This window comes from Cajanus cajan, chromosome 1, assembly GCF_000230855.2.
Source record: "Cajanus cajan strain Asha chromosome 1, NIPB_CcT2T_4, whole genome shotgun sequence".
Lineage (NCBI taxonomy): Eukaryota > Viridiplantae > Streptophyta > Magnoliopsida > Fabales > Fabaceae > Cajanus > Cajanus cajan.
This window is the reverse complement of record NC_138517.1, coordinates 56,027,558-56,099,646: the sequence shown is the minus strand read 5'-3', so window position 1 is coordinate 56,099,646 and position 72,089 is coordinate 56,027,558. Positions and strand designations below refer to the sequence as shown.

The 72,089-nt window shown below is 40.6% G+C and overlaps 2 protein-coding genes across 2 annotated transcripts; one reads left to right on the top strand and one right to left on the bottom strand.

Annotated features, from left to right (window-relative positions):
* Positions 1 to 36,489: 36,489 nt before the first annotated feature.
* Positions 36,490 to 37,281, bottom strand: LOC145954983 (uncharacterized). Its single transcript, XM_083069681.1, has 2 exons — positions 36,994 to 37,281; positions 36,490 to 36,948 (listed from the first exon to the last, which is right to left on the bottom strand). Exons 1-2 carry the CDS (start codon positions 37,279 to 37,281, stop codon positions 36,490 to 36,492), a joined length of 747 nt encoding a protein of 248 aa, XP_082925807.1.
* Positions 37,282 to 54,360: 17,079 nt separating this feature from the next.
* Positions 54,361 to 66,104, top strand: LOC145953975 (F-actin-capping protein subunit alpha-like). Its single transcript, XM_083067706.1, has 3 exons — positions 54,361 to 54,591; positions 54,682 to 54,717; positions 65,430 to 66,104. Exons 1-3 carry the CDS (start codon positions 54,442 to 54,444, stop codon positions 65,535 to 65,537), a joined length of 294 nt encoding a protein of 97 aa, XP_082923832.1. The 5' UTR covers positions 54,361 to 54,441; the 3' UTR covers positions 65,538 to 66,104.
* The last annotated feature ends 5,985 nt before the right edge of the window (positions 66,105 to 72,089 follow it).

Below are 72,089 nucleotides of genomic sequence, written 5' to 3'. Positions count from 1 at the left end.
TGCCCCCGAATGGTATAGACATTTGTCTTGCGGTTTGTACCAATAGGGATGAGGTGGATCAACCTTCTTTAGTGGAACGTAAGCTAGAAGACGTGCTTCCACTAGCTTCGGCAGGAGGTCGCTATATGTGGTCGGAAGTTTATCAAACTTCTTCACAGGGTTGTATTGCGACTTTCCTGACTTCGAAGTGGAAGAAGATGAAGAAATATTTACGGCATTGACTCCTCCCTCCTTCTTCTTCCCGTAGGTCTTCTTGGCTTCAAATGATTGGGAAAACCCAGCTAGCTTCCCACTTCTCAGCCTTTGTTCCACTCTTTCGCCAATGGTGATGATGTCCGAGAAGAGTGTTGTCGTGTTCCCTATCATCTTGTCATAATAGGGACCGGTCAACGAGTTTATGAATAGGGACACCGTCTCCTTATCCGACAGCGGGGGCTCTATTTGTGCCGCCAACTCCCTCCATCGTTGGGCGTACGCCTTGAAGGATTCATCATTTGTCTTACTCAAGGCTTGAAGATCGGACCTATCGGGTGTTAGGTCGATGTTATATTTATAGCGCTTGAGAAAGGCGTCGGCCAACTGCCTCCATGTGCACACTTGACTTCCATCCAGCTGCATATACCAATTGAGTGCGGTGTCAGCCAAGCTCTCTTGGAAGCAATGGATCAAGAGCTTTTCATTGGTAGCATATGCAGCCATTTTTCGGCAATACATGGTGAGATGACTTTTGGGGCAAGTCGATCCCACATATTTTGGGAAATCGGGCACTTTGAATTTGGGAGGGAATTGGATGTCCCTCACCAAGCACATGTCGGCGGCATCTTTGATGTCAAAATCATGCCCCTCCATAGCCCTTAGCCGATCCTCAAGAGCATGGAATTGTTCCTTTGAAACCTCGGGCTCTTTAATCATGATCCCCGCCCCGAGGGGTACAGCTCGTGGAGGTTCTTCCTCATGTTCCTCCTCCTCATGATGATGGGACTCATGGTCACTGTGGTGAGACCCATGTGCATTATGGTGACGCATGAATTCCATCATTTGCGTCATTTGTTCTTTGAGCTGTGAGAGCTCGGCTGTAAGCTTCTTATTTTGGTCCTCCAGCGCTTCCATCTTCTTGATTTTCTGCGCGCGTGTGAGGACAGAGAGATGACCAGCCACTTTCTAAAAATGAATATTTAATCTAATTAATTTATGGAATGAATACGCTCTTGACATGAGCTTGATAACCCTCCATTTTTAAGGCGCTGCCTTTTTTAAAACAGAGTGTTACTACCCTCCTTGACTTATGATCTCTCCTCAACGGAGAATCTCGATAATTATGGGTCTCTTTTACTCATGTCAAGAGGTATTGGTGAACCTAGAATGCATGGTTTATGAGGATGCATGATATCTTATTGGTAATGATGCACATGCTCCTCACTTTTATTATATTTTCACACATGGTTTTTCCTCTCATGTCATGGTTTTTTCATGCATGGGGATTATTCTTTAGACCTTATCACGAGGTTATTTATTAATGCACAAACAATTGCACATAAGCATTTACACAAACAATTCACTCATCCACGAACAGTCACGAGCGAATCACGAGGTAGGGGTATCCTGCAGAAATGGTGCATATTCAAGGTGGTTCTAACTGTTCTCACCAGTCCAAGGCCCCCAAGGTGCCCCCATTATAGGGACCCAATTCCTCTCATCGTAGGTCGATGGAAAGCTCCAACGCACCGTCGGACTCAAGTTCATGGTTATCACCTTGAGTGATGTTTTCCGACAACGGTCTACGGGCACCTATAGACCCATTCGACAACCGGCCGTACTAACATCCACTCCCTATGGTTAATCACTCATGCCCCCGGGTATAGAGGGAACTGTTGTGTGCAAAGGTTTGTGTGCAGTTTTTATTTCAAACAATTGCGTAAATTTAAAAATACAACAGTTATTAAAGCCAAATAGATAAACATGTTATCATACAAGTGAGGGGTAATAAAGTAATTTTAACTATTATTTGTTAAAAATAATCTGTCACTAAATGGGACTGACTCTCGAGGCTTCCCCAGTGGAGTCGCCATCTGTCGCCACCGGCCCGAAACGGGCTTTCGGCATTCGCGAAGGATGGTTGGACTCTTTTATTGTTTTGAAAAGTATGGATTGCTAGAATGACTTATTTTCAAATTGAGACCTCGTCAAATGAGCAATTTTATTAAAAGGCTCACCAATCCATGTTAATCCCAAGCGGGACCCTCCATGGATTAGCGGTTTTCATAAAAAGGAAGGGTTCGTGGAGTCGCCACCAATGTTTTACTCAAAACATTGGAAAAAGGGATAAGGCAATTGATTTTATAAATCAACTTCGGCCATTACAACCAGAGTTGGGTAAGGGAGTCGGTTACGCGTGGGGAAGGTGTTAGCACCCCACAGCGCCCCTTTCGGGTTCCCTATGACAGATTATTTCTAAAAATAATAGTGCAAAATTACTAAATTACCCCTATTTATTCTAAGCAATTATAAATTAACTATCTACATGATGACAGTTTAATATGCACACAGAAAGCAGTAAAAGAAGGGATTTTTAGAAAAGAAACCTCTTGAAGCGTGCTTTTTATATATCAAGTAAAACTGGGAAGCTTTTTGGCGTTCCCTCGCTCTACAAGCCCGCTCACTCCTTCCTAAAAATAATTTTTGACTATGGAAATCCGGAGGATTTCCCTTCGACTAAGTTCGAATCTCCAAGCTAAATGCTCGGAATTCCAGAACTTCGTCGGATCGACTCCCAGAGAGATTTCTAGGGCAGAACACTGCTCAAAAACCCCAGAACACTCAAGGAGGGAGTCAAAACTCAGTCTAAAAAGTGTCAAATGACGTCAAATTGAAGTCATATTTATAGGAATGAGGCGCAGTACGCCCCCTGGGGTCAATACGGGCGTATTGAAGTTTTTGAACTTCAATACGGCCGTATTGAATTCAGTACGGCCGTATTGAATTCAGTACGGCCGTATTGAAGTTCAAAGACTTCAATACGGGCGTACTGAGTTCGCCGCGGCCGTATTGCAGTTCAAAATACTCAATACGCCCGTAGTGAACCTCTAGGAGGCCGTATTGAGCTTCATTCCTCCCACTTTTCTTATTTTTGCTATCCTAAGACCTCTAGACCTACAGAGAACCCTCCTAGGGCCTTCCAGGAGTCCTTCTGGCTGATCTTCCTTCAGTCTTTGAGAGTCTTCTAGCTTTATTTCCGACCCGGACAATTTTAGGGGTCTACAGCCACTTTCAAATATATTCTTCCACATATCTCTTACATTCATTCTCACAACATAATCAATTCAAACTTGATTCACTAATTATTCCCAACTCAATTCTCAATTGATTGAACCTTTCTCTCGGTAGAGGTTTAGTAAAAATATCAGCTAGTTGTTTACTTGTCTCTACAAACTCCACAACACAATCATTCCTTTGAACATGATCTCTCAAAAAGTGGTGTCTTATCTCAATATGCTTAGTCCTAGAGTGCAAAATTGGATTCTTGGTCAGATTTATTGCACTAGTGTTATCACACCTCAAGGGAATCTTGTTCAACTCAATTCCATAGTCTCTTAACTGTTGCTTCATCCAAAGAATTTGAGCACAACAACTTCCAGCTGCTATATACTCAGCCTCAGTTGTACTTAAGGCAACACAAGCTTGCTTTTTGCTATGCCATGAAACAAGTGCACTACCTAACAAGTGACAAGTTCCACTTGTGCTCTTTCTGTCTAGCCTACACCCAGCAAAATCTGAATCTGAGTAGCCAATTAGACTCAATGAGACTCCTTTTGGATACCACAAACCAACATTAGTTGTACCTTTCAAATACTTAAGGATTCTCTTTACACCTTTCATATGAGATTCTTTAGGATTTGCTTGAAATCTTGCACATAGGCACACAGCGAACATTATATCAGGCCTACTTGCTGTCAAGTATAAGAGTGATCCTATGATAGCTCTATATTTTGAGTTATCAACAGCAATTCCTTTCTCATCTAAATCAAGATTGCAATTGTTTGATATTTGTGTGGCAGCCTCCTTACACCCTTCCATACCAAACTTTTTCAAAAGTTCATTGCAATACTTGCTTTGACTTATGAAAGTTCCATCATGCAATTGTTTGATTTGTAATCCCAAAAAGAAGGTAAGTTCTCCCATCATTGACATCTCAAATTCTCCTTGCATTGTTTTAGCAAATTCTTTACAAAGAGAGGAATTTGTAGATCCAAACACAATATCATCCACATATATTTGCACATACATTGTATCATTTTTAAATCTCTTAACAAACAATGTATTGTCCACCTTTCCTCTTTCATAATCATTCTCAATTAGAAATTTGCTCAACCTATCATACCAAGATCTAGGAGCTTGCTTCAAGCCATAAAGTGCCTTTTTGAGCTTGTACACATGATTAGGATTTTTGAAATCCACAAATCCAGGTGGCTGTTCCACATACACTTCCTCTTGTATCAGCCCATTGAGGAAAGCACTTTTTACGTCCATTTGATAAAGCTTGAAATTCCTTATGGTAGAATAAGCAAGAAGTAGTCTAATTGCTTCAATCCTTGCTACAGGGGCAAAAGTCTCATCATAGTCAATTCCTTCTTCTTGATTATACCCCTTAGCCACTAGTCTTGCCTTATTTCTAAGAATTATTCCAGATTCATCATGCTTATTTCTGAAAACCCACTTGGTTCCAATTATTGGATAATCTTTTGGTAATGGCACTAAATCCCACACTTCATTTCTTTCAAACTGATATAGTTCCTCTTGCATAGCCATTAATCAATGTTCATCTTTAAGTGCTTCATCAATGTTATTAGGTTCAACTTGTGAAACAAATGCCATAGTGTTGCAAATATTTTTGATAGCACTCCTAGTAGTGATGGAAATGGTAAGGAGGAGTGATGAATGTTCTTCTCCTTAGCTCTCCTTATGCATGGATCTTCTTCAAGGAAATAGAAACCAACGTCATGAACACTAGATGGAGGAGATTCTCGGATAGGAAGAAGGCTTAAGCCTTGGATGGAAGCATCCAAGCTTAAGGTGCAAGGGAAAGCTCACTTCAAAGAGGAGGAAATACTAGAAGGGTTCCTAAGGTGAAGCTTTCTCTCATGGTGACTCTTGAACGAAATTTGGCTGAATAAGCTCTCAAATTTCATTATTCTCAAAAGTGAATACAAAGAGTGGAAGAATCACTTAAGTAGGGTTCCAAGTGTGCAACTTTGGGCGCCTAAATCCAAGGCTACATGTGGCGCCCAAAATTTGAATTCAAACTTGAAATTTGAATTCAAATTTTGGCTCCCATGTGCTAGTCCGAAAATTTAGGTGCCTAGATGCATTTAGGTTTGATTTGAGAGTTATTTAGGGTCAATTTGAGTGGCACATGTTCAGCCACCCATGGTGCTAAACATGTGACTCAAATGTAACTTAAATGACTTCCAAATTAAACCTAGTTTAACCTATTTTACCTATTTAAGTAATTCTTGTGTATTCCTAATCTAATGACCTAAATACATTGGTCAAACAAATACAATGGAAAGGAAAAATTACAAGAATGAAAATGAGCCCAATATTGGGTACCAAAAGCTCAAAGGCCCATGAAGCCCAAAACTAGGCCCAACAAGCCTAAAACCTAAAATGCTACTCTATGTGGTCCAAAATACAAGACCAAAATATATGATACCTATACTAACATGATGTATACAAAACATATGAAAATAGCTATAACAAAATATGGCCCATGAAAAGTTCAACTTGGGCCTTCCCAGGCCCATCAGGCCCATTGGGCCCTGACTGGCCCAAACCTTCATGTCTAGCCAACTCCTCTTGGCTCCTTCAATATGTCACCTCTTGCCTTCCTAGGCATGATTCCATCATCCCCTCCCTCTTGAAAAGGATTTGTCCTCAAATCACGAGGATGCATGGAATAAGAAACATCACCTACATACACAACAAACCATGTATAAGAGGTGACATGTTTATGATGAGAAAATGGATTATGGATCCTAAGAGGAGTCCTTATATCTAGCCTAAGAAAAAATAAACTATCAAAATTAGACTCCCTAAAAGTAGAAATAGGCTCCTCTCCTAAGCATAACCTAGAAGTAAAACCTAAGAATGTAATAACACTATGACTAAGACAATGAAAAGAATGATTTTTAAACACTACAATATCTTGCCTAAAATACCCTAAATGGTAGCCTAGGCTTTTCCTAAAATATAAAGAAAAGAATACTAGAAAACGTCCTAAACAATTTTGAATCATATTGTTTGGTAGATAAAATGTCTTGGAAAATCTTGAAAACTCATATAAACTATTTTTGTTTTGTAGGGAAGGGTGCAAATTAAGTTCAAATAAAGATGAACTTCCCATAAGATCAAAAATAGAATATGAAATATGACAAGATGTATCTATCAAACAATATATTCCAAAATTTGGGTGCTTTATTAGAAAAACTATGGTAGAAGGATTCCTAAAGAGAGGAAGGCTATCTTCCTTGGGCACCTCCAAGGAAGTAGCACAAGAAGTGGAACTAAATGTAGTCCACTCCTTCTTCACTACATCTTGAAGTTGAGATTCATTTTTCTTTAGAATGATTTGTTCTTGAATCTCTACTTCATGACTAGTGGTAAGATTAGGGTAAGAGTTAAGGTCTTTATTTATGAAGAGAGTATTTTGTAAATGATTTTTAGTGGTAGAACAACTCTCTTCACTCACAAGTCCTTTAGAGGAATTATTTTCCTCCTTACTCTTCCCTAAGAGCAATGCCTTTTTTCTTTCTTTTTCTCTTGTTTTTCTCAATTTTTCTTTTGCTAAAAGTTTTTCTCTCTTTTGTTTAATAATGTGAATTTCTTCCTCTAAAATTGCAATTTGTGCTTTTTTTTCAAGTTTTTCTTTTTCTTTTTTTAAAGCTTCTTGCTTTGTCCAAGGTGTTAGTGATTTAAGCCTTTGAGTAGAATGTGAAAAACCTTTTGGAGAGCTTAATTCACTACCACTTGAGAAATATTTTCTCATGATTAAACAAAAGAATTTTTTTTTTTTGTATATGCTATGCAAAGAGTTATAAAATGTTTTTGGTATTTTCTAGGAATGAAAATAGCACTTGGAAGTCTAAGTGTACAAGTTGCACTATCAAGGGAGGTGAGCTACAAAGAGCCACTTAATAACCAAGCCTTTTCAAGTGGAAATCACTAAACTCCTTTGTGATACTTCCAATTTCCCAAAGCTTTTCACAAAATTTTGAATGCTTTTTCACAATTTGTTTGTTTTTGAGACTAAACTAAACATGAGCAAGTAAATCTACACAAGTCTAGACGTTTCAAGGCAGCAAAATAAAGCAATTAAAAGACAAAGAACTTAAAGGAAACAATGTAAGCAACTAGTCGGATATCCTAAGTGGAAGCTTGAAACATATGAAATTTCCAAGCCACTTCCACTAGCACTACACGTGAGGATGCTAACAAGGAGTTAGATATACCTGACTAGCTTCTTAATACTCCCTCCAAGCTTTACAAATTGATTTTAAAATACAAGAGAGATTGCAAAATTTAAACTAGCCTAGAAAGCAATAAATGGCGGTTTTCGTGACCAATTTAGTGACGGATTGTTGTGCAAATTTTCCAACACTTAATCAAGTGTTTAATCCGCCACTAATCCTTCAATATGATGCTACTGGACCTGCAAAAGAAACACAACAAAGAGGTTAATGGTGGCTGCCTCACAAGGTGAAAGGAATGGTCACTCAAGTGAAGGAAGTTTAGGAGAAGTTTTGGTCACTAAATTAGGTCAAATTTTTAGGTCTTAGTGTCCAAACTTTTCCTACTCTTTGTTGAGCAATGCTTGATCCTTGAGCAAGGATTTGAGGCCACTTCCAGCACAGGGAAATTATTGAAAGAAAACTAGACAAGCAATAAAGCACAATTTGGAAAGCTTATACCAAAAGTTAAGAGTAATATGTATATATGACAAGACTCAAAGAGGTTCAACAAGTAAAACTGGAAAATAAGACTCCAAATAAAGCTAGCACTCAGTTAGGAATGTTCCTAGATAGGTACTAGAGTAGATGAACAAAACAAAAAAATTTTGAAAGCAATTGGATAAGTATAGCAAAAGTAATAGTCAAAACAATAACAAGGAATCAAGTGATTTTTTTCACCAATGTACACCTCACGGCTTTTTCAATTTAAAATGTCTTATATATTCTTTTTTTAATTCTTTCTTTTTCTAGTCTCAAATTAAGACTCCAGAGAAGGTGTTTGCCTTTTGTTTCAAATTTTTCTATGATTCCAAGCTATAGAAACCGAGACTACAAGTTAGCCAAAAATTAGATCAAAATTCAAGTAAATTTGAGAAACTAGTGCACTAGTCTTTAGGTTTTGGTTTGGATTTATTTTGAACTCTTTTTCTTTTGAACATTAGGTCTTTAGGCTCTGTTTTAAACTCTGTTTTCCAGCCTCTTAACTCACTTTTTTTTTTAAATTTGAATCCACAAAATTAGTGCACTAGAAGTAGGATTACACTTGAAATTTTGAGTCAAAATTTTTTTATAAGATTTTCAATGGAATGTGATTTGAAAACTTAAGAACACAAAGGAAACCTAACTCTAAGGAAACTTGCTAGGACTAATAGCAAATCATGAACACAATAAGGTAAAATAAAAAGCACATATAGGTAGGCACATTAGAAGTATGACCGAATCAAAAAATGATGAACAATGTACTAAAAAACAATTAGGTCAACATGCTATTCAAGGAGTTTTTGAACATATAAGAACTAAACACAAACTCTAAGACAAAACATGGATTAAAAACCAAAATCTAATGCAAATGCATGAAGTCCAATCACGGACACATACAAGAATGGAGAGACTCAAATTAAATCAAAACAAGCACAAGCTAATAGGTCCTAAACATGTTGATTGTGGAAGAAAATTCAAAAACAATCAACCAATGGATCTATGGAACAAAATGTGATATAAAGCATGTAGATCCGAAAAGAAACTCAAACAAGACACTTAGAACACAAAGAACACAAAAATAATCGGACCAAAAAACTCAAGAACTTATCTCCTTGAAGACCTTGCTCTTGATACCAAAAATGATGGAAATGGTAAGGAGGAGTGATGAATGTTCTTCTCCTTAGCTCTCCTTGTCGCCACCTGCCCGAAACGGGCTTTCGGCATTCGCGAAGGATGGTTGGACTCGTTTATTTGTTTGAAAATGTGGATTTCTAGAATGACTTATTCTCAAACTGAGACCTCGTCAAACGAGCAATTTTATTAAAAGGCTCACCAATCCATGTTAATCCCAAGCGGGACCCTCCATGGATTAGTGGTTTTCGCAAAAGGAGGGTTCATGGAGTCGCCACCAATGTTTTACTCAAAACATTGGAAAAAGGGATAAGGCAATCGATTCAAAAATCGACTTCGGCCATTACAACCAGAGTCGGGTAAGGGAGTCGGTTACGCGTGAGGAAGGTGTTAGCACCCCACAGCGCCCCTTTCGGGTTCCCTATGACAGATTATTTGTAAAATAACAATATAAAATTACTAAATTACCCCTATTTATTATAAGCGATTATACTTTAGATATCTACATGATGACAATTTTTAATATGCACACAGAAAGCAGTAAAAGGAAGGATTTAAGAAGAAACCTTTGAAGCGTGCTTTTATATATTTCGAGTAAAACTGGGAAGCTTTTTGGCGTTCCCTCGCTCTACAAGCCCGCTCGCTCCCTCCTATAAAATTTTAACTATGGAAATCCGGAGGATTTCCCTTCGACTAGGTTCGATCCTCAAGCAAAATGGCTCGGGGCTCAAGAACTTCGTCGGATCAACTCTCCGAGTGATTTCTAGGGCAGAACACTGCTCAAAAACCCCAGAATACTCAAGGAGAGGGTTAAAACTATCTTCCCCAGTGTCCTATGACGTCAAAATGACGCCATATTTATAGGGAACAGGCGCAATACGGGCTATGGAATCAATACGGCCGTATTGAAATTTTTGAACTTCAATACGGCCGTATTGAAATTCAGGAATTTCAATGCGCCCGTATTGAGTTCACTGCGGCTGTATTGAAGCTTCAATACGGCCGTATTGATTTCAGTACGGCCGTATTGAAGTTTCAGAAACTTCAATACGCCGTATTGAGTTCACTGCGGCCGTGTTGAAGCTTCAATACGGCCGTATTAAGTTTAGTACGGCCGTATTGGGCTTCATTCCCTCCACTTCCTTATTTTAAGCTATTCTAAGACCTCTAGACCTACAGAGAACCCTCCTAGGGTCTTCCAGGAGTCCTTCTGGCTGATCTTCCTTCAGTCTTCGAGAGTCTTCAAGCTTTATTTCCGACCCGGACAATTTTAGGGGTCTACAGCTGCCCCCCCTTTACTTAGTCAAACGGTCTTTTTAGTGTGTCGATTGACAAGTAAAGGAGTTGACCCAATTGTCCGGGTAATACGCCAACCTTCTGACTTGTAGTGTCTTCCGGTGGAAAATTGTTGAGTAGCCTCTCCAGGTTGAGTATTAGTCGTCGCCTCTCCAGGCTCATTGCATACCTCGGTGCTCTGGACATCTGGGTAGCTGAGTATTGCCTCTCCAGGCTTGTGCATACCTCGGTGCTCTGGACATCTGGGTAGCTGAGTATCGCCTCTCCAGGCTTGTGCATACCTCGGTGCTCTGGACATCTGGGTAGCTGAGTATCGCCTCTCCAGGCTTTGTGCATACCTCGGTGCTCTGGGCATCTGGGTAGCTGAGTACCGCCTCTCCAGGCTTTGTGCGTACCTCGGTGCTCTGGACATCTGGGTAGCTGAGTATTGCCTCTCCAGGCTTGTGCATACCTCGGTGCTCTTGACATCTGGGTAGCTAAGTATTGCCTTTTAGGCTTTGAGATGATTTTGTCTCCACAGTCCATGATGCTGCTTCGACAGTTTGATTTTGATTTTGTGCCACTGAGGGCTGGATAACGCAGGGATCCGTCTAGGGGATGTGCAGTCATTCATAGTTTCTTGTGCCCCAACTTGCATTTGCATAGTTGGTACCCATGGGGAATTTCTGACTCGCTGGGGTATAGACACAGATGCTCTTCTTGAATTGAGCGATGCCTTATGTTTGGCTGACGTCCTTTTGACGTAAGTGGAGTATCCCGGTTATCCTTATTCGGGTGTCTCTCTATGATTTTCTGATTTTGTAGCCTCTATGTAGGCTATTATCCACGGGGGATTCTGTCGTTTTGACTTCGATTTTGTCTCCACAGTCCACGATGCTGCTTTGACGATTGTTTTTGATTTTTGTGCCACTGAGGGCTGGATAACGCAGGGATCCGTCTAGGGGATGTGCAGTTACTCATAGGTTCTTGTGTCCCAACTTTCCTTTGCATAGTTGGTGCCCATTGAGGAATTTCTGTTTCCCTAGGGTGTAGACACGAAGATGCTTTTTCTGAGAAGAGCGGTGCCTTATGATTGGCTGACGTCCTTTCGACGATGGTGGAGTATCCCGATTATCCTTATTCGGGTGACTCTTTTTTTTCATTTTTGTAGCCTCTGTGTAGGCTGTTACCCGCTGGGGGATTTTGTCGTTCATTTCTTGACTGACCTCTTTTGTTAGGCAGATAGTCTTGAAGTTCGGTGCTCGGCTGGATGCCGCTTTCCACTTGGGGAATATTTTTTTGATATTTTTTTCTTTTCTTCTCCTTTTTGCAGGGATGCCTCTTGAGTAGGCGATTGGGGATTTGGGGATCTTATTGTATCCCAGAGTATTATTTAGGAAGCCTCTACAGGCTTAGCCTCGCTCAGCGCTTTGAGTCGGAGAGCTATCTTCCACTGAGGAAGTGTTAAGTCCTTTGACTTGTATATACTGTTTGGATGATCGCACTTCCATTGGGGATTGCGTCGATTTTGCTTTGATAGCTCTCGCTGGGGATTTTTCCGTGAGCTTGAGCTGAGGTTCCCTCTGGGGAGTATTATTTCTGCGAGCCTCTCCAGGCTCAGTTATTCTGCATACTGTGGAGGATGTGGAGTATTATTTTGGTAAGCCTCTCCAGGCTTAGTTATTCTGTACAAACTGTTTGTTGGATTTTCTATATCCTTGCCTTTTTTCATTTTCAGCTTTTTCTGTATTTTGCCTTTTCTTCTGATTTGGCTTTTTCTGTATTTTGCCTTTTTTATGTTTTTGGCTTTTGCTGTACAGAAATTAAAAGTGCTAAAGAAATTAAATTCAGTTATTATGAGAGAGTATTATTTCGGCAAGCCTCTCCAGGCTCAGTTATTTTGTAGGAGTATTATTTCGGCAAGCCTCTCCAGGCTCAATTATTTTGAAGGAGTATTATTTCGACAAGCCTCTCCAGGCTCAGTTATTCTGAAGGAGTATTATTTCGGCAAGCCTCTCCAGGCTCAATTATTCTGTACGAGTGTTATTTCGGCGAGCCTCTCCAGGCTCAGTTATTCTGAGAGAGTATTATTTCGGCAAGCCTCTCCAGGCTCAGTTATTTTGAGAGAGTATTCTTTCGGCAAGCCTCTCCAGGCTAAGTTATTCTGAGAGTATTCTTTCGGCAAGCCTCTCCAGGCTCAGTTATTCTGAGAGTATTCTTTCGGCAAGCCTCTCCAGGCTCAGTTATTCTGAGAGTATTCTTTCGGCAAGCCTCTCCAGGCTTAGTTATTCTGTATGACGCTGTTGATTTTCTGAATCTTTGCATTTTGTTTGCTGCTGTCATACACAAGCAATTTTTCCTATTTTTTCTAATTTATGTAGTTGCCTCATGACGAGGTCTTTGAAAATTTCTTTATGGCCAATACGGCCGCATCCATTTCAGTACGCCCGTATTGAGTTGAAATTTTGTTCATAACCCTGATTTTAGTACGGGTGTACTGAACATGGTACGGGCGCATTGTTTTTTCTGGAATTTATATTTTTTATTTTTTTTGTTTTTTCAATAAACAGAGAATAAGTGATCTTCCAGTACACCTATCATCTGTATGCATGTATGCAGTATGATGCACCTAATTCTATTTGATTCTTTTTTCAAAAGAATTAACCGATGCGTTTTTGTGTTTGGATTTTGCCATTCCTCCAGACGGACTGTGCTCTGCCGATTTCTGTTACCGAGGAATGATGCATATTTGATTTTGGTGTCATCAACCAAATGATTCTTCCCTTTCTTTAGAAGATGTGTCAACCCTCCTATTGACCACTATATCTCCATGTTTCCACAAGATTATTCAAAAACGTTTGGGACAAGAGAGAAAAGAAGGAAATGATATATTTTCAAAGGTTTGTGTTTTAGAGGGGATTATTTTATTTTTGAAAAATGGTTTTTGTAAGAATGGCTGGCCATGGTAGGCTTATGTGTTTAGGCTTGTTCGATTAAACACTTATGAGGTTAAGCACATCTTTGTTATTAATGATTGTGTTTTGACAACTTGGATAGCTTTTCTTGAGCCCCTTGTTGAATTCAATTGATGGTACCATCATGGATTTATTTTGTTTTTCTTTTTTTGACGGCCCTAACTTTTGCCTAAAACACCCATTTGTGATGTCTTAGCGGGCTTTTGTTTTTGTTCATTATTTTGTAACCCTAATTTTTGCCTAGGTCACCCTTTTGTGGGATTCCTAGCGGGTCTTTTGCTCTTATTTTTGTGCAGCCCCCTTTTTGGGTTTCCTGCCGAGCTTTTTGTTTTTTAGGATTTTTGTCCTGAATGGATTTCTTTTATCCATGACGGCACTTATTGAGGCCAAGAAAAGGTGCTCCAAGTCGTTATGTACATTTCCACATAAAAATGATGCGGGTTTATTATTATCAAGATGATTTTAACCTCATTCATGTTTATTCAAACAGGGTTAAATAATGTGGTCTAGAATTTTATTGCAAGCAAGAAAAGAAGCAATAATGAATAATGAAGAATGATTTTATTATAATCATAGTGGAAACATGTGCCCTATCGAGGCTCGGGGGTCGGGCTGTCCCCGAGGAGTGATCTCTAATAGTCATCAGGTTTATACATCCCTATTAGAAGGAAAAGAACACTTGATGACGACAGCTGGCCTTGACGTTTGTGAACCAACCTTCTTAAAGATCTGGCTTAAAGAACGTCGAGAAGGATCTTGATTCCTCTTCGTCCTTTGATCTTTGCTAGGGTTGTATCCTAACCCTTGTTTCCCCGGATTGTCCTTGATAATGGGTAGCTCCGGGATTCCTTGGGAATCCTTGCCTAATCCTTGTCCTGGCAAGTATCCGTTCTTAGTGAGCATATGGGCTACCTTCTTCATTTCTCGGGGAAACGTCTCAACATTGGCAATTTCCAATGCTTGGAAGGCGGTTTCCAAAGCTTCCTCTGCTGCATCCACATAAGGTATGTTGGATGGCTTACTGATGAGTATGTCATCTTCAGCTTGCACGGTCACCAGTTTGTCACCCACGATGAACTTGACTTTCTGGTGGACCGTAGAGGGTACAGCTTTCGCATCATGAATCCAAGGTTGGCCGAGGAGACAGCTGTATGCCGGAGTAATGTCCATCACGTGAAATTCGACGTTGAAGATAGTGGGTCCAATTTGGATTGGAAGATTGATCTCTCCCACCACTTCTCTTTTAGAACCGTCGAAAGCTCGAACGATCATGTTGCTCGGGTGCATTTGGACTCCCTTGATTGCCAATTGCTTGAGCGTTCTTTTTGGCATCACATTCAAGGAAGATCCATTATCTACCAAGACTTTTGCGATGTGATACTCCTTGCACTTTACGGAGATGTGCAAGGGCTTGTTGTGATTAGGTCCCTCGGCGGGGATCTCTTCATCTGTGAAGGTGAGGTGATCATTAGCCGTGATGTGACTAACAATCCCCTCAAATTTGTCTTGGGATATGGTGTGTGATACATACGCCTCGTTTAAGACTTTCAACAGAGCTTGCCGATGCGGTTCGGAGCTTAGGATCAACGACAACAAAGTGATCTTCGCTGGTGTCTTGTGAAGTTGATCCACAATGGAGTACTCGCTCTGTCTGATGAATTTTAACAGCTCATCAGTCTCCTCCTCGGATTCTTTTTCCTCGGTTTTATCTTTTCCTTTTTCTTTATTCTTGGGAGCTTTATCATGAAGATCTTCGGGAGTGTAGATCCTGCCACTCCTAGTCATGCCCCCAAGTCCAGCGATATTGGAGATATCACTGTCGGCAGAAGTATGGATGTCGTATATCCATGGCACAGCCTTATTCGATTCGTAAGGGAAAGGTCTTGGAGCGACAATCCTTAACGGCGTGGGACCTTCCCCTTTTTCTGTCTTGATTACCAACAACGGAGTTGATGTGCGCTCGCTTGGCGCGGTTGTTGGCTTACACTTAATAACAAATGGCGTGCGATCCATCTTGAACATACGCATCGATTATTTCTTTCTTTTTATTAATGTTTATTAATGAATTACTAGGAGGGATGTATGAAATGAATGACTCCTAGATCCCTCCATGATCTATATGCATGATATGAGATGATGACGATGAATATGCATGCATTGTGTTTATTCAACTAAGCATTATCATGTTTTTAGGATGTCCCTAAGATGATGCATGATATTGCTTGGTTTGGATAAATAACCCTTTTTCTTTTTTGGGTATTTTTTATTATTATTTTTTTTTTTTGGGTGAAAAGGGAAACTACCTATATGAATGTGATGAAGGTAGATGTTAACACCATGCAATGGAAGATTCTTATTCCTATTTATTTTTATTTTAAAAGAATAGGAATGTTGTATGTTTAAAGAAATGCAATGTATGCTCAAACAATTTCACATAATCAATGCACAAACAATTCACTCATCCACGAACAGTCACGAGCGAATCACGAGGTAGGGGTATCCTGCAGAAAAGTGCATATTCAAGGTGGATCTAACTGTTCTCACCGGTCTGAGGCCCCCAAGGTGCCCCCATTATAGGGACCCAATTCCTCTCGTCGTAAGCCGATGGAAAGCTCCAACGCACTGTCGGACTCGAGTTCATGGTTATCACCTTGAGTGATGCTTTCCGACAACGGTCTACGGGCACCTATAGACCCATTCGACAACCGGCCGTACTAACATCCACTCCCTATGGTTAATCACTCATGCCCCCGGGTATAGAGGGAACTGTTGTGTGCAAAGGTTTGTGTACAGTTTGTATTTCAAACAATTGCGGAATTTAAACATACAACAATTATTTAAAGCCATATAATAAATCATGTTATCATACAAGCAAGGGGTAACGAAGTAATTTTTAACTATTATTTGTTAAAAACAATCTGTCACTAAATGGGACTAACTCTCGAAGCTTCCCCAGTGGAGTCGCCATCTGTCGCCACCTGCCCGAAACGGGCTTTCGGCATTCGCGAAGGATGGTTGGACTCGTTTATTTGTTTGAAAATGTGGATTGCTAGAATGACTTATTCTCAAACTGAGACCTCGTCAAACGAGCAATTTTATTAAAAGGCTCACCAATCCATGTTAATCCCAAGCGGGACCCTCCATGGATTAGTGGTTTTCGCAAAAGGAGGGTTCATGGAGTCGCCGCCAATGTTTTACTCAAAACATTGGAAAAAGGGATAAGGCAATCGATTCAAAAATCGACTTCGGCCATTACAACCAGAGTCGGGTAAGGGAGTCGGTTACGCGTGAGGAAGGTGTTAGCACCCCACAGCGCCCCTTTCGGGTTCCCTATGACAGATTATTTCTAAAATAACAATATAAAATTACTAAATTACCCCTATTTATTATAAGCGATTATACTTTAGATATCTACATGATGACAATTTTTAATATGCACACAGAAAGCAGTAAAAGGAAGGATTTAAGAAGAAACCTTTGAAGCGTGCTTTTATATATTTCGAGTAAAACTGGGAAGCTTTTTGGCGTTCCCTCGCTCTACAAGCCCGCTCGCTCCCTCCTATAAAATTTTAACTATGGAAATCCGGAGGATTTCCCTTCAACTAGGTTCGATCCTCAAGCAAAATGGCTCGGGGCTCAAGAACTTCGTCGGATCAACTCTCCGAGTGATTTCTAGGGCAGAACACTGCTCAAAAACCCCAGAATACTCAAGGAGAGGGTTAAAACTATCTTCCCCAGTGTCCTATGACGTCAAAATGACGCCATATTTATAGGGAATAGGCGCAATACGGGCTATGGAATCAATACGGCCGTATTGAAATTTTTGAACTTCAATACGGCCGTATTGAGTTCAATACGGCCGTATTGAAGTTTCAGAAACTTCAATGCGCCCGTATTGAGTTCACTGCGGCCGTGTTGAAGCTTCAATACGGCCGTATTAAGTTTAGTACGGCCGTATTGGGCTTCATTCCCTCCACTTCCTTATTTTAAGCTATTCTAAGACCTCTAGACCTACAGAGAACCCTCCTAGGGTCTTCCAGGAGTCCTTCTGGCTGATCTTCCTTCAGTCTTCGAGAGTCTTCAAGCTTTATTTCCGACCCGGACAATTTTAGGGGTCTACACTCCTTATGCATGGATCTTCTTCAAGGAAATAGAAACCAACGTCATGAACACTAGATGGAGGAGATTCTCGGATAGGAAGAAGGCTTAAGCCTTGGATGGAAGCATCCAAGCTTAAGGTGCAAGGGAAAGCTCACTTCAAAGAGGAGGAAATCCTAGAAGGGTTCCTAAGGTGAAGCTTTCTCTCATGGTGACTCTTGAACGAAATTTGGCTGAATAAGCTCTCAAATTTCATTATTCTCAAAAGTGAATACAAAGAGTGGAAGAATCACTTAAGTAGGGTTCCAAGTGTGCAACTTTGGGCGCCTAAATCCAAGGCTACATGTGGCGCCCAAAATTTGAATTCAAACTTGAAATTTGAATTCAAATTTTGGCTCCCATGTGCTAGTCCGAAAATTTAGGTGCCTAGATGCATTTAGGTTTGAGTTGAGAGTTATTTAGGGTTAATTTGAGTGGCACATGTTCAGCCACCCATGGTGCTAAACATGTGACTCAAATGTAACTTAAATGACTTCCAAATTAAACCTAGTTTAACCTATTTTACCTATTTAAGTAATTCTTGTGTATTCCTAATCTAATGACCTAAATACATTGGTCAAACAAATACAATGGAAAGGAAAAATTACAAGAATGAAAATGAGCCCAATATTGGGTACCAAAAGCTCAAAGGCCCATGAAGCCCAAAACTAGGCCCAACAAGCCTAAAACCTAAAATGCTACTCTATGTGGTCCAAAATACAAGACCAAAATATATGATACCTATACTAACATGATGTATACAAAACATATGAAAATAGCTATAACAAAATATGGCCCATGAAAAGTTCAACTTGGGCCTTCCCAGGCCCATCAGGCCCATTGGGCCCTGACTGGCCCAAACCTTCATGTCTAGCCAACTCCTCTTGGCTCCTTCAATATGTCACCTCTTGCCTTCCTAGGCATGATTCCATCAAGTAGTAACACCCTTACCAATATTTCCAATTATGTTATCCATTCATAAGTCTCTAGAAGTCTTCCACTCTTTTGGCAATTGTTCACATGTTCCCTTTACTTTCTCATGTGATTCACTCTCCTTAGACTTTTCATTTGGTTCACTCTCCAATAGGGGTTGATCAAGCAATTCATTTAAATCTTCAATTTCAGTTTGCCTTGTCTCTTGCTTATTTGATTCATCAAATACTACATGAACAGATTCTTCTACCACTAGAGTTCTCTTATTGTAAATTCTATAAGACTTACTATTTGTAGAGTATCCTAGAAATATTGCTTCATCAGCCTTTGCATCAAACTTCCCATGTTGTTCTTTCCCATTGTTCAGCACATAACACTTGCAACCAAACACTCTAAAATAGGAAATGTTAGGCTTCTTTCCTTTATAGATTTCATAGGGTGTTTTCTTTAAAATAGGCCGAATCAGAACTTTATTTAACACATGACAAGCTGTGTTAATAGCATCAGCCCAAAAGTATTTTGACTAGAAAAGTTGCTTGTCTAGAAAAGTTGCTTTTGAGTTTTCTAAAATTTTGACTTTTCACAAAAGCTACTTTCTTTGACACAATTGGTATGCTTGTACTTGGATTAAAGCCAAGTCCACTCCTATCAAAAGTGTTTCTTTGCTTTCCCAAAAGAATATTCAAATTTGCATTTCCCTTTGTGAACCTTGCAAGTGTGGATTTCAAATCAGCATTTTCTTTTTCAAAAACTTTGCAATGTTCACAAACATCTTTTGAGGAATGAGCTTCACTAAAGTTAAACATAGTTTGAAGATTTTCATGCTCATGCTTCAAATCTTCAAGTTCTTGTTCAGCTTTAATTAAAGCATTTTCATACCATTTCAGCTTGTTTTTCAATTTTAAATTTGAGGCACCTAATTTGACAGCCTCTTCATGAATTTGAATGAAAGCTTCTTGAAGTTGGTCATAATCAGGATTTGATTCAAGGTCAGAGTCACTTACAATTGTGTCTTGTGCAGTTCCAGCCATCAAACACAAATTGTTTTCCTCACTTTCAGATTCTCCACTTGTTGTGCTTGAGTCATTGTCTTCCTAAGCAATATAGGCTCTTTTTCCTTTTGCATTTTTCTTAAACTTCTTCTCCTCTTGTTGCTTCTTTAAGATATTTGGACACTCAGATTTCATGTGTCCCGGCTTTCCGCATTCAAAGCAATTGAAGGAGGATGTGCTTGCTTCCTCTTTCTTGTTTGATTTTTTGTTGAATTTGTAGGGAGAGTTCTTCTTTCTTCTCATAAACTTCCTGAACTTCTTTACCAGCAAATTGAAATTTTCGGTTTCGGAATCATCGGAGCTTGTATCTTCACACACCTCTTTTCCTTTGGCAGATTTTAAGGCTTTCAATGACACTCCTTTACCTTTCTTATCTTGCTACTTATGTTCATCAAATATATGCAGCTTTTGCTCATGCTCCCTCAACTTCCCAAAGAGAGTGGCTAGTGTTAAGGAGGTCAAATCCTTTGATTCTTCAATGGCTGTCACCTTTGCTTGCCATGTTCTGTCCAAGCATTGCAGCACTTTTAAATTGAGCTCTTCCTTCTCAAATTTCCTGCCAAGGTCAACAAGGTGATTTATCAAGTGTGTAAATCTCTTTTGAAAATCAGAAATAGATTCACCATTTTGCATTCTAAACAGCTCATATTCTCTAATGAGAGTATGCTTTCTTGATCTCTTTACATCACTTGTTCCTTCATGAGTGACTTGCAAAGTGTCCCACATTTCTTTAGCAGATAAGCATTGTGAAATTCTGAAAAATTCATCAATAGACAATGCAGATGTTATGATGTTTTTGGCTCTTTTGTCATGTTGGGCTCTTCTCTTTTCCTCATCACTCCACTCACTCCAATGTTTTTCCTCAAGCTCACCATCATCATTCTTTTTCATAGGGATATAGGGTCCATTTTCTATAGCATCCCATACAGCAATGTCAATAGCTTCAATGAAAATTCTCATCCTAATTTTCCAATAGACATAATTTTCACCATTGAAAACAGGAGGTCTATGTATAGAGACACCCTCACCATAGGGTAAGTTGTTGTTGGCCATTTTTAAATCTTGAATAACTCTCAAGAACCTTGCTCTAGATACCAATTGTTAGAAAAGAATGGCCTAATCCAAGAGGGGGGGTGAATTGGATTTAATGACCCTTTAAAAATTTATCAGAGTTTTTTGGGTCTTAATTTCAATCAAAACTTTTCTATGACAGAATTTTCAAATGAAGCACTCTTAAAGACTTGTTACAATGATATGAATGCAATGTGCAACTTGATTACAAGATAATGATGTTCAAATATAATATCCAATTATAGATTTAACCCATCTAAATTCACATACACATGTTAATCAAGTTTTATCTTCTTTAAAGCTCAACCAAGAAATTGCAAAATAAGAGATAAGGTTGAAGAAGATTGCACAAGTCTTTTATACTGGTTCAGCCACTCCACATGTGACCTACATCCAGTCCTTAATCACCACCTGATTAAGATTTTTCCACTATCTTTAAGCAAGAAGGTTTACAAGCAAACACACATGCATATACTTCACTACTAAAAGATAATCACTTTCTTGACCCCAAGAAAGCACCCCTTGTAGATCCCACTACAAGAACCTTAATCACTTGAGAAACCCTTCTCAATATTTTCCACAAAGATTCACAAAGAAACAAACATGAAACGAATTCACCTGGAATTCTTGAACAATTCTTTGTCTTTCTCTTTCAAGGGTATGATGATGATGATGATTTTCACAAGTTCTTTCACAAATGTTTTTCTTCTTGGATTTTCACAAAGAAACCTCTCCAAGATGTCACACAGACTCTCTAAAGCGTTTTTAGAAGTTGATTATCAGTTCTCACTCAATGTTATGAAGTTTCAAAATAGTTCAAGTCTATTTATAAAAGTTCAAATCCAGATAATCGATTATTTTAAAGAATAATCGATTATTTTGTTCTTCAGATTTCTGGAAATCAACCAAGAACAATTTAATCGATTATTTAGCTGGATAATCGGTTATTCCAGAGAGTTGTTTCTGAAATAATCGATTATTTTGACAAATAATCGATTATTACAGCAAGGCATTCCACTTAGCCCATTTGCTGAAATAATCGATTATATTTAACAATAATCAATTATTTTGAGTCAGTTCTTAAAACTTCATTTTAAGTCTCAAAATAATTTTCCAATGTTCTCAACTCATCATCATCTACTCCCTACTTGATTTTAGACAAGTTTTGCTCAATGCACAAAGCACACACACAAGTATACACAAATATAAAAATTCATCTCCTAAGTTCTATTACATAGTCTTAGATCATAGCATTCTCTTGACTCTTCTTTAACTTTGTTTTTGTGTTCTCCAAGTTGTTGCATGTTGTGATCATCAAAACTCCTTAAGCTTCAAGCTTTCCTAAGCTCAACACTTAGAAGTGATCGTGGCAAAGAATACACTTCCCACGAGTTTGATAATTTCTGCGAAGATGAAGGTATTGAGCGACAACTTACAGTTGCATATTGTCCACAACCAAATGGAGTATCTGAAAGGAAAAATCACACAGTAATGGAGATGGCCAGATCGATGCTCAAGGAAAAAGGATTACCAAACACGTTTTGGGCTGAAGCAGTTGATACTGCTATCTACATACTTAATAAATGCCCAACTAAGGCAGTCCAAGATAAGACTCTGATTGAAGCCTAGAGCGGGAAAAAACCATCAGCAAAACACCTAAGGGTATTTGGATCTATTTGCTACATACACGTTCCAGAAGAGAAAACGCACAAGCTAGAAGACAAGATAGTACAACGTATCTTCCTTGGATATAGCACACAGTCAAAAGGCTACCGCATCTAGAACTTGTAAACCAAGAAGCTGACTATTAGTCGAGATGTTGAAGTTGATGAAAATGCGGCTTGGAATTGGAATGACGAGAAAGTAGAGAAAAACATTCCTATCTCAATTCAGCAACTAGAAGAAGAAACTACAAGAGTCCCAGGTGAGCCTCATTCTCCTCCACAACAACAACCTCCATCACTAGAGTCTACTCCAAGAAAAGTTAGATCCTTGGTGGATATATATGAAACTTGCAACTTGGCCATACTTGAACCTGAAAGCTTTGAAGCAGCATCAAAGCAACAAGTATGGGTCAAGGCTATGGAAGAAGAGATAAAAATGATTGAAAAAAATAACACATGGGATCTAGTAGACTATCCAAAAGACAAAGATATCATCGGGATAAAATGGGTTTATAAGACAAAGCTCAATCCGGACGGCACCATACAAAAGCACAAGGCAAGGTTGCTGGTAGCTAAGGGCTATTCACAACAACTTGGAGTCGACTACAATGAGACATTTGCCCCAGTAGCACGCCTAGATACAATTAGAGCTCTAATAGCTCTTGCGGCACAAAAAGGTTGGAATATCTACCAACTGGATGTCAAGTCTGCTTTTCTTAATGGAGTACTACAAGAAGAGATCTATGTAGAGAAACCACAAGGTTTCATAAGCAAGGGCAATGAAGACAAAGTACTAAGGCTTATAAAAGCTTTATATGGTTTGAAGCAAGCTCCTCGAGCATGGTATAGCAGGATAGATCAATACTTCACCAATCATGGATTCAGGAGGAGTAAGAGTGAGCCAACACTATACATCAAGACACAAGGTCAGTATGACACTCTCATTGTCTCCTTGTATGTAGATGATCTTATCTACACAGGGAACAATATGAAGATGATGACAGAATTCAAAGAAGACATGATGAAGACATTTGAAATGACGGACCTTGGCTGGATGAACTACTTCCTTGGTATTGAGGTAAGTCAAAAGAAGAAAGGGATATTCATTTGTCAAAAGAAATACACTAAAGCTCTCTTAAAGAAGTTCAAGATGAGTGGTTGCAAGACTGTCACTACTCCACTTGTGACAAAGGAGAAGTTACAAAAAGATGATGGAGCAGCAGATGCTAATGCATCTCGCTACAGAAGTTTGATTGGAAGCTTACTATATTTAACAACCACACGACTAGACATAATGTATGTTGTAAGTCTTTTATCAAGGTTTATGCAAAGCCCAAGCCAAATTCACTTTGGAGCAGCTAAAAGAATTCTAAGATATCTACAAGGCACGAAGGAGTTTGGCATTTGGTACAAAATAATGACCAACTCAAGTTTGCTCAAATACACCGATAGTGATTGGGCAGGTGTCGCAACCCGAAAATTTTTGATCTCGCGACTAATGGTTTAGACATCCTTTTGAAAGTCTCATCAATTAAGGAATGCCCGGACACCAGAATAATCCTTAATTAATGGTTTTGAAAATAAGTTCATGGAGTCGCCACCAATGTTTTACTCAAAACATTCGAAAAAGAAAAGGTTTTTAAAGATCCAATAATGGCCTCGATAACCCAGAATTGGGTTCGGGGGTCGGTTACGTGTAGGGAAGATATTAAGCACCCCTACAGCGCCCTCAATCGGTACCGTATGATGAAGTTAACATTATAAGAATTAATAAATTAAATATTGAATCCCCTTTATTAATATTTATTTACATATTGAAAAATTAAATTATACGACTAACCCTAAAATATCTACATGATTGTGTTTGTTATAAATAAAAGATAACAATAAAGATGATAAATAAAAGATATAGAAGAAGATTATTTAAAATACCTCTTGAACGAGCTCTATTGATCTTCAAATATGGAGATTTAGGTGCTTTGTGGCAACCTTTCGCACTACAGTATATCTCACAGATCTCAAGAAATACAATAGGAGGGAGAGAGAATATAGAGATGCGACACAAATCTCAAGAAATATAATAGAAGGGAGAGAAATAGAGAATTTTCATGCTCATTGGAGTCTTATTCGAAATTTCTCTGGCCGCCCTGAGAACTGTGCACGTGATCTCTATTTATAGGCATCAGATGTGGGCCGGAACGGCCCGTTCTGGATTCGGAACAGCCCGTTCCGAATCTGAACGTTACGTTTAAGGTTGCACCCCAGAACGACCCATTCTGAAATCAGAACGGCCCATTCTGGAAACCAGAACGGCTCGTTCTAATTTGGAACGGCCCGTTCCAGACCAAATATTTTAGCCCCTTTGAAAGGTTTGGAACGACCCGTTCTAGTCTGGAACGGCCCGTTCCAACCTAAAATTTTGGGACCTTTTAGGAGTCTTGGAACGGCCTGTTCCAGTTCGAGAACGGCCCGTTTCAGACTTAGGAACGGCCCGTTCCGATTTTGGAACGGCCCGTTCCGGCCCACTAAAAATAGTTGATTTGGCTTTTGGACCCTCTGATGTCCTATTTTGGTGTTCGTATGCCCCCCGGACGAAATTGGGTGTCTACAGCTGCCCCTCTTTACTTGTCCTTTGGAATAGCTGTGTTGCTTTTCCAAAGGCAAGTAAAGACGTAGACTTCGTCCGGGTCTTCTTCTCATCTCTGTGTTGATGCTTCTACGTTGCTTCCCTTGGACAACTGTATTTGCTCGTATCCTCACCCTTTAGAGCAGTTGGACATTGATTGCGTACTCTATTGGGTAATAAGGTTGACAAACTGTACACCTGATCTTCAGTCTTCGAGTAGAAGCTCCGTTGTTTCTCTTGTGATAATGTGTCCCTTTATTTGTAGCTTGTTTAAGAGGGAGTATTATTATGGTTGGCCTCTCCAGGCTGCCTGCTGAACGGTGAGTATTACTATGCCTGGCCTCTCCAAGCCGCCTGCTGATGTTGAGTATTATTATGCCTGCCTCTCCAGGCCGCCTGCTGAATGCTGAGTATTATTATGCCTAGCCTCTCTAGGCCGCCTGCTGAATGCTGAGTATTATTACGCCTAGCCTCTCCAGGTTGCCTGCTAATGTTGATGATGCGATTGCCCTTTTTCTATGGGAGGACGTCTGATGAAGACGAGGATTGCTAGTAGGTGGTGCCCTTGTGATGGTGGGCAAAGGAGTAAATGATGAGTATTATTATGCCTGGCCTCTCCAGGCTGCCTGCTGATGATGATGATGTGATTCCCCTTTTCTTTGAGAGGACGTTTGATGAAGACGAGGATTGCTGGTAGGTGGTGCCCTTGTGATGGTGGGCAAAGGAGTAAATGATGAGTATTATTATGCCTGGCCTCTCCAGGCTGCCTGCTGATGATGATAATGTGATTGCCCCCCCTCCTTTTTGGAGGACGTCTGATGAAGACGAGGATTACTGGTAGGTGGTGCCCTTGTGCTGGTGGGCAAAGGAGTTGATGGGTGACAGAGATTCTAGTGTTGCCCCTGCCATATGAGTGTTGTGATGCCTCTCCAGACACAATGTTGAGTCCTTTTCATTCATTGATGACTGATTGTTTGATTGTTGATGGATGGTTGTGGAATGAAAGACTGCCCCTAGGTGGATGGGCAGGAGATGTTTGTTGTGCCCCTATGTTGGTGGCAGAGAAGTGGATGGCTGGCAGAGATTCCAGTGTTGCCCCTGCTACTTGAGTATTGTGATGCCTCTCCAGGCGCCTGCTTGAGGTAGGTTTTTTTCTATTCTTTGATGACTGGTTGTTTATGCTTTCTTGTTTGATGATTGTTGATGCCCCTAGTTTGGGCTGCTTTTTTCTCTTGTTGGGATGATATCGATCGGAACTTATATTTCCCTTTTTGGCTTTTCTTGTTGAGATGCAAAAAAAATGTTGAATGCTTATTTATGCATGATGATAGTTGTTGCATATTTTGAATAATTCCCCTTTGATAATGAAAATTTTCTAAGTGTGTGAAATGATTTTGAATGCGTGCAATGCATGTTTTGATTTTTGTTTTTTTTTTCTTTCCCTTTTTTTTAGAAGGTGGCTCTCCTTTTCTCCTTCTCACGAAGAGACTGCTTCGATCGATGTGCAACATTAGTCATATTGGCCGTTTGATGTATTGAGTCATTTTGGGGCTCCTGTTTTCTTTTTGTTTAGAAACCCTAATTTTTCCCTAGGATGTATCCTAGCGGGTATTTTTTTTTGCTTTTTTTTTTGCCCTAATTTTTGCCTAGGACGCCCTTTGCGGGTTTTCATCCCAACGGGTGATTTTTATTTATTTATTTTTAAATGTTCAATTTTGAAAATCATCAACAATATACGTCATTGTGATTGGACAAGACAGAAAGGACGGGAAAACATGATTTAGAATGGATGGTTAATGGAGGTAGGATGATTTAGAATGAATGGGTAGTGGAGGTAGGTGAGTGTTTAAGTTTTTTAAACAAACATTTCCTTGGATAATTATTATAATCATTCTCTTAATTATCTTGAACTACATATTTGAGTCTCAGGCAGAGTCTTCGTAGAATTTGGCCCCTTGTAGAAGTGTTCAAGCCGCCTTTTAGCTTTCAACTATGAGAGTTGTCACTTGCTATTTTTCTTTTTAGATCCCTAATTTTTGCCTAAGACGTGTCTTAGCGGGAACTTTTGATTTTGATTGATTTTTTTTTTGCCTAAAATGCCCTTTGCGAGTTTTCATCCTAGCGATATTTTGCAAGTGATATATTTTTTGGCATAACAGTTCTTTGCTTTGACAAAACCACTTGCCATCTGGGTCTTGGAGGACCAATGCCTGTCGCCACCGGCCCGAAACGGGGCTTTCGGCATTCGCGAAGGATGGTTGGACTCGTTTATTTGTTTAAAAATATGGATTGCTAGAATGACGTATTCTCAAACTGAGACCTTGTCAAACGAGCAATTTTATTAAATGATTCACCAATCCATATTAATCCCAAGCGGGACCCTCCATGGATTAGTGTTTTTCGCAAAAGGAGGGTTCTTTGGAGTCGCCACCAATGTTTTACTCAAAACATTGGAAAAAGGGATAAGGCAATCGATTCAAAAATCGACTTCGGCCATTACAACCAGAGTCGGGTAAGGGAGTCGGTTACGCGTGGGGAAGGTGTTAGCACCCCACAGCGCCCCTTTCGGGTTCCCTATGACAGATTATTTCTAAAATAACAGTGTAGAATTACTAAATTACCCCTATTTATTCTAAGCAATTATAAATTAACTATCTACATGATGACAGTTAAATATGCACACAGAAAGCAGTAAAAAGAAGGATTTTGAAGAAGAAAACTTTGAAGCGTGCTTTCTATATATTTTGTAAGACTGGGAAGCTTTTTGGCGTTCCCTCGCTCTACAAGCCCGCTCGCTCCCTCCTATAAAATTTTGACTATGGAAATCCGGAGGATTTCCCTTCGACTAGGTTCGATCCTCAAGCAAAATGGCTCGGGGCTCAAGAACTTCGTCGGATCAACTCTCTGAGTGATTTCTAGGGCAGAACACTGTTCAAAAACCCCAGAATACTCAAGGAGAGGGTTGAAACTATGTTCAAAAGTGTGATATGACGTCCAATTGACGTCATATTTATAGGGAATAGGCCCAATACGGGTTACGGAATCAATACGGCCGTATTGAAATTTTTGAACTTCAATACGGCCGTATTGAGTTCAATACGGCCGTGTTGAAATTCAGAAATTTCAATACGGCCGTATTGAGTTCACTGCGGCTGTATTGAAGCTTCAATACGGCCGTATTGATTTCAGTACGGCCGTATTGAAGTTTCAGAAACTTCAATACGGCCGTATTGAGTTCACTGCGGCCGTATTGAAGCTTCAATACGGCCGTATTAAGTTCAGTACGGCCGTATTGGGCTTCATTCCCTCCACTTCCTTATTTTAAGCTATTCTAAAACCTCTAGACCTACAGAGAACCCTCCTAGGGCCTTCCAGGAGTCCTTCTGGCTGATCTTCCTTCAGTCTTCGAGAGTCTTCAAGCTTTATTTCCGACCCGGAAAATTTTAGGGGTCTACAGCTGCCCCCCCTTTACTTAGTCAAACGGCCTTTTGGTGTACCGATTGACAAGTAAAGGAGTTGACCCAATTGTCCGGGTAATGTGCCAACCTTCTGACTTGTAGCGTCTTCCGGTGGAAAATTGTTGAGTAGCCTCTCCAGGTTGAGTATTAGTCGTCGCCTCTCCAGGCTCATTGCATACCTCCGTGTTCCTTGACAACCTCGGGGTAGCTGAGTACCGCCTCTCCAGGCTAATACCTCCGTGTTCCTTGACAACCTCGGGGTAGTTGAGTACCGCCTCTCCAGGCTAATACCTCCGTGTTCCTTGACAACCTCGGGGTAGTTGAGTACCGCCTCTCCAGGCTAATACCTCCGTGTTCCTTGACAACCTCGGGGTAGTTGCATACCTCCGTGTTCCTTGACAACCTCGGGGTAGCTGAGTATTGCCTCTCCAGGCTAATACCTCCGTGTTCCTTGACAACCTCGGGGTAGTTGAGTACCGCCTCTCCAGGCTAATACCTCCGTGTTCCTTGACAACCTCGGGGTAGTTGCATACCTCCGTGTTCCTTGACAACCTCGGGGTAGCTGAGTATTGCCTCTCTAGGCTTGTGCATACCTCGGTGCTCTGGGCATCTGGGTAGCTGAGTACCGCCTCTCCAGGCTTGTGCATACCTCGGTGCTCTGGACATCTGGGTAGCTGAGTATTGCCTCTCCAGGCTTTGTGCATACCTCGGTGCTCTGGACATCTGGGTAGCTAAGTATTGCCTTTTAGGCTTTGAGATGATTTTGTCTCCACAGTCCACGATGCTGCTTCGACGGTTTTTTCTGATTTTGTGCCACTGAGGGCTGGATAACGCAGGGATCCGTCTAGGGGATGTGCAGTCATTCACAGGTTCCTGTGCCCCAACTTGCATTGCATTGTTGGTACCCATGGGGAATTTCTGACTCCTTGGGGTGTAGACACAGATGCTCTTTCTCTCTGAGTTGAGCGATGCCTTATGTTTGGCTGACGTCCTTTGACGTTGGTGGAGTATCCCGGTTTATCCTTATTCGGGTATCTCTTTTTGATTTTCTGATTTTTGCTGCCTCTGTGTAGGCTGTTATCCGTTGGGGATTCTGGATGTTGATTTTGTCTCCACAGTCCACGATGCTGCTTCGACGATTGTTTTTGATTTTTGTGCCACTGAGGGCTGGATAACGCAGGGATCCGTCTAGGGGATGTGCAGTTACTCATAGGTTCTTGTGTCCCAACTTTCCATTGAGTAGTTGGCGCCCATTGAGGAATTTCTGTTTCCTTGGGGTGTAGACACGAAGATGCTCTTTCTGAGATGAGCAGTGCCTTATGATTGGCTGACGTCCTTTGGACGTTGGTGGAGTATCCCGGTTATCCTTATTCGGGTAACTCTTTTTAATTTTTGGATTTTGTTGCCTCTGTGTAGGCTGTTATCCGCCAGGGGATTTTGTCATTGGTTGTGATTGGCCTCTTCTGTTAGGCAGATCATCTTGATGTTCAATGATAGGCTGAGAGCCGGATTCCGCTTGGGGAATGATTATTGATCTTTTCGATTTTTTCTCTTTTTTGAAAGAGTGCCTCTGAATAGGCGAATTATCTTGATGTTTGATGATTGGCTGAATGCCGAATTCCTCTTGGGGAATGGTTATTGATCTTTTTGATTTTTTCTCTTTTTGAAGGGGTGCCTCTTGAGTAGGCGACTGGGGATTTGAAGTTCAGTGTTCGGCTGAGTGCCAAATTCCGCTTGGGGAATGGTTATTGATGTTTTTTTGATTTTTCTCCTTTTGCAGGGATGCCTCTGAGTAGGCGACTGGGGAATGTGGGATCTTATGTATCCCAGAGTATTATTTAGGAAGCCTCTGCAGGCTTAGCCTCACTCAACACTTGAGTTGGAGAGCTATCTTCACTGAGGAAGTTTAAGTCCTTTGACTTGGATATTCTGCTTGGGAGATCGTACTTCCATTGGGGATTTTGACGATTTTGCTTTGATAGCTCTCGCTGGGGATTTGTTCCGTGAGCTTGAGTTGAGGTTTCTCTAGGGAGTATTATTTCTGCGAGCCTCTCCAGGCTCATTTATTCTGTACAGTTGGGGGAGTATTATTTCTGCAAGCCTCTCCAGGCTCAGTTATTCTGTGAGAGTATTATTTCGGCAAGCCTCTCCAGGCTCAATTATTCTGTGGGAGTATTATTTCGGCAAGCCTCTCCAGGCTCAATTATTCTATGGGAGTATTATTTCGGCAGGCCTCTCCAGGCTCAATTATTCTGAAAGATGTGAAATCTTTGTCTTTTTTTGTCGACTTTTGACTTTTTTTGTATGTTTGCCTTTTTTGTCATTTTTTGGCTTTTTCTGTACAGAAATGTCTCAGTTATTATGAGAGAGTATTATTTCGGCGAGCCTCTCCAGGCTCAATTATTTTGAGAGAGTATTATTTCGGCGAGCCTCTCCAGGCTCAGTTATTTTGAGAGAGTATTATTTCGGCAAGCCTCTCCAGGCTCAGTTATTCTGAGAGTATTCTTTCGGCAAGCCTCTCCAGGCTCAGTTATTCTGAGAGTATTCTTTCGGCAAGCCTCTCCAGGCTCAGTTATTCTGAGAGTATTCTTTCGGCAAGCCTCTCCAGGCTCAGTTATTCTAAGAGTATTCTTTCGGCAAGCCTCTCCAGGCTCAGTTATTCTGAGAGTATTCTTTCGGCAAGCCTCTCCAGGCTCAGTTATTCTGTATGATGCTGTTGATTTTCTGAATCTTTGCATTTTGTTTGCTGCTGTCATACACAAGCAATTTTTTTCTATTTTTTCTATTTTATGCAATTGCCTCATGACGAGGTCTTTGAAAATTTCTTTATGGCCAATACGGCCGCATCCATTTCAGTACGCCCATGTTTGAGTTAAAAATTTGTTCATAACCCCAATTTTAGTACGGGTGTACTGAACATGGTACGGGCGCATTGTTTTTTCTGAAGTTTATATATATATATATTTTTTTTTATTTTATTTTTTTTTTTGTTTGTTTTTTCAATAAACAGAGAATAAGTGATCTTCCAGTACACCTATCATCTGTATGCATGTATGCGGTATGATGCACCTAATTCTATTTGACTCTTTTTTCAAAAGAATTAACCGATGCGTTTTTGGATTTTGCCATTCCTCTTAGACGGGCTGTGCGCTGCCGACTTCTGTAACCGAGGAATGATGCGTATTATATTTGAGATTTGGTGTCATCAACCAAATGATCCTTCCCTTTCTTTAGAAGATGTGTCAACCCTCCTATTGACCACTATATCTCCATGTTTCCACTAGATTATTCAAAAATCGTTGGGACAAGAGAGAAAAGAAGGAAAGGGTATATTTTTCAAAAGTTTGTGTTTTAGAGGGGATTATTTTATTTTTTGAAAAATGGTTTTTGTAAGAATGGCTGGCCATGGTAGGCTTATGTGTTTAGGCTTGTTCGATTAAACACTTATGAGGTTAAGCACATCTTTGTTATTAATGATTGTGTTTTGACAACTTGGATAGCTTTTCTTGAGCCCCTTGTTGAATTCAATTGATGGTACCATCATGGATTTATTTTATTTTTTTTTGACGGCCCTAACTTTTGCCTAAAACACCCATTTGTGATGTCTTAGCGGGCTTTTGTTTTTGTTCATTATTTTGTAACCCTAATTTTTGCCTAGGTCACCCTTTTGTGGGATTCCTAGCGGGTCTTTTGCTCTTATTTTTGTGCAGCCCCCTTTTTGGGTTTCCTGCCGAGCTTTTTGTTTTTTAGGATTTTTGTCCTGAATGGATTTCTTTTATCCATGACGGCACTTATTGAGGCCAAGAAAAGGTGCTCCAAGTCGTTATGCACATTTCCACATAAAAATGATGCGGGTTTATTATTATCAAGATGATTTTAACCTCATTCATGTTTATTCAAACAGGGTTAAATAACGTGGTTTAGATTTTTATTGCGAGCAAGAAAAGAAGCAATAAAGAAATAATGAAGAATGATTTTATTATAATCATAATGGAAACATGTGCCCTATCGAGGCTCGGGGGTCGGGCTGTCCCCGAGGAGTAATCTCTAATAGTCATCGGGTCTATACATCCCTATCAGAAGGAGAAGAGCACTTGATGACGACAACCGGTCTTGACGCTTGTGAACCGGCCTTCCTAAAGATCTGGCTTAAAGAACGTCGAGAAGGATCTTGATTCCTCTTCGTCCTTTGATCTTTGCTAGGGTTGTATCCTAACCCTTGTTTCCCCGGATTGTCCTTGATAATAGGTAGCTCCGGGATCCCTTGGGAGTCCTTGCCTAATCCTTGTCCTGGAAAGTATCCGTTCTTTGTGAGCATATGAGCTACCTTCTTCATTTCTCGGGGAAGCGTTTCAACATTGGCAATTTCCAATGCTTGGAAGGCGGTTTCCAAAGCTTCCTCTGCTGCATCCACATAAGGTATGGTGGATGGCTTGCTGATGAGTATGTCATCTTCAGCTTGCACGGTCACCAGCTTGTCACCCATTATGAACTTGACTTTCTGGTGGAGCGTAGAAGGAACAGCTTTCGCATCATGAATCCAAGGTCGGCCGAGGAGACAGCTGTATGCGGGAGTGATGTCCATCACTTGAAATTCGACGTTGAAGATAGTGGGTCCAATTTGGATTGGAAGATTGATCTCTCCCACCACTTCTCTTTTAGATCCATCGAAGGCTCGAACGATCATGTTGCTCGGGCGCATTTGGATTCCCTTGATTGCCACTTGCTCGAGCGCTCTTTTTGGCATTACGTTCAAGGAAGATCCATTATCTACCAAGACTTTAGCGATGTGATACTCCTTGCACTTTATAGAGATGTGCAAGGGCTTGTTGTGGTTTGATCCCTTGGCGGGGATTTCTTCATCGATGAAGGTGAGGTGATCATTAGCCTTGATGTGACTAACAATCCCCTCAAACTCGTCTTGGGAGATAGTGTGCGACACGTATGCCTCGTTCAAGACTTTCGACAGAGCTTGCCGATGCGGTTCGGAGCTTAGGATCAACGACAACAGCGTAATCTTTGCTGGCGTCCTATGAAGTTGATCCACGATGGAGTACTCGCTCTGTCGGATATATTTTAACAGCTCGTCTGTCTCCTCCTCGGATTCTTTATTTTCCTCGGTTTTCTTTTCTTCTTTTTCTTTATTCTTGGGGGCTTTATCATGAAGATCTTCGGGAGTGTGGATCCTGCCACTCCTAGTCATGCCCCCAAGTCCAGCGATGTTGGAAATATCACTGTCGGCAGAAGAATGGATGTCGTATATCCACGGCACAGCCTTATTTGATTCGTAGGGGAAAGGTCTTGGAGCAGTGATCCTTAACGGTGTCGGACCTTCCCCTTTGTTTGTCTTGATTACCAACAACGGAGTTGACGTGTGTTCGCTTGACGTGGTTGTTGGCTTGCATTAAATAACGAACGGCGTGCGATCCATCTTGAACATACGCATCGATTATTTCTTTCTTTTTATTAATATTTATTAATGAATTACTAGGAGGGATGTATGAAATGCAAATCTAGATCCCTCCATGATCTTTGATAAGAATGCATGATATGAGATGATGACGTTGAATATGCATGCATTGTGTTTATTCAACTAAGCATTATCATGTTTTTAGGATGTCCCTAAGATGATGCATGATATTGCTTGGTTTGGATAAATAACCCTTTTTCTTTTTTTTGGGTATTTTTTATTATTATTATTTTTTTTGGGTGAAAAGGGAAACTACCTATATGAATGTGATGAAGGTAGATGTTAACACCATGCAATGGAAGATTCTTATTCCTATTTATTCTTATTTTTAAAAAGGAATGTTGTATGTTTAAAGAAATGCAATGTATGCTCAAACAATGTCACATAAACAATGCACAAACAATTCACTCATCCACGAACAGTCACGAGCGAATCACGAGGTAGGGGTATCCTGCAGAAAAGTGCATATTCAAGGTGGATCTAACTGTTCTCACCGGTCTGAGGCCCCCAAGGTGCCCCCATTATAGGGACCCAATTCCTCTCGTCGTAAGTCGATGGAAAGCTCCAACGCACTGTCGGACTCGAGTTCATGGTTATCACCTTGAGTGATGCTTTCCGACAACGGTCTACGGGCACCTATAGACCCATTCGACAACCGGCCGTACTAACATCCACTCCCTATGGTTAATCACTCATGCCCCCGGGTATAGAGGGAACTGTTGTGTGCAAAGGTTTGTGTACAGTTTGTATTTCAAACAATTGCGGAATTTAAACATACAACAGTTATTTAAAGCCATATAATAAATCATGTTATCATACAAGCAAGGGGTAACGAAGTAATTTTTAACTATTATTTGTTAAAAACAATCTGTCACTAAATGGGACTGACTCTCGAAGCTTCCCCAGTGGAGTCGCCATCTGTCGCCACCGGCCCGAAACGGGGCTTTCGGCATTCGCGAAGGATGGTTGGACTCGTTTATTTGTTTAAAAATATGGATTGCTAGAATGACGTATTCTCAAACTGAGACCTTGTCAAACGAGCAATTTTATTAAATGATTCACCAATCCATATTAATCCCAAGCGGGACCCTCCATGGATTAGTGTTTTTCGCAAAAGGAGGGTTCTTTGGAGTCGCCACCAATGTTTTACTCAAAACATTGGAAAAAGGGATAAGGCAATCGATTCAAAAATCGACTTCGGCCATTACAACCAGAGTCGGGTAAGGGAGTCGGTTACGCGTGGGGAAGGTGTTAGCACCCCACAGCGCCCCTTTCGGGTTCCCTATGACAGATTATTTCTAAAATAACAGTGTAGAATTACTAAATTACCCCTATTTATTCTAAGCAATTATAAATTAACTATCTACATGATGACAGTTAAATATGCACACAGAAAGCAGTAAAAAGAAGGATTTTGAAGAAGAAACCTTTGAAGCGTGCTTTCTATATATTTTGTAAGACTGGGAAGCTTTTTGGCGTTCCCTCGCTCTACAAGCCCGCTCGCTCCCTCCTATAAAATTTTGACTATGGAAATCCGGAGGATTTCCCTTCGACTAGGTTCGATCCTCAAGAAAAATGGCTCGGGGCTCAAGAACTTCGTCGGATCAACTCTCCGAGTGATTTCTAGGGCAGAACACTGTTCAAAAACCCCAGAATACTCAAGGAGAGGGTTGAAACTATGTTCAAAAGTGTGATATGACGTCCAATTGACGTCATATTTATAGGGAATAGGCCCAATACGGGCTACGGAATCAATACGGCCGTATTGAAATTTTTGAACTTCAATACGGCCGTATTGAGTTCAATACGGCCGTGTTGAAATTCAGAAATTTCAATACGGCCGTATTGAGTTCACTGCGGCTGTATTGAAGCTTCAATACGGCCGTATTGATTTCAGTACGGCCGTATTGAAGTTTCATAAACTTCAATACGGCCGTATTGAGTTCACTGCGGCCGTATTGAAGCTTCAATACGGCCGTATTAAGTTCAGTACGACCGTATTGGGCTTCATTCCCTCCACTTCCTTATTTTAAGCTATTCTAAGACCTCTAGACCTACAGAGAACCCTCCTAGGGCCTTCCAGGAGTCCTTCTGGCTGATCTTCCTTCAGTCTTCGAGAGTCTTCAAGCTTTATTTCCGACCCGGACAATTTTAGGGGTCTACAATGCCTTTAATGATTAACACTGCCCTCGTCGCATACACCAAGGAGAAAGATGATGCCTCGGCCTATAAGTATTGGGAGTTCTTTTATGGACTGAGATTTGTGCTTCCTTTGTCAAGCGAAATTGAGTTGAAGATTTTGTAAGACTCCTTTTGTGCAATGAGAATCTTATGGTTCTGCATTTGATCACTTTCTCATCTATGTGTGTTTTGAGGAAGTGATTTCCTTATCTACCTTAGACTCAGACAATGCGTCGTAGATGTTCAGAGTTTTGATTAATTTTATTATCTTCAGTCATGTTTGTTTGTTTGTTGTTTTTTTTTCTGGTGATTGATTTTGGAATTAGATGTGTGACACAAGAGAGAAAAGAATAATCACAAGAGATTTATGAAATGACGTATATTATTTGATAAATGCAAAAAAAAACTTGTACAAGCCCTTATTTTGAACTCGTGACCGTGGGTGAAGGTTATGAGTTTGAGCAAATTTTTTTTTTTTTGGAAAAAAGAGAGCCCCTGACAACTGTCATTCCAAGATGGTTACTCATCTAGTCATTCCTTGATGTGTACTGTGTTGGCCTCAAACTTGAGCTGCCCGGCGTCAATAAGCTCTTGTACACGAGATTTCAAAGCCTTGCAATTTTCTATAGAGTGGCCTACTGCCCCAGCGTGATAATCGCATGTTTCCTCTGGCCTATACCATAGCGGGTAAGACGGTTGTTGCTTTCTTTGTGGTGGGGTTCTTACCAGCATGGATGCCTTCATCAATTGGGGGAATAGCTCTGTGTAGCTTATAGGAATTTTTTCTAGTTCCTTTTCCGCTTTTCGTGATGCTTTGGTCGTTCGAGGAGTAACGGAAGAGGTTAGAACATTAATTTCATTTCCCCCAAAAATCTTCTTATACCCTTGGCTCTCAGGGGATTTTCCTATCTTCCCACTTTTTAGACCTTGCTCGACTCTTTCGCCAATAGTGACTATGTCGGTAAAGAGAGTCGAAGTATTCCCTATCATCTTGTCATAATAGGGTCCACTTAAGGAATTGATGAACATTGTCACCATCTCCTTATCAGATAATGAAGGCTCTACTTGCGCAGCCGTTTCTCTCCATCTCTGTGCATAGGTTTTGAAGGACTCGTCGCCCTTTTTGCTCAAGCTTTGCAAATCAGACCTATCAGGAACCAGGTCGATGTTGTACTTGTACCGACGAAGAAAGGCGTCGACTAACTGTTTCCATGTCTGGATCTTCCCTCTATCCAGCTGCATGTACCAATTGAGAGCAACATTTGAAAGGCTTTCTTGAAAACAGTGAATTAAGAGCTTTTCATTGCTCACATAGGTTGCCATCTTCCTACAGTACATTGTTAGATGTCCTTTTGGACAACTGGCTCTAGTGTACTTTTGAAAGTCAGGGATTTAGAACTTGGCAGGGAATTGGATATCCTGCACCAGACACATATCCGCAGCCTCTTGAACGTCAAAATGGTGGCTTTCCACAGCTCTCAATCTTTCTTCCCAGGCGTTCAGATGATCTTTGGAAACATCACCGACGTTGCTAGTACTATTGTCGTGCTGCAATTTATTCATGGCCTTGTCGCCACCCGCCGAAACGCACCTTGGCATTCGCGACGATGGTCGGACTCGTTTTTATAGTTTGAAAAGTGGTGGATTGTTAGAACGACTTATTCTCAAACTGAGACCTCATCGAACTAACAATTTTATTAAATGATTCACCAATCCATGTTAATCCCAAGCGGGACCCTCCATGGATTAGTGGTTTTCGCAAAAAGAAGGGTTCTTGGAGTCGCCACCAATGTTTTACTCAAAACATTGGAAAAAGATATAAGGCAATTGATTTCATAAATCAACTTTGGCCATTACAACCAGAGTCGGGTAAGGGAGTCGGTTACGTGCGGGGAAGGTGTTAGCACCCCACAACGCCCCTTTCGGGTTCCCTATGACGGATTATTTCATAAATAACTGATGGAGGAGGCCCATGGGCTAAGGGCCCAACTACTAGAGCAATGGCAAGAAGGATACATGAAGAGTGGGCCCAAGCCCAAGGAAAGCCCACCACTTTATTTTGTTGGGCCTTGAATCAAGCCCAAGTAGATTAGGGCTAGTATAGGAGTAGGCCTTAGTGCCATGTATTTCTATACACACCCTTGCCTATATCCTCTTCTCCTTGGGTAGACATTTCCATGGATTTTATCCTTGGTTTGCCTCGAACCCAACGAGGAAAGGATTCCATATTTGTGGTTGTGGACCGTTTTAGCAAAATGGCACATTTTATTCCATGCCACAAAGTGGATGATGCCAGTAACATTGCTAAGTTATTCTTTCAAGAGATTGTGCGACTCCATGGGTTACCCAAAACTATAGTCTCTGATAGAGATGTTAAGTTTTTAAGCCATTTTTGGAAAACTCTTTGGGCAAGGCTTGGAACTAAACTACTATTTTCTACCACATGTCATCCCCAAACTGATGGGCAAACTGAGGTAGTAAATAGGTCTCTGGGGACTATGTTGAGGGCAATCCTCAAAGGCAATAAGAAGTCATGGGATGACTATCTTCCTCATGTGGAGTTTGCCTACAATAGGGTGGTTCACAAGACCACTAACATGTCTCCATTTGAGATTGTTTATGGCTTTAATCCTCTTACTCCATTGGATTTATTACCTCTTCCGGATGTTGCTTCCTTTATTCATAAAGAAGGCACATCTAGGGCTGAGTTTGTCAAGAAATTACATGAGAGGGTTCGAGATCATATTCAATCCCAAACAGAAAAATACCAAAAATACAATAATAAGGGTAGGAAGGAAGTTATCTTCAAGGAAGGTGACTGGGTTTGGCTACACCTTAGGAAGGATAGGTTTCCTTCCAAAAGAAAGTCCAAGCTTAGTCCTAGAGGAGATGGACCCTTCCAAATTCTTAGGAAAATCAATAACAATGCCTATGTTCTAGATCTCTCTTCTGAGTATGGTGTTAGTTCTAGTTTCAATGTTTCTGATCTCTCTTTGTTTACAGGACTAGCTACCCTAGAGGAGGATGCTCTGGATTTGAGGTCAAATCCTCTTCAAGAGGGAGGGGATGATGGAGGAGGCCCATGGGCTAAGGGCCCAACTACTAGAGCAATGGCAAGAAGGATGCATGAAGAGTGGGCCCAAGCCCAAGGAAAGCCCACCACTTTATTTTGTTGGGCCTTGAATCAAGCCCAATTAGATTAGGGCTAGTATAGGAGTAGGCCTTAGTGCCATGTATTTCTTTTGGGCCTTGTATTTTCGGCCTAGTAGCATAGGAGTTTCATTTGAAGGTCATTTGAATTTAGGTTAATTAGAGTTACATGTGGAATTACATTAGCATTTAATTAGTAGCACATTTGGTGTGCATTTCGGCCATGTGCAACACATGCACATGGTGTGATCCGAAATGCAACTCAAATGGCTTCCTAATTACATGCCAAATGTGTGCACATGGGAGGGTGACCGGTTGGCACCAAAATTTGAATTTTAGTATTCAAATTTTGGCGCCTAGAGTTAAGATAACCATACCATGGTTTTACTTAACTCTAGGTAAACCCAACTTAAACCCTTAACCTAATTTAGCCTATAAATTTCCTTATGACCGAGTTTTGTACACACTTTGGAGATTATTGAATGAGTATTCTTCTCAAAGAAATCTCTCATCCGAAGTCATCTTGCTTCTAGCCTCTACCCTCCTTGAGAGCTTCTCCTTGTAGAGCTAGAACACCTTACCTTCTTAGAACTTAGCTTGTATGCAAGCCTAGGTCACCTTGCTCCTTTGATGCGTCTCTAATCCTTGAAGAATCATCCAAGGAAGCCGAGAAGGAGTGAAGAATCCATGTGCATCCAAGTGGAAGCACATCAAGTGGTATCAAGAGCTTCGATCTTCAAGAGATAAGTTCATCTTCTTGAATTTTGATCCGTGGTTCCAAATTTGTTCTTGAGTTCATCTTGAGTTTCATCTTTGTTAAATTTTTGAGTTCATGTCACAATTGATTTGATTCTTTCCTAGATCTAGTTTTTGTTTCAAAATTTGATGGATCTAGTTTGTATTGCTTGAATGATTCATATGCGCCTATGTTATATGCTTTCATGAATCATGCTAATTTCTTCTTGTGTTCAATTAGGAATTTTCTGCCTAATAGCTTTTGATTTTGTTTGAGTCTTCTTTGCATCTTATTCGGTCAATTAAATGCTTGAGTCTTTTATTTTTTAAATCCATGTCTAGTAGGTTTGTGTAGTTCTTATATGTTCATCTATCTTAGCTATGCTTGTTGATCCTTTTTAATTTTTGATTTGCATCTTGAAACAATTTTTCTGGATTTGGCCGAGATCCATCTCTTTTCTTTGGTATAAGCTCATGAATTTTGTTTCATTTTTGAGTTCATAAACTACTACTAGATCATTAGTAGTTTTCTTAGAATTTTAGGTTTCCAAAATTTTATTGAAAATGTCTTACATAAAAATTTCAAATCCGTGAGGTTTGATTTTGTATGAGTTGGAGTGTGCTGAAATTGGTGTTTGGAAATTCAAATTTGAATTTGAGTTGGAGCCTAAAAACCGTGCATGTGCAATTCTAAATTACAAGCATAAAAAGCATGTCACATGTCACTTGAATTTGCACTTAATTTCACTAGTATTTGGCAACTAGTTTGAACCGGTTTTTAGTGCTAATATTAAGAGTGACCGAGAATCATTGGTGACCAATTTTTGTGAGCAACAAAAGGCAACTCCTATTTGATAAAAAAAAATAGAACAAAGATCAAAAGAAATTCAAAACAACATTAAAAAAAAAATGTGCTAAACCTAATTTGAAAAGGAAAAAGCCATTAAGGAGTTAGTTTTCTCTATGTGTTTCTTCTCGGTTGCTAGTTGATTTTGATTCCTCAAAAGAATTTTTCAATTCATCTATTTTGAGTGTTTTGGTTTTGTGCATCTACTCTAGAACTATTCCTAGGTCAATTCCTTCTAGTTCTAGTCAACTATTTCATTGGTGTCATATAAGCTTGTCACTACTTAATCTATTCTTGTCTTCTTTTCCTTCCATATTGTCTTTTGCTGTTTTAATCTTGTGCTAATCAAAGAGTGACCTAAGCTTGACCTAGCCTATCTTCTTGGAAGCTAGTTCTACAAGGGTCATCAAAAGAAGCCTAAGGAAAGGAGGAGGAAGGATAAAAGTGGCTTGCGGATTTTGAACCTTTAAACACAAACCATAAACACTTCTTGGCTGGAAATTTGGTGGAGGCTGGACTGGAAAACCGTGAAGCAGCTTGGAGTTTAATTTCAAATGTATTTGAATTTTAAAAAAAAAAATGTATAAGCATTAGTGACGGATTTTTAGTGACCGATTTTTACCTTACTAAATTTGAATTTTGTTGCAAAATTTGGTCACTAATCCATCACTAATTCTTTGTGGCTGTTTTTAATATTTCATTTCAGCCACTTGTTCTTTATTGTTAGTACTTTGTATTTGGCCTTTACAAGGAGTGTCTTGGGAGTGTCTTTGGTACACAACCATCTCTCCTTAAGTTTACAATTTTCGTTAGTACTTGGTGGGAGTGGTCCTTGATTGATCTTTGGTATCTCTCAAGCTCTCACCTTAGGACACGTTTAGGTAGTTTAATTTTTTGTTGCTTAATCCTTGTTTTATTTGCTTTCATACGTCTAGCTTATCTTAGTTCACAAAAACATCAAAAAAATCATTTTCATTGAAAAGAATTTGGTAGAGATTAACTACAAAGGGGATTAGTAATTTTTACTTGAAGAGGCTTGGTTTTTAAGTGGCTCCTAGTAGCTCACCTCCCTCCAAAGTTCAATTTGTATACATAATCCTCTAAGTACTTAGTCTTAACCTTGCATTAAAACAATTGATTTTCAAAAATCATTTCTCAAAAAGCTACTTTCTCCTATAATGGAAGAGTTTTCTACTCCTCAAAGTGATAGTAATTCAAGTGATTACAATGACTTGTCAAAAGTAACACATGAATTAAGATCACTTAAGCTTTGGAAGAAGCAAGAAGCCAAGCAAAAACTTAAAGAAAAACTTGAAAGAGAGGCTCAACTTGCTACTTTAGAGGAAGAGATTCGAATATTAAAGGAGAAAGAAGAAAAATTACACCACAAGCACCGAAGTAGACATAGCTCCCATCATAGTTCAACTCTAGGAGAGTCAATGAATGATAATAGTCTTGCTTTAGGAGATCATTATCAACCACCTCCTAGAAGAGTGCATAGGACCCCCAAGCCAAGGGAATCTAGGGTAGATCTCCCTTATTTTCATGGGAAAGATGATGTTGAGGGGTACCTAGATTGGGAAATGAAGGTGGAACAAATTTTCACTTGTCATCAAGTGAATGAAGAAAGAAAAGTCTCCTTAGCCACCCTAAGTTTTCAAGGTCACGCCATGTATTGGTGGACTTCTTTAGTGCGAGATAGGCGACTCCATAATGACCCTCCAATTCAATATTGGAATGAATTAAGGAGTGCCTTGAGGAGGAGACATATTCCCTCTTACTATACTAGGGAGCTTATCAATAAGCTCCAAAGACTCCATCAAAAAAATATGACTGTGGAAGAGTATAGACAAACGATGGAGTTATACTTAATGAGGGCTGGCATTAGGGAAGAAGAAAACATTACCATTGCTCGGTTTTTAAGTGGATTAACTTTTGAAATAAGAGATAAAGTGGAGCTTCTCCCTTATAGGGATTTAAATGATTTGGTTCAACTTTGCATCAAGGTTGAACAGCAAAATTTGAGAAAAGGATTTAAAAGCTCATACTCATCATCTTATTCTAAGGTTGACTACAAGAGGGAAGACAAGAAAAATGATTTTGAAAAGCAAAACACTTTTCCCTCCAAAAACCTAGACAAGGGCAAAGAAAAGGCAAAAGAGAAAAACACAAACACTTCACACACTAGCACTAAGACTAGTGACATAAAATGCTTTAAGTGTCTTGGGAGAGGCCATATTGCTTCTCAATGCCCTACTAAGAAGGTTATGATTTTAAGGGGCCAAGACATTTATAGTAGCCAAGATGAAGCTACTACTTCTTCATCTTCAAGTGAGGATGAAGAAGAAGCAAGTGAAGGAGAAACATGTGAGGTCACTTATCCTTATAATGGGGAACTTCTTATGATGAGAAGGGTCCTCAACAACCAACCTAGTGATACACAATCCCAAAGAGAGAACATCTTTCATACAAGATGTAACATTTCAAACAAGGCTTGTTCTCTCATAGTGGATAGTGGATCTTGGTGCAATTGTTGTAGCACTAGGATGGTTGAAAAGTTGGGTTTGACTACCACACCCCACCCAAAACCTTATCAACTTCATTGGCTTAATGATGATGGGGATATGGTGGTCAACCAACAAGTGGAAGTAGAGTTTTCTATAGGGAACTATCAAGATAAAGTTAAATGTGATGTAGTTCCTATGGAGGCTTGTCATATTTTATTAGGTAGGCCATGACAATTTGATAAACAAACTCATCATGATGGCCTAACTAATAAAATAACTTTCACACATAAGGGTAAAAAGTTTGTGCTTCATCCTTTATCACCTTCACAAGTGATAGAAGATCAAGTACAAATGAAGGCCAAACGTGAGCAAGAAAAAGGAAAACAAAAAAAAGTTGAAAAAAAAAAAAACTTTTAAAAATTGACGAAAAAGAGGATTCTAGAGAGATTAATGTTCCCTCTCTAGAGATAGTTCAAGAAGAGAGTTTTCAATCAAAACCTTTACACAAAACTTCTCTTTTTCTTGAATCATCATCTCATATCCTCATGTGTAGAGGAACATTAACTTGCACTGCCACATCTTCTTTGGAAACTACTCTACCTCTTGAGGTGAAAAATCTTTTAGATGAATTTGATGATATATTTCCCAAAGAAGGTCCAGTTGGACTTCCACCTTTTAGGGGAATAGAACATCAAATAGATCTTGTGCCTGGGGCTAGTCTTCCAAATAGACCAGCTTATAGGACTAATCCACAAGAAACCAAAGAGATAGAGAAGCAAGTACAAGAGTTGTTGGAGAAGGGCTGGATTCAAAAGAGTCTAAGTCCTTGTGTTGTACCTGTCATTTTGGTGCCAAAAAAAGATGGAAAATGGAGGATGTGTTGTGACTGTAGAGCCATCAACAACATCACCATAAAATATAGGCACCCAATTCCTAGGCTTGATGACATGCTTGATGAATTGCATGGGTCATCCATATTTTCCAAGGTAGATCTTAAGAGTGGATATCACCAAATTAGAATCAAAGAAGGTGATGAGTGGAAAACCGCTTTTAAGACTAAGTTTGGATTATATGAATGGTTAGTAATGCTTTTTGGGCTTACTAATGCACCTAGCACATTCATGAGGTTGATGAATCATGCCCTTAGGGATTGCATTGGTAAGTTTGTAGTTGTTTATTTTGATGATATTCTAATCTATAGCCAAAGTCTAAGTGATCATGTGGATCACCTAAGACAAGTATTTCTTGTTCTTAGAGACAATCACTTGTTTGCCAATGTAGACAAGTGCACTTTTTGTGTAGATAATGTTATTTTTTTGGGTTTTGTGGTGAGTAAAAATGGGGTTCATGTGGACCCCGAGAAAATCAAAGCCATCCAAGAATGGCCTATTCCTACTAATGTAAGTGAAGTTAGGAGCTTCCATGGATTGGCAAGCTTTTATAGGAGATTTGTTCCTAACTTCTCTACATTAGCTTCACCTCTCAATGAGTTGGTGAAGAAGGATGTGGTCTTTGAATGGAAGGAAAAACATAACTTAGCTTTCCAAGATCTAAAGCATAAGCTCACTCAAGCACCTGTTCTAGCTCTGCCTGATTTTTCTAAAACTTTTGAGCTAGAATGTGATGCTTCAGGACTTGGCATAGGAGCTGTGTTGTTACAAGGTGGCCACCCAATAGCTTATTTCAGTGAAAAACTTCATGGGGCTACCTTGAACTACCCTACCTATGACAAGGAGTTATATGCTTTAGTTCGTGCCCTTCAAACTTGGGAACATTATCTTGTGACCAAGGAATTTGTCATACATAGTGATCACGAATCACTTAAATATTTGAAGGGACAACATAAATTAAATAAAAGGCATGCAAAATGGGTTGAGTATTTAGAACAGTTCCCTTATGTCATCAAATACAAAAAGGGCTCTACTAATGTAGTCGCTGATGCTTTGTCAAGAAGACATGTTTTGTTGAATATCCTAGGTTCTCAAATACTAGGGTTTGATGACATCAAGGAGTTGTATGAGAAAGACCTTGATTTTGCTAACTTTTATTCTTTATGTATTCAAAAACCTTACCAAGGTTACTATATTTCTGAGGGGTTTCTTTTTAAAGAAAACAAACTTTGTATACCCCAAGGATCTATTAGAAAACTTTTGGTTAGGGAGAGCCATGAGGGTGGGCTCATGGGGCATTTTGGAATTGAGAAGACTCTTTCTCTTTTGAGAGAGAAATTCTTTTGGCCTCATATGAAAAGAGATGTCCAACGGTTTTGTAGTAGTTGCATTGCTTGTTTACAAGCAAAGTCTACTACTAAACCTCATGGGCTATACACACCCTTACCTATATCCTCTTCTCCTTGGGTAGACATTTCCATGGATTTTATCCTTGGTTTGCCACGAACCCAAAGAGGAAAGGATTCCATATTTGTGGTTGTGGACCGTTTTAGCAAAATGGCACACTTTATTCCATGCCACAAAGTGGATGATGCAAGTAACATTGCTAAGTTATTCTTTCAAGAGATTGTGAGACTCCATGGGTTACCCAAAACTATAGTCTCTGATAGAGATGTTAAGTTCTTAAGCCATTTTTGGAAAACTCTTTGGGCAAAGCTTGGAACTAAACTGCTATTTTCTACCACATGTCATCCCCAAACTGATGGGCAAACTGAGGTAGTAAATAGGTCTCTAGGGACTATGTTGAGGGCAATCCTCAAAGACAATAAGAAGTCATGGGATGACTATCTTCCTCATGTGGAGTTTGCCTACAATAGGGTGGTTCACAAGACCACTAACATGTCTCCATTTGAGATTGTTTATGGCTTTAATCCTCTTACTCCTTTGGATTTATTACCTCTTCCGGATGTTGCTTCCTTTATTCATAAAGAAGGCACATCTAGGGCTGAGTTTGTCAAGAAATTACATGAGAGGGTTAGAGATCATATTCAATCCCAAACAGAAAAATACCAAAAATACAATAATAAGGGTAGGAAGGAAGTTATCTTCAAGGAAGGTGACTGGGTTTGGCTACACCTTAGGAAGGATAGGTTTCCTTCCAAAAGAAAGTCAAAGCTTAGTCCTAGAGGAGATGGACCCTTCCAAATCCTTAGGAAAATCAATAACAATGCCTATGTTCTAGATCTCCCTTCTGAGTATGGTGTTAGTTCTAGTTTCAATGTTTCTGATCTCTCTTTGTTTACAGGACTAGCTACCCTAGAGGAGGATGCTCTGGATTTGAGGTCAAATCCTCTTCAAGAGGGAGGGGATGATGGAGGAGGCCCATGGGCTAAGGGCCCAACTACTAGAGCAATGGCAAGAAGGATACATGAAGAGTGGGCCCAAGCCCAAGGAAAGCCCACCACTTTATTTTGTTGGGCCTTGAATCAAGCCCAAGTAGATTAGGGCTAGTATAGGAGTAGGCCTTAGTGCCATGTATTTCTTTTGGGCCTTGTATTTCCAGCCTAGTAGCATAGGAGTTTCATTTGAAGGTCATTTGAATTTAGGTTAATTAGAGTTACATGTGGAATTACATTAGCATTTAATTAGTAGCACATTTGGTGTGCATTTCGGCCATGTGCAACACATGCACATGGTGTGATCCGAAATGCAACTCAAATGGCTTCCTAATTACATGCCAAATGTGTGCACATGGGAGGGTGACCGGTTGGCACCAAAATTTGAATTTTAGAATTCAAATTTTGGCGCCTAGAGTTAAGATAACCATACCATGGTTTTACTTAACTCTAGGTAAACCCAACTTAAACCCTTAACCTAATTTAGCCTATAAATTTCCTTATGACCGAGTTTTGTACACACTTTGGAGATTATTGAATGAGTATTCTTCTCAAAGAAATCTCTCATCCGAAGTCATCTTGCTTCTAGCCTCTACCCTCCTTGAGAGCTTCTCCTTGTAGAGCTAGAACACCTTACCTTCTTAGAACTTAGCTTGTATGCAAGCCTAGGTCACCTTGCTCCTTTGATGCGTCTCTAATCCTTGAAGAATCATCCAAGGAAGCCGAGAAGGAGTGAAGAATCCATGTGCATCCAAGTGGAAGCACATCAATAACAGTGTAAAATTACTAAATTACCCCTATTTATTATAAACGGCTATGAATAAGATATCTACATGATGAATAAATTAAACATGCGATGCAACAATCAGAAAGCAGTAAAAGGAAGGATTTTGAAGAAGAAACCTTTGAAGCGTGCTTTTATATATTCAAATGTTAGGAGGCTTTTTGGCGCTCCCTCCCAGTACACGCTCGCTCCTTCCCTAAAAATTAATCTTTACTATGGAAATCAAAAAGATTTCCCTTCGACTAAGTTCGAGACTCAAGCAAATGGCTCGTGACTCAAGAACTTCGTCGGATTGGCTCTCGGAGAGATTCCTAGGGCAGAACACTGCTCAAAAACCCCAGAATACTCAAGAAGAGAGTCCAAGAAGTGTGGAAAAGTGTAGAATGACGTCCAAATGACGTCCTATATATAGGAGTGAGGCGCAGTACGGCCTCTGACATCAATACGGCCCGTACTGAAGATTTGAACTACAGTACGGCCGTATTGAATTCAGTACGGCCGTACTGAAGTTTCAAAAACTTCAGTACGGCCGTATTGGTTTCAGTACGGCCGTACTGAAGTTCAAAAACTTCAGTATGGCCGTATTGGGTTCAGTACGACCATATTGTAGTTCAAATTGTTCAGTACGGCCGTACTGAACTTCCAGGAGGCCGTATTGAGCTTCAATTCTCCCACATCCTTATTTTAAGCTACTCTAAGACCTCTAAACCTACAGATAATCATCCTAGGGTCTTCCAGGGTCTTCCAGGAGTCCTTCCGGCTGACTTTCCTTTGGTCTTCGAGAGTCTTCGAGTCTTATTTCCGACCCAGACAATTTTAGGGGTCTACAGGCCTCAAGCATTCTAGCCATTTGTTCCTTGAGTTGTTCAAGCTCCTCATTAAGGACACGATTTCTTTCCTCTAGGCCTTCTATAACTTTTATCTTTTGAGCTCGTGTGAGTATGGAATGTTGAAAAGCCACCTTTAAGGGAAAAGATAGTTTCCTATCAAGTTTATTTAAATGGTAATGCATGAAGGGAGTTTCTATCAAAGACTTGATGGCTCATCCTTGTCGAGAGGTGAGTTATCGGTGTTCCTCTTCATAATATTTTATGATGTGACAGAGGTCACACTGATTTCTCGTCTTTGATACAAATCCCCTTGTGATCCTAAATATATGATATGCATGATCCCTTTTTTTTTCTTTTTTATTTTGTAGAAAAATGCATGATGCGCCCCCCCCCTTTTTAAAGGAAGGAATGTATGATTCTCACAAATCTTATTTTCACACTAGGTCTTCTCTCACATGATAAAGCATTTTTAATTTTTTGTGTTTTTCTTTACCTTAGGAGAATTATATAAAAAATAAATGAATGATTTGAATAGACAAAATGCAACAAACATATGCTCATACAATCCACAAACAGTCGCATATACATCCATGGTCTGTGGTCCTTGTTAAAAAAAGTGCATTGTATAGGGCGGTTCTAATTATCCTCACTTTGGTCTTAAGGCCCCCAAGGTGCTCCCATTATAGGGACCCAGTATCTCTGTCACCGTCACCTGGCAAACTCTAAGGTCTGTCGCAGTATTTCAGGCTAGAGTAACCGGTTATCACCTTCAGTGTCATTTCCGACAAGGCTCGTAGGCTCCAAGGCCAAACTTGGGCCGGTCGTACGTCAACCACTCCCTATGTTTAATACTCTCATGCCCCCGGGTGTAGGGGGACTGTTGTGTGCTATGGTTTGTGTGCAATTTGTTAATTCAAACATGTGCAAAATTAAAGCAAGCATACAGATAATAAAGCCAAACAAATAAAGCAAACAAAGTAAAGGGGAAAAAATATTTAAATTATTATTTTTATTTTATTAACTTCATCAATTAAATGGGCCTGACCCTCTTTAAACGTCCCCAGCGGAGTCGCCATCTGTCGCAACCCAAAATTTTTCGATCTCGCGACTAATGGTTTAGACATCCTTTTGAAAGTCTCATCAATTAAGGAATGCCCGGACACCAGTCTAATCCTTAATTAATGATTTTGAAAATAAGTTCATATTGGAGTCGCCACCAATGTTTTACTCAAAACATTGGAAAAAGAAAAGGTTTTTAAAGATCCAATAATGGCCTCGATAACCAGAATTGGGTTTGGGGGTCGGTTACGTGTAGGGAAGGTATTAAGCACCCCTACAGCGCCCTCAATCGGTACCCTATGATGAAGTTAACATTATAAGAATTAATAAATTAAATATTGAATCCCCTTTATTAATATTTATTTACATATTGAAAATTAAATTATACGACTAACCCTAAAATATCTAAATGATTGCGTTTGTTATAAATAAAAGATAACAATAAAGATGATAAATAAAAGATATAGAAGAAGATTATTTAAAATACCTCTTGAACGAGCTCTATTGATCTTTAAATATGGAGATTTAGGTGCTTTGTGGCAACCTTTCGCACTACAGTATACCTCACAGATCTCAAGAAATATAATAGGAGGGAGAGAGAATATAGAGATGCGACACAAATCTCAAGAAATATAATAGAAGGGAGAGAAATAGAGAATTTTCGTGCTCAAAGGAGTCTTATTCGAAATTTCTCTGGCCGCCCTGAGAACTGTGCACGAGATCTCTATTTATAGGCATCAGATGTGGGCCAGAACGGCCCGTTCCGGATCTGAACGTTACGTTTAAGGTTGCACCCCAGAACGGCCCGTTCTAATTTGGAACGGCCCGTTCCAGACCAAATATTTTAGCCCCTTTGAAAGGTTTGGAACGGCCCGTTCCAACCTAAAATTTTGGGACCTTTTAGGGGTCTTGGAACGGCCCGTTCCAGTTCGAGAACGGCCCGTTCTAGACTTAGGAACGGCCCGTTCTGATTTTGGAACGGCCCGTTCCGGGCCACTAAAAATAGTTGATTTGGCTTTTGGACCCTCTGATGTCCTATTTTGGTGTTCGTATGCCCCCCGGACGAAATTGAGTGTCTACAACAGGATCGAAAGATGACATGAAGAGCACCTCTGGTTATGCCTTCTCACTTGGATCAGGAATATTTTCTTGGGCATCAAAAAAGCAAGCAACAGTTGCACAATTAACCGCAGAGGCAGAATATGTTGCAGCAACTAAAGCGACAAGTCAAGCAATTTGGCTACGAAGAATACTTGCAGAAATGGGAGAACAACAAGATGGGCCTACTACAATCTACTACGATAATAAATCAGCAATAGCAATGACAAAAAATCCAGTACATCATAGTAGGACAAAACACATTGCAATTAAATACCACTTTATTAGAGAAGTAGAAACAACTAAAGAAATCAAGATGGTGTATTGTAAGATCGAAGAGCAAGTTGCTGACATATTCACAAAGGCACTACCGAGAGGTAGATTCGAGCAGTTTCACACTATGATAGGAGTTAGAGAAATTTGTATCAAGGAGGAGTGTTAAAATGTGATACAAACTTCTAGAATAAGCTAGATCATTTGAAAATACATAGATGTATGCTAGCTGTAGACCCCTAAAATTGTCCGGGTCGGAAATAAGACTCGAAGACTCTCGAAGATCAAAGGAAAGTCAGCCAAAGGGACTCTTAGAAGACCGTGGGATGACAATCTGTAGGTTTAGAGGTCTTAGAGTAGCAAAAAATAAGAAAGTGGAGGGAATGAAGCCCAATACGGCCTCCCAAAAGTTCAGTACGGCCGTATTGAACATTTTAAACTACAATACGGCCGCACTGAACTCAATACGGCCGTATTGAAGTTTCTGAACTTCAATACGGCTGCACTGAACTCAATACGGCTGCACTGAACTTCAATACGGCTGCACTGAACTCAATACGGCCGTATTGAGGTTTTTTGAACTTCAATACGGCCGTACTGAATTCAATACGGCCGTATTGTAGTTCAAAACTTCAATACGGACCGTATTGACCCCCAGAGGCCGTATTGCGCCTCATCCCTATAAATATGACGTCAATTGGACGTCATTCTACACTTTTACACTGAGTTTTAACCCTCTTCTTGAGTATTCTGGGTTTTTTTGAGCAGTGCTCTGCCTAGAAATCACTCGGAGAGTTGATCCGACAAAGTTCTCGAGTTCTGAGCTTTTTGCTTGAGTCTCAAACTGAGTCGAAGGGAAATCCTCCGGATTTCCATAGTTAAAATTTTCTAGGAGGGAGCGAGCGGGCTTGTAGAGCGAGGGAACGCCAAAAAGCTTCCCAGTTTTACTTGAATATAAAAGCACGCTTCAAAGGTTTCTTCTTAAGTCCTTCCTTTTACTGCTTTCTGTGTGTATATTTAACTGTCATCATGTAGATAGTTAAGTTATAATTGTTTAGAATAAATAGGGGTAATTTAGTAATTTCGCACTATTATTTTTAGAAATAATCTGTCATAGGGAACCCAAAAGGGGCGCTGTGGGGTGCTAACACCTTCCCCACGCGTAACCGACTCCCTTACCCGACTCTGGTTGTAATGGCCGAAGTCGATTTTTGAATCGATTGCCTTAAACTTCTTTTTCCAATGTTTTGAGTAAAACATTGGTGGCGACTCCATGAACCCTTCCTTTTTATGAAAACCGCTAATCCATAGAGGGTCCCGCTTGGGATTAACATGGATTGGTGAGCCTTTTAATAAAATTGCTCGTTTGACAAGGTCTCAGTTTGAGAATAAGTCATTCTAGCAATCCATATTTTTAAACAAATAAAAGAGTCCAACCATCCTTCGCGAATGCCGAAAGCCCGTTTCGGGCCGGTGGCGACACTAGTAACTAGTAGATGATACAAATTCTAGAATTGTGTAGACAATTACATATAGATAGAAAGCTCTAGAATATATATCTCTAGAATCTTCTACATAAAACATGAATGGTCATGTTGAGACCTATAAATAGGCCATGTATCCAACATTTGTATCCCAAGCAACTAGTAAGTCATTTCCACTACTCAAATCTATTCCAACTATTCCTCTAAGCTTGTTTTCCTCTCAACTAAGCCTATCATTATAAATTTGCCTCCCCATTCTTTCTACCAATCAAAGAAGTTTTTACTATTTGATAATTCAGGGGGCATAACTAGATAATTCTTGTTGAACTTGGTAGGAATCCGCTAATCCATCCAGACTTGTATCCAACAAAAAGCTACTCACCTTTGGGGCCATAAATTTAAGCTCCTTAGGTACATTCGGTAAAAAATCATCTTGTTCAGCCTTAATGGCTGTAAAATCTCACTTCTTATGAGCTTTTGAAAAGGTTGCATAACAAGAGAAGGCTACAGCATTTTCATCACGTTATTCACCAACCCTGTAAGGAGGCTGCTCTTGAATTTAATCCTGGTCGGTCTTGTTAGAAATAGCAACATGCGAATCGAATTCCATCTCAGGATCAGATCAAAGGTTCTGATTCTTATCCTTTGATATGTCTTCCAAGGGTGGCATGCCATCTAAAGAATAGCCAACAGAGACTAAAACAGTTTTTTTAGGTAAATCTGAATTATCCACATAAGCAGCAGAAACTTTAGTTGAGTCAGCGTCCACATAATCCAAAATTTGATCACTAGTTGGTGGAGCTATTTCAACTGAGTTACTGACAGGAGGAACTACACTAGAATTAGAGAGTGTTTTTGGTATTTCTTTCGCAACCGCATTACCTAAAGGCCTCACTACTACAAAAATATTGTTCAACATTGCCATATTTACATCGGTTCTAGTAGAACTGATGTAAATCATAAATACGGTGGTAAACTTATAAATAAATAGAAAATAGAAACATATTTACATCGATTTTACTTATGATTGATGTAGAAATGAAATTCGGGAGTATTTCTACATCGATTTTGCTTATGACCGATGTAGAAATGAGACCCTAATTTTCTCGCGCAGGATACACACTACCCTTGCACTCATCAGCAACGTAAACCCAGCCGCCTCCTCCCACTCCCAATCCCAATCCCAATCCCACCCAATCCCTTTCTCCCATCCACCAAACCCTAAACCTCATGCTCTCCTCTAGCCTCGCCCCCGACGCTGCCACCGTCGACATCACCGTTCGCGCCCTATGCTCCGCCTCCCGCCTCGACCACATCGTCCAATTGCTCAAGGAATTCGCCTCCAAGCACTGCCCCCCAGACACCTTCACCATCAACCACCTCCTCAAGCACCTCTGCAAGTCCCGCCCCCTCTCCTCCATCTATGCCTTCATCGACGAGATGTGCTACGACTTCGCCCTCAAGCCCGACCTCGTCACCTACACCATTCTCATTGACAACGTTTGCAACTCCAAGAACCTCCGAGAGGCGACGCGCCTCGTCGTCGTCCTCCACCGCGAGGGCTTCAAGCCCGATTGCTTCCTCTACAACACCATCATGAAAGGCTATTGCGCCCTCAGCAGGGGGAGGGAGGCCATCGAGGTTTACAACAAGATGAAAGAGCAAGGCGTGGAACCTGACCTCGTCACCTACAACACCTTGATCTTTGCCTTGTCCAAGTTCGAGAGGGTTTCCGAGGCCAAGAAGCTTCTACGCGTAGGCAGAGAAGGGCTTCTTCCCCGACGAGGTCACCTTCTATTCTTAGTATGGACGATGCTGTCTACGATCAAATTGAACAGGCAATGGCTGAGGCTACGAATGCTAGGAGGGATGCATATCAAGAAACTGTTAGGCGTGGGAAAGTTGAAAATGATGCCATTGATGCTATTCGCAGGGTAAATTTTCTTTTGTTGAGCTCTTCTTCATTGTGTAGATGATCATGTTTATAAAGTGGAAAAGTTAATTATAGTTGTTTGTACCTAATTTTTTTGTTTTTAAATTATTCCAAGTGGCGTAAATCATTTATCAGATCTAAAATGTATAATTGGGGTGTATGAGCTAACCTTAAAAAAGCTTAAATGATGCTAAAATCATTTAGAACTTGTTTGGATACTAGTAAGAAGTGCTTTTGAGAGTTTTTTTATTGGAAAAAAAGTTCGTTATTTTTAGTACAGAAGTTATCAAAATCCCTTATAATCTTGTATTCAAACAGGCTCCTAATGGATAAGCATCACGTTAGGTTGTGTTGTGGTGTGCTGAAATTGCAAGTCGATATAATCTCTAATTAGAATCTTTTTGAACCACCCAATTGACAGGCTAAAGCCGCTGAAAACTTGTATAAAGAAGAGCTGGAACTAAGGAAAGAACTAGAGGAAGAAGAAAAGAAAGCAAATGAAGAACTTGTATAATACTTATGTTTCCGTCAAAGCTTCTCTATTCATATGTTATCATTTGATTTTATTTCAAGCCCCCGAAGATTGTGCAGTTGCCATAACAAGTATTATTCGCCACCATGAAACAGAGTACCTTGCTTCTCTTGAGGTTCAGAACTTGTTTTCTTTTAGCTAGGGTCTTTCTTTCTTTATATTTTAATAATGTGCACATGATTTACTGATGACCATAACTTGACAGGCATCATATCTAAAACTTCCTGATTCTACTTTCAAGGTAACCATTGTTATTGTACCTGTCCGAAGGGTACACTAGTAATCTTCTCGTATCCTGAGGGCCGAACGAGCGCTCCGATTGAATATTCCGGCGAGGAGGAGGTACCTGCAAAAGGCACTCCGACGCTCAAGTCAGGACAAAGCACAAATATCGATAGCAATTAATGAACAGTGACCTTACCTCGTGACAAGAGCTATTTATACTAACATTTATGGGCCCGGATTCCCATGGGCCTTGGGACGTGATTACCGGATTAGGTAATACGCCTCTAATCGGCTTACTGGTGTGCTTAACTCTTAATCCTTGATTATCTCCTTATTAGTGGGAACCCGGGGTTATAGATTATCTGGTGGCCGAACGCCAATCGGCTTCCTGGTTCGGACATTCGGGTGCCGATTGGGTTTCGGCTACCACGTGGCCGAATGGCCGAACCAGATAGCCGATTGGCCGAGCCAGGTGGCCGAATGGCCTTGCTAGTACACTTGCCCCCTAGCCTTGCGGAAGGTATACCTTTGGCAAGGGTACAGAATTAGGGTTCGAAGGGTGATGTGGGAAATCGAAGGGTCGGATGGATATCCATCGTTGGATCGCGAAGATCTGGCGGTTACACCATTTCAAATATTTTGAATTTTCCCGCCCCTCTCCCTTGCTATATATAGTGATGTGTGGTAGGGCCTCTCACGCTTACTACTCGCAGCCGAACAGTGTCATCCGAGCAAGTTTACGGGCTAAACGACGTACGCCGAGTGACCATCTTGAATTTAGATTTTTGGTGAGTCTCATCACATGGCTATTTCCTCCGAAAGCTCTTCGGCTAGTGTGGCTTGGCCATCATCATCTGAGGGGTCGTCGTCTGAAGATTCGGGGCCGAATGCGGATAGGTCTGATGGAAATACAGGTGCGTCCGAAGAGGTTTCAACTAGTGGGAGTGCAGAGATGCCCTTTAAAACTAAGCGTATCTCGAATCGGCAAAGATATGGGCCGTCTGAGGTACTTGATTACGAATGGGTGAACGGGGAGGTTACTTCGTATTATTCACGCTACCGAGACACGGACATGATTACCAACTTGTTATCTTATACCAAATGCCTTCGATTTAGTGCCGAAGAAGACCCTTATCCGATTGGGATTCGTTCGTGCCGAAACGACGCATTTCTGAATCCCGACATGGTGTGCTTAAACAAAGAGGCCGAGAGCATGGCATCTTTCTATGTGTACGATTGTCTTCTTCGAGACTTGAAGGTGAAACTGCCGTTCGACACATTCACCATGGGGGTTTTGAGAGTCTTGAACGTGGCTCCAACATAGCTACATCCGAACAGCTGGGCCCAGCTGCAAGGGTTCAAACACTTGTGCATGTGCTTGGCGATTAAACCTTCTCCTTTACTTTTTCTTTCTTTTTATTCGTCTCGGCCATCAGATTTAGCCAAATGGGTTTCCCTTAGCCGTGTGGCGGATCGGCTGCTTTTGGATAGTTTTACCTCATCTTACAAGAATTTCAAAGCTGGATTTTTTCGGGTGACCATTCGGCCTAATGGGAGACGTTTCTTCTTCGGGGCCGATGGGAGGAGCCTGTTTCCCTTGTACTGGACGCGTGCCCCTCGGCCGTATGATGTGGTGCCGAATGAGCTGCTCACGGCCGAAGAGCAGCGGAATTTACAGTTTTTGCTTCGACTCCCTAGGCGCTTGCCGACTAGGTCGCTAATAAATGTGGTCGAATCCTCCCGATGGGAAGATGACTTGATAGGTGCGTGACTTTCCTGTTTCGGCCTTTAGGTAAAATCATATTGATGTTCACTTGTTTGTTTGTGCAGGAATCATGGTGACGAGTGGTGCCGATGAGTTCAACATCCGCGACCTTCTGGCCGATCGGATTCAGCAAGCTCGAGCCTCGGGGATCGTAGGCAGCTCGGCCGTTGCACACGTACCAGGTCCGAACCAAGACAATCGAGTGCCCCCTACTCCGGAACGGAAGCGGAAGAAGGTCAAGAAGGGGAAAGAGGTGGTTCAGGAAGGGCCGAAACGAAAGAACAATGAGGAGCGGCCTGAAAAAACAAAGAAAGCTAAACATGCTTCGTCTTCGCCGGGTGGGACGACCATATGCGTGCCCCCCATGATTATGTCTAGGAACTTTCTGAGTGAAGAAGTGACTGCTGAATCGCTGGTTCGGCCACATGCCGTTTCTGAACAAGGGCGCGAGTTCTTAGGCCAATATGATGCCGTAGCCAAATGGAAGTACTTTTGTGAGGTGCAGGCTCGGTCGTTAGCACTCGCACAACATCTCATGATGGAGCCCATTGGTGAGTTGGTGCAACTGAGGTGAAGGGTAGAGAATGCCGAAAGGGAAATGGCCGAGGCTGTGGCGACTGCCGAGGATGCTCAACAAAGGAATTGGCAACTCGCGGCCGAGCTAGATGTGCAACGGCGCAATAACGACACTCTTCGGCTAGATATGCAAAAGGCTGCGAACGAAGAGAAGCGCCGACTGGAGGAAGCCGAGGCGGAACTGAGCAGGGTGAAGGAACAGGCCAAGGAGCGGATTGTTGCCCAACATGAAGCTGGGTTTCGCCATGCTCTTCGGCAAGCATAACAGTTCGGCCGTTTCGAGGAGGGTTTTGAGTTTGACATGTCGAAAGACTTTTACCAAGGGTCGTTCATGTCATTTCAAGACATGCCCCCGGGGGCCGTTCCTGACAGTGATGTGCCGACAGAGGATCCTGAGGCCGAGGAGACGCAGGACGCTTCGGATGGTGAGACTGAAATCCACCAAGAGTCGCGACCGGAGCAGAATGCCGAGCCGGAGGAGCAAGTGGATGATGAGAACAATGCCGAGGAGTAGTCATGTAGGGGACTTGTTCTTCCTTTTTTGTATGAAAGGCCGATAGAGCCTAGTAGTCGTTGGAATTTAATTTTTTACTTTGCTTGTAGCCGTGTTCGATAGCGTTTAACGCTTATTAATGAAAACACTTCGAATTTATAACTTCATTTCGGCTTTACTTGCTTTCGCTTTTACTTGCTTTCGACTTTATTTGCTTTCAGGATGAGCAATGCCAAGTGCATTCACCGAAATATTTTGTCGAGTGGGCTTACTCGGATTGCTCGATTTTCTGAGCAATACCGAGTGAGATCGTTCAGATACTAACTTTTTTGAGCAATGCCGAGTGAAATCACTCGGATTGCTTTCCTTTTTGAGCAATGCCGAGTGAGTTCACTCGGATTGCTTGGCTTTTTGAGCAATGCCGAGTGGGTTCACTCGGATTGCTTGGTTTTTGGAGCAATGCCGAGTGGGTTCACTCGGATTACTTGACTTTTTGAGCAATGCCGAGTGGGTTCACTCGGATTGCTTGGCTTTTTGAGCAATGCCGAGTGGGTTCACACGGATTACTTGGCTTTTTGAGCAAGGCCGAGTGGGTTCACTCGGATTGCTTGGCTTTTTGAGCAATGCCGAGTGGGTTCACTCGGATTGCTTGACTTTTTGAGCAATGCCGAGTGGGTTCACTCAGATTACTTGCCTTTTTTGAGCAATGCCGAGTGGGTTCACTCAGATTACTTGGCTTTTTGAGCAATGCCGAGTGGGTTCACTCGGATTACTGTGCTTGTGTTGTCATTTCGAAGGCACGTCCTTGGCCGAATGGGTTATTCGGGAGGGAAGCCTTTTTGCGTGATCCCGAAGGCACGTCCTTAGCCGAATGGGTTATTCGGGAGGGACGCCTTTTTGTGTGATTCCGAAGGCACGTCCTTAGCCGAATGGGTATTCGGGAGGGAAGCCTTTTTGCGTGATTCCGAAGGCACGTCCTTAGCCGAATGGGTATTCGGGAGGGAAGCCTTTTTGCGTGATTCTGAAGGCACGTCCTTAGCCGAATGGGTATTCGGGAGGGGAGCCTTTTTGCGTGATTCCGAAGGCACGTCCTTAGCCAAATGGGTATTCGGGAGGGAAGCCTTTTTGCGTGATTCCGAAGGCACGTCCTTAGCCGAATGGGTTATTCGGGAGGTAAGCCTTTTTGCGTGATTCCGAAGGCACGTCCTTAGCCGAATGGGTTATTCGGGAGGGAAGCCTTTTTGCGTGATTCCGAAGGCACGTCCTTAGCCGAATGGGTTATTCGGGAGGGAAGCCTTTTTGCGTGATTCCGAAGGCACGTCCTTAGCCGAATGGGTTATTCGGGAGGGAAGCCTTTCTGTACGATTAATTTGAAACAACCAATTTGACATACAGTGATAATAATCGTGTTTCATTAATGAGTGCCTCGTTAAAAACCTTGTCGGCCAAAACCCCTTTTCACTTTTTTGTAAGGGGAGAAAAGACCGATCAAGGAAAAGAGTGCACTATTGCATATACATTGATGGCTTATTGCCTTTACCAAAAAAAAAAAAAAAAAAAAAAATTAGCTAAAATATGTCTTTAGGTGAGTCGAGTTCCATGTGCGAGGAACAAGCTTGCTTGAGAGTTCTTCTAGCTTGTATGCTCCGTTTTGGAGGTTGTGTCAGATTCTAAATGGGCCATCCCAATTAGCCGCCAGCTTGCCTTCCCGAGGGTTGCGCCTTGCCTGCCCTTGTACTCTCCACACGAGGTCTCCTTCACGAAACTCCCTCCTGACAAGTGTTGAGTTGAATCTCCTAGCCATTCGCTGCTTGCACGCCTCGGCCATAATCCAAGCTTGAGTTCGAATTTCGTCCACCATGTCTATTTCGGCTCGGAGGGATGCCTCATTGGTCTGTTCATTGAAGTGTTGTCGGCGAAACGATGGCTCCCCGACTTCAACGGGAATCATGGCATCGGTGCCATACGTTAACCGAAAAGGAGTTTCTTTTGTGGTTGATTGAGGTGTGCACCGATAGGCCCATAGGACCTCTAACAACTCTTCGGCCCAAGCTCCTTTGGCATCCCCCAATCTCTTCTTCAACTCCGTAAGGATCACCTTATTGGCCGCTTCGGCTTGACCATTTGCTTGTGGGTGCTCAACTGATGTGAAGCGGTGTTTAATGCCGAGGTCTTGGATGAATCGGTTCAGCTTCTGATCGGTGAATTGGAGACCATTATCGGTTATAAGGGCGTAAGGGATGCCGAAACGAGTGATAATGTTTTTCCACAAAAACTTCTGAACGTTGGCTGTTGTGATATTGGCCAATGGTTCGGCCTCGACCCATTTCGTGAAGTAGTCAATAGCGACCAACAAAAATTTGCACTGACCCTTGGCCAGCGGGAATGGTCCTAGGATATCCAGTCCCCACATTGCAAACGGCCAAGGCGAGTTGATGGTGTGCAGTTCTTCGGCCGAAGCGTGAATAAGATTGCCATGTTTTTGACATGAAAGACATCGCTTGACGAATTGCATGCAATCACTCTTTAGAGTTGGCCAGTAAAAGCCTGCTCTAAGTATCTTCATAGCCAACGTCCTGCCTCCCGAGTGAGATCAACATATGCCCTCGTGAACTTCTCTCATAACGTAGTCTGCTTGTGCGGACTCTAAGCATTTCAAGAGGGGTACCGAGAACCCTCTGCGATACAACTGTCCTCCTACGACCGAATACCTGGCTGCTTGTGTTCGAAGTTTTTTGGCGGTCGAAGGGTCAGATGGCTCTCTACCATGTACCAGGTATTCCATTATTTCGGTGATCCAAGTTCGGGCCGGCTCTGTGGTTGCCAAGCATTCCACCAGTGCTATGCTTGGAGTGGCGAGATCGAGGTGGAGGGTAGTTCTCAACTGCCCAGCTTTTCGGCTGCTGCTGGCCAGCCGAGCTAGCTGATCGGCTCTCTCATTGTGCTCCCTCGGCGTATGCTTTACCAGCACCTCGTCGAAGGTGTCCCGTATCTGCCGAAACAAGTGGTAATATTTCAGCAGGTTTGGGTCCTTCACCTGAAAATTGTCATTTACCTGTTCCGATACCACCTTCGAATCTGTCCAGCACAACAGTCTCCGAGCGCCAATTTCCTGTGCAAGCCTTAATCCTGCCAGCAATGCCTCATACTCGGCCTGATTGTTAGAGGCTTTGAACGCAAACCGTAAGGACTGCTCAAGCACTAGTCCCGTTGGTGCTTGCAAGATTATTCCCGCCCCACTGCCTTGGCTGTTTGACGAACCATCGACATGTATCGTCCACAAGTCATTAACGAAATGGCCTTGTGGCTGCAACTCATTGACGAAATCTGCAAGGTTTTGCGACTTTATCGGTCCCCGAGGCTCAAATGATAAGTCAAACTCCGAGAGCTCTATGGACCATGCCATCATTCGCCCTGCTAATTCAGGTTTGCGCAAAACCCTGGCGATAGGGCAATCGGTTCGAACTGTGATGCGGTGGCTCTGGAAATACTGTCGAAGGCGTCGTGCCGTGTGTACCAACCCAAGGGCTACCTTCTCAAGAAGTTGATACCTAGTTTCGGAGTCTTGGAGCATCCTGCTGATGAAATACACAGGCTGTTGTACTTCCTTTTCTTGTACTAAAACGGCGCTGATCGCTTCGTCCGATACACACAAATATATGACCAAGCTTGCCTGGGGATCGGGCTTTGAGAGGATTGGGGGAGAGCCGAGGCGCTGTTTTAACGTTTGAAACGCCGTTTCACAATCGGGTGACCATTCGAACTTCTTCACCTTTTTTAAGAGCCTAATGATAGGCTTTGCCGTTTCAGCAAGGCAGGGCAAGAATCTTGACAAGGACGTGAGCCGCCCAGCTAACCGTTGGACTTCTTTCAAACTCTGGGGGCTCCTCATGCCGACAACTGCTTGGCATTTGTCCAGATTGGCTTCTATGCCCCTGGCGGATAACATGAATCCGAGAAATTTTCCTCCAGAGACGCCGAATACACACTTTTCTGGGTTCAATCGCATATTGTGCTTCCGAAGTTGTTGGAATATTTCTGCAAGGTCAAGGAGGTGCCGATCAAGGTCTTCGGATTTGACGACCATGTCATCCACATATACTTCCATATTTTTGCCAATCTGGTTCCGAAACACCTTGTTCATTAGCCTTTGATATGTGGCTCCTGCGTTTTTCAACCCGAAAGGCATCACCCGATAGCAATAATTGGCCGAGTCGGTGATGAAAGCTATTTTTTCCTCGTCGGCTGGGTGCATGCGTATTTGATTGTATCCGGAATACGCGTCCAGAAAGGTGAGGAATTTATGCCCTGATGCTCCATCAACTAATCGGTCAACATTCGGCAATGGATAAGCGTCTTTTGGGCATGCTTTGTTGAGATTAGTGTAGTCGGTACACATTCTCCACTTGCCGTTTGGCTTTCTTACCATGACCACGTTTGCTAGCCATGTTGTATAATGCACTTCCCGAATGAATCTGGCTTCAATCAGCTTGGCTACTTCGGTTTCAACTGCTACCTTCCTATCGGTCCCCATCTTTCGCTTTCGTTGAGCTATAGGTCGCGCATTAGCACAAACGGAGAGCCTGTGACACATGAAACGCGGGTCAATGCCGGGCATATCTGATGGCACCCACGCGAAGAGATCCTGGTTCCGAATGATTACTTCACCTAGGGTCGGACGGTCCCTTTCGGCAGTACTGGCGCCGATGTAAGTCACCTGAGATGGTGATGGGCCTACTTGCAAAGGTATCTTGGTCTCGATTGGCTTCTCTTCGTTGATCCTAGGATCCAGATCCCAGGTTCGGGTTTCATCGGATGCCGCAAGGTTTTCAGCCGAAGGGTTGATTGCATGAACCCTTTTGGATTCCATTTGTTTCTCTTCCATGGGGATTATCCGCAAACTGGCAAAGTAGCACTCCCGAGCTGCCTTCTGGTCTGCATGAATAGTCAGAACATTCCCCTTTACGGATGGAAACTTCATTGCTAAGTGTGGCGTCGAGACGACAGCTCCCAACGCGTTCAATGATGGCCGACCGAGCAAAATGTTGTATGACATGCTAGCATGCACTACTATGTACTTCACCTGGATGTCCCTGTATTCCTGTTCATCAAAACAAAAGCGGGTAAAGAGCTTAATGTATCCCTTAGTGCTTACTCTTTCTCCGGAGAAACCAACTAGGGGATCATCATATGGCACAAGTTCCTTCTCTGAAATGCCCAATTGCTTGAAGGTGTTCCAATATAGAATGTCTGCCGAACTACCTTGATCGACCAATGTCTTCTTGACTATGCAGTTACGGATCTCGACACTAATCACCATTGGGTCATCTTGAACAGGATCGATGCCCTGAAAGTCGGCGTCAGTAAATGTAATTGCTGGTAGCCTCCGAGCTGGTCGTTTGTGAACCATATTGATCGACCGAACGACGCGTAAATGTCTCTTTTGTGCTGATGAGGTCGTGCCTCCTCCCGCGAATCCACCCGCGATTGTGTTGATGACTCGCCTATGTGACTCTGTAGGGCCTTCTTTTCTTTCTCGTGACCGGCTGCGTTCACGTCGGGGTCTCTCGGCATACTCCTGCCTATGCCGATTGCTGTGTCGGGATTGAAATGAGTGGTGCGGCCTAGATGACTCTGGCCGATTTACAAAATTACGAAGCTGTCCCTGCTTAATCAGGTCCTCTATTTTGTCCTTCAGAGCTGCGCATTCTTCTGTAGAGTGTCCTCGGTTGCGGTGATACCTGCATAACTTGGTGGTATCAGCCCTGGAGGGGTGGATGCCCTTTTTGGAACGGCCAACACTTCAGAAGCGAAGGCTTGTTCAAGTATCGCTGCCCGACTTGCATTCAAGGGCGTGTACTGCGAGTATTTTGGTCCTCGCGCGGGTCGCTCCCGAAGTGTTATTTCTTTGTTGCGACCCCGATATGGTGGTTCTCCGGGCTTTTCGGTTTTATTCATGGTTTCGGCTCGGGCTTGATTCCGAAACTCAGCTAACTCCTCCATTTGCATATACTTATCTGCCCTCCTACGTAGGTCACTCATATCCAAAGGAGGTTTTTTGCAAAGGCTATTGACAAATGGCCCTGGCTTTAAAGCTGTTGTCAAGTGATGGAGAGCTACAGCCGGGTTAAGATCTCGGATTTCCAAGGCTGCCTTGTTGAACCGATCCATGAAAGCACGAAGCGTCTCCTTCTTGTCTTGCCGAAGGCTAACCAGTGACAGCGAGGTCAAGCTATGGGGACGGCTTGTCGCGAACTGAATGGTAAACTGCGACGACAAGGTGTCGAACGAATCGATTGAATTGGGAGGTAGTCGGGTGAACCAACTTAAGGCCCTACCCTTGAGAGACGTTGGGAAGATTCGGCACAAGGCTGTGTCGTCGGTTGTGCTCAAGGTTACCTGCGTAAGAAAAACATCAATATGTTCGTCAGGGTCAGTTGTGCCATCATATTTATCAATGGGTAGGGACTTCCAGTTATCAAGCAAAGGCCTTTGCATGATGGAAGATGTGAAAGGGTGTCGATGAGAGCCGATGGGGGTGACACCAGTGGGTCGACCATCCGTATGTAAGGTGGAAGGGGACTTCGCGGGTGCCGTGGTTGAGCCGTGTGGAACCGAAGTGCGGGCTTCATGAGATTGATAAGATCCTTGTGTTTGAGTAGTAGTGGGATGAGTAGGCTTCCACGAAGAATCTTGATTTTTCAACACCTCATTCTCGGCTCTTAAGGCCGAGAGCTCTCTAGCATCTTTCTCCTGCTGCTGCTTCATGGCGGCCATTTCCTGCTTAAGTAAACGGACCGTTTCAGATAGATCGGTTTCATCCACAACCTCCACGTGATCCTCCTCTTCAGTGTGATGGTCTTCTGTATTGGTTCGCCTTGTCTTCGGCATCATTCAAATCGGTAAGCTCTGCAACTGTCTTGATTCGTCTTCAAGTTACTCGTTTCGGCCCCACGGTGGGCGCCAAAATGTACCTGTCCGAAGGGTACACTAGTAATCTTCTCGTATCCTGAGGGCCGAACGAGCGCTCCGATTGAATATTCCGGCGAGGGGAGGTACCTGCAAAAGGCACTCCGACGCTCAAGTCAGGACAAAGCACAAATATCGATAGCAATTAATGAACAGTGACCTTACCTCGTGACAAGAGCTATTTATACTGACATTTATGGGCCCGGATTCCCATGGGCCTTGGGACGTGATTACCGGATTAGGTAATACGCCTCTAATCGGCTTACTGGTGTGCTTAACTCTTAATCCTTGATTATCTCCTTATTAGTGGGAACCCGGGATTATAGATTATCTGGTGGCCGAACGCCAATCGGCTTCCTGGTTCGGACATTCGAGTGCCGATTGGGTTTCGGCTACCACGTGGCCGAATGGCCGAACCAGATAGCCGATTGGCCGAGCCAGGTGGCCGAATGGCCTTGCTAGTACAGTTATATTATCCAGGAATCCCCCACCCCCTAAGATTTAGATGTGGCATTTCTGCGTGATCTATGGTTATTGATGAATCCCATTAAAGTAATCTCATGTACCTAATCTTCTCTCGTTAAGCATCCTTGTCATGGCTTAGATCAAACACCTGTAGGATGTTTTTCTTTGATCCTTCTACTGACTGGATCAATTCATTTTATTGCTCTGTTATGTGAAATCTATGATCGAGTATGAATTGATAGCGCTTGCAACAATGTGATTATTGAAGTTATGTCCAAAATGTTCAATTTATATCATTGAAGTGATGTCTAATTTGTATAATTTGAGTTTAATTTGAATGAAGCCTGACTGTACACGGGTAGGTAATAAAAGGGGCTAGCTATTCTCATGCTTTTCTTAGGTATATCTATAGCATAATATGTTGAATTTGAAGCCAAATTATTACAATTATTATTTGCAGGATCTTCGGAGAAAGCTTCCTGTCACCTACACCTTATTTCCATGGCATAATACGTTGCAATTCAGCTTGACAAGAGACATCTCAAAAGAACTTGGCATTGGAAAGTAAATACACACTTGTTTTCTATAAGTGGTCATGCTGACAAGGTTGAAACCATAAGGTATCTTGTTTGACCCTTGTATATCACTCCCATGATTTATCTATATCCGTAGTCTCATAGTTTTCTTGCTCTTGCAGTGAAACTTTTGTCAGTAAAGGATTGAACTATAGTGGGAAAGATTTCATTTACTTAGGTTATTATTTTCTTAGTTATCATTTCAGGTTGTAGATAAAAGGACTTTTAAATTTTTTTGGAATAGTCTTTATTCTAGCACAGACTGTTTTTAGCAATAGGTTGAAATTTTTTCTTTGGTTAGATTGCCGTACATAGTTACTTTTTTGGTAGGGGATTTTAGATGGGTCTTCGAGCGAGTCAAGCACATCTATACATTAGTTCAAAATGCATATACAAGCTTTATTTGATAAGTTTTTTCGCTTCTCAAAAATATATTATTTATACCATACTTATAAGTTAACTTTTTAAAAAAATATAATTTTTAGAAATTTAAAATAATTTTAAATGGTTAGACTTAATTGATCCAACCCAATCTATAACTTGTTCATGAACGGGTTGTTTAATTTGGGTTTGAAAAAAATTAAACAAACCCAACTTAACATAACCCATAGTATTTTGATGTGGTTTGGTAACCAGTTTTGCCAAATTGACCGGTGAGCATCTCTAATTTTGTGCCTATAAACTGGTATAAATAAATGCTAAATGTGATATATTGATTTTCAACACCAATAAATATGTAGGCAATGTTTTTTACATTTTCTATTTATCAATCTAAGGTGGCCTAATTCACTTTTTCTTTTTCAGGTATTACAGGTTGCCCACTGCAAGCATATATTTTTATGGGTCCAATTTACTACCAGAAATTAAAACATATGGTTAGTGAAGTCCTTCCAAAAAAATTGTCTCCTGTTTCATTTGAGTAATATTCATTTGAGTAATAAAAGAGGCACTAGCATTTATGTGGTTTTCTATCTTTATTAAGACCAACCATAAATACTAATATATGTATTAGAATCAAATCAATTTAGGAATTGTGGTTGCACCCTCCAAATGCGAGGACTCATACCTCAAAAAACTAGTGTTAGTCATTCAGCAAGTTTCCAATATTTTTATAACTGTAGAGATTGATTTGTTACATTTTTTCATGTATGAAGGATAAAATTAAAAAAAAAAAGTTATAGGGACCATATCTATAATTTAACCTATAGAATTGCAAGGGGAAAGTAATATTTTTTTTATACCCTTTGTAACTTGCCTGTGTATAAGTTCACAAATAAAAGTTGTGGTGTTAATCAAGTGCTTGATAAGATGCATGCTCGTGGTAGTGGTCCTCGTGTCATGCTAACTAGACAACCTACAAAAGGGAAAGCTAGAAATGGAGGTATTCAGTTTTATTTCTTGTTAAATTTTATAATTTATTCACTAGTAGAAAATAAGTATATTACGTCACCCCTTTTACGTCGGAAATACGAAAATCCGACGTAAAAAAAATGCGGTGGCATTTTTGTAATTTTTGCGAACTTTTTTACGTCGCACCTGGTAAGGTCCGACGTAAAAAGTCCAATCTACGTCGCACCTGGGAAGGTCTGACGTAAAAAGTCCAATTTACGTCGCACCCTACCAGGTCCGACGTAAAAAAGACGCAAATTTGAATAAGAGAGCGCGAGGCACACCGCGCGCATTCACTTTTCATCACTTTTCATTTTTTTCTCTGTAAACCCTCTCCCTCTTCGTTGTGTAAATCCCTCCGCCTCCTACTCCTTCGGTCCTTCCTTCCTTATAATTTTTCTATCATTCAGTCTCCGTTCATACGACAAAAACAAGCAGTTTGCGTTCATACGACTAAATGTGTATTTTCCTTCCTTATAATTTTTCGAGGTACCATCTTCAAGTTTGTGTTTTTCTGTTTCTGGGCTTTTCTATGAGGTTCTATGACGTAAATGATGTTTTTTTCATCTGTTTGTTTCAAGTTTTTGAAGCTGGAGATGGAGAAGGAAGTGACCAAGTCTACCTGAGAACGCGCTCCTGGGTCTCTCAAGCAGAACGGCCCGTTCTGCTTGCAGAACGGCCCGTACTCCATGGAGAACGGGCCGTTGTTCAACAGAACGGGCCGTTCTCCAAGAAGTACGGCCCGTTCTGCTTGGAGAACGGCCCGTTCTCCAAGCAGAACGGGCCGTTCTGCTGCACTTGTTTTCTTTTTTTTTTTAAATTTTTTATGACTTTTTACGTCGGACCTTCACATGTCCGACGTAAATTTGCGTCGGTTTTCGCGCCCCGACGTAAATTTACGTCTCCCGCTTCTACGTCGGACATTTTTCTGACGTAAAAACCCCTAAACTAACTCACGTAAAATGTGTATTATGTACTAGTGATTACATGTTAGTGAAAATTGTCACTGTGAAGTGATCACTGCTCCTATTCCCCTACCTTACTATAACTGTATTTGGTTAAACTTAATATTTATTTTCTGCAATTCTCTTTTTTTCCCAGTTTGAAGAATTTTGTGATTAAAATTTTCTTGCAGCTTTAATCTATTCGGTATTTTATCTATTTATTAGTTCATGTTAGTAGAACTTCACATCATTCTTTTTCTTATAATTATTTTCAGGTCTTCGTTTTGGAGAAATGGAACGGGATTGCTTGATTGCGTATGGTGCTAGTATGTTAATTTATGTTAATTTTCTACCAATTTATGTTTAAACAATTCCAATTCAGAAATCAGAAATCATGTGTTTTTTGTATGTCCTTACCTATGCACAAACTGCATTTTTGTGCCATCTAGGAGACAGTCTAAGATCGCTTAAATGGTTCAATATTTGATGCTACATAATATAATTCCAATCCTTACTATGATTGTTGGAAAAATTCTAATGTGCTCCCTTGAGCAAGGAAATTTTTGTTGCTCTTTATCACTGAACATATATTACCTCATCTATAGCATTAAAAATGTAGTTAAAGGAGACAACAATGGCTTATCTAATCTAGGAGCGTCAACTTTCCCTGTACTTTATTGTGACTAATATTCACTGAGCAATGTGCTATCAGTTTCATTACCAAAAAACAAATATTTATTTTTTTTTAAATGCAATCTACATCGGTTCTCAATAAAATCGATGTAGATTTAAGCATAAATCTACATCGGTTCTTCAGAGAACCGATGTAGATTTATTCTTAAATTTACATCAGTTGTCCAGAGAACCGATGTAGATTTATGCTTAAATCTACATCGATTTTTCAGAACCGATGTAAAAATGTATACATTTTCTACGTCGCTCTATTCTACATCGGTTTTAGAACCAATGTAGATGACTTTAGAGAACCGATGTAGAATATGATCCAAACACCACCATTGGGATCCAACACCTGATCAGCAGCTATGATCGTTTGCACAAGATTCAACAACTTGATTGGTCACAACACCAACATTCTGATTCAGCACCTGATCAGCCACAACACCGACAATTTGATCTAGCACCAAACAATCAAGATACTGATCAGTAGCTGTAACTACATCAAAATTATTCCCTTGAACAAGGCCATGTAGATGGTTCCTACAATGAACAAGCCCAGCTTGGTAGGCGTCTTCAGGAATTTGGGCAGCAAGAGAATCACCTTTCCAAACCAGCTTAGGCAAGGAAACACCAACAAGAGCAGCAAAAGAATTAGATACAATTTGGAAAAAAAAAAGCCTTAGGATGAACACCATGAGAGAATGAAAGGTTAGAACCACCTAAGCATGGCCAGGTGCATGAGAACTTGCTTGTCGTGCCTAAGCATGGATGGCCAAAAATTACCTAGAGGAGAGTCTTAGAGCTACCAAAAAGTCATTAAGCGAGAACCCATCAATAAATGGATTCTGCATCTGTTAGTCTTATTTATTTCTCCTATATTGCTTATAACTGAGATCATAAATAATATATATGTAAAAAAAAATTAGTATAAAATTAAGTTTTAATAATTTAATAAAAATCAATATATTACTTTTTATGGTTCAATATTGTTTTATTTTATTTTTTTACTAATAAGTGTAAGTTATTAATCAACCTTTTTAACCATTAAGGTTGACCGAGTAGTAGTGGTGTAGGGGTAGCATGTACATGATTCTAGATTCAAACTTTGTTGTCATTATTATATTTTTTAACAATAAATAAAAAGTGAAACTAATATAACTTCTCTTGAGATTTGTTAAAATGACATTGACCTCTCTTTATTAGTTTACACTACTTTCTCTTATTTTATAATGTAGCTTTCACATACCACCCATTTTCTTAATGTTAGTTCATCTACATATTAAAATTCATTCTCTTTTATTATTTGAACTTTTTTCTATCGTTGAAAAAGTACACAAGACCATTAATGTGTATTTATGTTAAAATATAAAAGGAATATTATATTTACTAGTGGACTACATAAATTCAAAAGTGATTAAGTATTCTCATCTAAAATCCCTATCAATGATATTAATTACCTACAATTAAGTTCAAGAAACTTAAATAACTCAAGATGTATTAATTAAGAACGTGACTTTGTAGTCCCAATAATATGTCCCTCTGTCAAATATTAAAACTACCAAAAGAGAAATTATGCAACATTTACGAAACTAAATTTTTTGCTTGGATAAATAAAAAAGAACACAACCTAAAAAGAGTTGCTTATCTAGAGGTTCTGAAAAAAAATAAAAATAAAAGAGATAATAGTGAAAAAGGAGTTTGTTAATGAAAGAAAAGTCATGCACATTAAAGATATAGTATTTTTGCCCGACAATAATTTTTTAGTTTTATTTATAATTTAACAAGTTAAAATTGAATTAAAATTAGGGAGGTCTTTGTTTTTGAAAAACTAGCGAGGTGGTTTGTGTCACTTAGGCCAACTTTAGGGGGGGGTCAATGTAATTTCCCCTAAAAATTAACCTTTTTATGAAGGTAGATCAACACACACTCACATATACACGGAGTGATCTACTTACTTTAAGAGTATCTATTGTAAGAATTACTCCACTTAAAAACTCACTGTCTACATTGAATTTCAATAATACATCCATTAAAAGTTTTTATTTTATAGATAAAGTTTACAAACGCTTAAAAAAGGGGGGAGATACACTTACTCCAAGAGTAACTCTTGGTTGAGTTACTTTACTTAATAATTCATGGTATACATTAAATTTAAAAAGTATTTGATAATTTGTTACATTAATTCAAATCAATGTATATTCATAAAAGCATATTATACATTAATTTACTACAAAAAAAATATTACATACAATGCCATACAAAAAGTGTCATTGTAGATACAATACATGCATGTATAAATCTATTTAAGATACAACTACACAAAATTTTAGTATTGATTTTGAATCAAATTCAATAACCTATGTTGTTTGTCACTGTAACTTATATACCTATACTTTTTAATAATATACCATCATATATTGTTTATAGTGTAGGTAAAAGTAACTTTTAGTGACAAGTACTGAGTTCACTATAGGATATATCACTACATTGAATTTATATAATTAATGAAGTATCATATAGTTTTCAAATTTAAAAAAAATGATTTATTATTAGGAACATTTAATTTAATGACTAGATCAATGAAATTCATTATACATTATGAATTATTGGATGAAGTATCTCTATCAAAAATTATTTTTACAGTAAATTAGATATATAAAATTATTTATAATTAAGGGTATTTTGATACTAGATAAAATGTCTACGTGGTTACTTATCTTATAATAACAATTTTTATTTGAATTAATTTTACACATTATAGCTAAAATTTTATGTTCAATATTTTAATTTGAATAAATTTAAATATCATATTTTGGTAAAAGTTTTCATTAGGTTTAATGATACTTTAAATGTTTTGTTCTGTCTTATTTGAACGCAAGACATGTAAATTGTTGCAAATTATTGTTGCTGAATTAAAGGAAGAACATGAAAAGTTTATAGTTACAACATCTGTGTTTAATTCGAGTCTTTTGTACAATTGTACTTCATGTCCCTAAAATATGCTACATATTCCTTTTATCACCTATATTTAAAGGAGTTGATATATAACATTAGGGCAAATCTTTAAATTGTAACAATGTGTTTTATGCTTTATGCATGTTCTTGTACTGTATGTTGTTTATCAAAATTTTAAAAATTAAGGACTTTTTATGAATTGAGTTGTTTAGAGTTGTTTTATATTAAGGTCAAAGTTAATCAAGAATGAGAAAAGTTATATATAAAGTCTTTTATTTTGAAGCCACTCCTCACTGGAACGAGCCGTTACAAAACTGGAACGAGCCGTTCCAGGCTGTTAAAAAGGCTTAAAAAGTTAACTTTCAGTATGGGTCGTTCTCCATCAAGAATGGGCCGTTCTCCTTGCAGAATAGGCCGTTCCAGATTTGAAATTTACCCAAAATGAACCTACAACGAAAATAAAGACAAGAGAAGAGCATGAGAAAACGAAAAGAGACACAAGAAGACGAAAATGAAAACGAAAACAACAACGAAATTTACCTTATTGGAGACTTTAGAAAATAGGAGCATCAGAGAGTA

Excerpts from the sequence above, each read along its gene's own strand:
- LOC145954983 (XM_083069681.1), bottom strand. The coding sequence starts at position 37,281 with ATGGCAACCTATGTGAGCAATGAAAAGCTCTTAATTCACTGTTTTCAA. Across the intron at positions 36,949-36,993 it reads CATTATCTGATAAGGAGATG|ATGATAGGGAATACTTCGAC; the intron begins GTGACAATGTTC and ends TATTATGACAAG.
- LOC145953975 (XM_083067706.1), top strand. The coding sequence starts at position 54,442 with ATGAAGAACTTGTATAATACTTATGTTTCCGTCAAAGCTTCTCTATTC. Across the intron at positions 54,592-54,681 it reads AGTACCTTGCTTCTCTTGAG|GCATCATATCTAAAACTTCC; the intron begins GTTCAGAACTTG and ends ATAACTTGACAG. Across the intron at positions 54,718-65,429 it reads TTCCTGATTCTACTTTCAAG|GATCTTCGGAGAAAGCTTCC; the intron begins GTAACCATTGTT and ends TATTATTTGCAG.